General features: G+C 42.1%; 1 pseudogene; it reads left to right on the top strand.

Annotated features, from left to right (window-relative positions):
* The first annotated feature begins 41,251 nt into the window (after positions 1-41,251).
* On the top strand, positions 41,252-41,437 carry LOC125149770 (uncharacterized; annotated as a pseudogene).
* The last annotated feature ends 30,652 nt before the right edge of the window (positions 41,438-72,089 follow it).

The raw sequence follows: 72,089 nt of genomic DNA, 5'->3' as shown, positions 1-72,089 counted from the left end.
CTGTCCCCTCTACCCTACCTTACCCCTCCTCCTCCTAGAATTAACCATTTCAACTACCTTTGTTCTATTTGTATTTGTTTATTCTTTCATTGTTTTTTTATTTTATTTATTTTTTTCAATGTTTATTTATTTTTGGGACAGAGAGAGACAGAGCATGAACGGGGGAGGGGCAGAGAGAGAGGGAGACACAGAATCTGAAACAGGCTCCAGGCTCTGAGCCATCAGCCCAGAGCCCGACGCGGGGCTCGAACTCACGGACCCCGATATCGTGACCTGGCTGAAGTCGGAGGCTTAACCGACTGCGCCACCCAGGCGCCCCTCATTGTTTTTTTAAACACAAGCAAACATTATTTATATATTTAGATTTTCGTGTCAAATGTAAATTTATTTCCTTCATGTTTTATTCACTTTCTCTCTTTCATATATCTTTGGGTATTTAGAAAGGTGAGCTTTTAAAAAATAATGATCTCTTAATTTTAGTTATTATTTTTGCTATGGGTAAATTCTTATCAAAACAATTCCCCATGACTGTCATGACAGATATATTGCAGTTACTGATTATTGTGGGATTGGTATATGCTTTTTTGAAATCATGTATCCGTTCTGTTAAGACTGTCCCTTCAGCCACCTACAAGCAGTGTGCTTTTTCTTTCTGATGGGACAAGTGTTTGTTCACAGCAAAAATGAAACAAATAGAAATATCTAGTACCTGTATCTCCATGTTATCAAGGATTAAGTAAATTACTAGACTTACAGAGAGAGCTACTGGATTTAAAGAAAAGCCCCAATCATTTTCTGTATCATGCTAGTCACGGACATATTTTTGTAGTTGTTGCATTTGGAGTGATTTTACACACAGGTAAAATATCTATCCACTTTGCTACATCTTCTGGAGTAGCATATTGATTCTGTTTGACCTAGTGTGTGTAGGTTGGCTAGGTTAACTATAAATTTTACTTCAGTAACAAAGAATTTGTTACTAAAAGGAGCATTAGGTCTTAAAAGGTTGAGACTCAATGTTCTGAAGTACTTGTCTCCAAATGCTGCATTTTATCAAATCAAAGATGCTATCAATTGTAAGATGTGCCACTAAGAAAGATAAAAAATGAGGCCAATTAAACTATGAATTGTTTCCCATTGCAAAACTTCTGATTTTGGAGATGCTGAAACATGAAAAAATATATGGCTTCAAACTGATGAAATATTGGAATAATATCAATTATAATAAGAGCAGCTTCTCTTATGCATCAGCTAGATTCTGTGAGCATTACAGGTATTATCTCACTTAATCCTCACAACAAAAATGCTAAGTTAGCACCTAAAGAAACAGAAGGATACAATATTTTCCCAAGGTCATGAATTAAGTATGTGGGAGAACCAGGATTTGATAGATCTAACTTTATTCATTTCTCAAGGTCCAGTTGCTGTCTCTCCTTCCATGTTGCTCTCAGGGTAGAAGATGCCCATGATTCCTCTTAGTTCTTGGGAAAATGTGAGATAGATAGACTTTCCTGAAGTCCAGTCCCCCTTCCTTGAGCAGAAAGAAGCAGGGTAGGTGTGGAATCTGAAGAAGGAAGGTGCCTCCCTTCTCCCATGTGGGGTCACAACAGATGATGAGGCCATGATGCTGTGTCAGGGGACAGGCACACCAGAGTAAACATGACATTCCATTTCAGTGGCTTACACATTCTTTGACTAGGACACAAGTGTAGAAATATATTTTTTTTTTCATTAAAAAAATTGAGGCAAAATGTCAAGCCCCTGACAACCACTAATCTGCTTCTTTTCTCTGTGGATTTACGTACTCTGGGTAGTCCTTTGTAAGTGGAATCATATGATATGTGGGCTTTAATGTCTGGCTTCTTTCACTTTAGAACAATGTTTTAGAGGTTCATCCATGTTGTAGTATGTATCAATACATCGTTCTTTTTTTGGCTGAATAATAATTAATTGTACAGATATACCACATCTCGTTTATCCATTCATCCATTGACTTTTGATTTGTTTCTACCCCCTGGCTATTGTGAATAGTGATGCTGTGAACATTTGTGTACAAGTATTTGTTTCAATACCTAGTTTCAATTTTTGTGAGTATATGTCCGGGAGTGAAATTGCTGGGTCATATGGTAATTCTATGTTTAACTTTTTGAGGGAACTGCCAAACTGTTTTCCACAACAGCTGCACTGTTTTACATTACCACCAGCTATGTAAAAGGGTTCCAATTTCTTCCCATCCATGTCAATACTTGTAATTCTCCATTGTCTTTAAATATAACCATCCTAGTGGGTATAAAGAAATACATTTTAAAAATTATTTACCTTTTACATTATAACCTAGTATATACATACAAATAAAACGTAAGTGAAATAAGAGCTTTACAAAATAATAAATGTTGTACTCTGATATTTTCTATTCTGTCCTAGTATAGTCTATCCTTTTCCATTTTTCTTAAAAAAATGCTGGTGGAAACTCACTAAATTGTTTCATTATCTAAGGTTGTTGCCCACTGTTGGAAAATCACTGTTCTATTTGGGTACACAAGTTTTTCTAGGAGCTTTTTTGTATTTACATGAAAAATAAGAATGATTTCCTTTTGTGAATACTAAAAGACATTTTACCATACAGCCAAAAACAAACAAAAATAAATAAAAAACAAAAAACACCATAGTTATAATTTACATCATCAGCAAAATATGTTGAATAACTCCGTGTAATTGGAAGAGTGCTGGTCCCAAGGTTAGAAAGCTGGGGTTAGTTCTGACTCTGAAACTTTCTCTGTGTCCTTGAACAAATAATTTCTCTGGGATTCATTTTTGCAGCCGGCAAATGAAGGTAACAATGGACCACACACCCACGTGGAGGCTTGTTGATGAACAGTGGGTAATAGCATAGTGAATGTGGTTATGGTTTGAAAATAGTGAAATGCTGTAAACAATGAATTGTTACTGAAATGTTTCCACTGGAGCCTGCTCGTAGAGCACTAGTCGATCACAGTGAATACATGTGAATAAATAGCCACCGCCAGGACAACCGCCCTCATTGCCTACTTGCTGTATGCCAGGCAGGGTTCTAAGATCTCTGCCTGCATTAAATAATTTAGTTCCCAAAATAGCCCTATGAGGTAAGGACCATTAACATTAGCCTCTTTTGACAAATTAGAAAAACAAGGCACAAGGTAACTTGGTAACACGGAACTTTACCAAAATTCGATCTCTAGTCAGTGGCACAATTAGGTTTGAACCAGAAAGTCTAGTTCGTGTGCCTGAATGCTTAACCCTTATATTATACTCCCTATTTAAGTAAGACAGAAATCAGAATTTTATATTAGTATGTCTGAGCATTTATAAAGTTTCCTGTAGCAGTTTAAGTATCTCTGCAACTAAATGCTTGAGAATAATCAGTGAAGAAAACAATGTACATTTTTCTTGCTCAGTTTTGTGGAAACAAGAATATAATCAGCAAGTCCCTGCAAGGAAGGATTAAATATTAGCTTTAAAGCTTATGGACTAACAGTATTTTTTGAATGTGTATGTATAGGTGTATGGGAGCATGTGTGTGTGTGTGTGCATGCGTGTGTGTGTGTGCATGTGTGTATGCATTCTCCCATGCGAACTTCAAAGAGAGATGACCGGCTCCTAGCAGGGGTAAAGTTTGTTCGGGAACATAAAGGAAACCCAAGAAGAGACAAGACCAGTGGCTTGGCTCAGTCCTGCCCTCCTAACCACATGCTGACATTAAACATGCCCCATCCTGGGAATGACGCTTATGGCCTGGCATCATGAGAGCCTGTCCAGCCTGCGGGCCAGAGATAACTCTAAATCTAGCCTTTGATGCCGACACTAGCTAAGGCTTCCATCAGTTGAGGAGACTGGTAATTTTCAACTGGAGTGACCAGAGAACTGGGAGACTCTTGCTTTGATTTATTAGGCAGATCAGTTGGTCTAAGTGTCCTGGAAGTGAGCGTAAATGACTGAGGGACTTTCTGAGAGCTGAGCCACTAATCCTCAGCAGGAGGTGCTGTGTGTGTAGAAAGGGGTGCTTTCTCTCATCTGCCCTTCCTCTAGGAAGACTTCACTGTTGGACACCTTCCTCTTCAGCACCGCTCAGGGATGCTGTCCAAAATCTATGTTTCTAATGAATTGTGTTGCCAGACTGAGCAAGAGACAGGCTCCTTTTTGGACCTGGGTGAACTGGGCTAATCAGAAACAGGCCCATCTCATTCCCTAGCCAGCTCTGCTGAGGCCAGAAAGAGAGCCTTGACCTTGGGCTCCTGTACGGATCGTGCTCCGTTTGGCCATGGCTGGGAAAGGCCTCCCTCCATGTTTGCATAACTGAAAAAAGATTTTGTTGGCTTACCAACTGCTGTCTCTTTAATGTGTTTCTGAATTAAGAGGAATGGATGTTTTTTAAAGGTTCATCTCTTTCATTATTAATGCAGAATGACTTCCTGCTGACAAATTCAGATTTTTATGAGATTGCTCTGCCGATGCAGGCCTCTGCCATCAGTGCTCAAGTACAGCATGCATCCAGTTTAGTGCATGGCCCTTCTCACTCCTGCTGCTAGCAGTGGCTCAGCTCTGAGTGTGAAGAGAGAAGCCACTGAACTCATTTGCTTCTAGCCTGTGAACCTCTCTGTAGGTTTCAGAATACCTGGGTCTGAATAGAGAAGGCTCAGAATACCTTCTCCGGCTGGAAAACTCCTGCACGGTGGGGAGAGAGAAGTTCCCAGCCCCACTTCACAGACACCCGGGATTCCTGAAGTCTGAGGGTTTCTCTCATTCTTCTTTCAACTAAAAGCTCAAGCATGAAACAACAAAGGCTCACAGAGAGAGAGATCACGACCTGGCACTATGAGTAGGAATGTGTCCTGAATCCCTCATGAAACTCCATCATATTACACGTCGTTTATGGCACATTTGGTCTGTTTTTTCTGTGGTTAATACTCATAGACTATGGGGCATAAATTCTCAGATTGTTCAAAGATGAATTAAACGTTCAAATGGGCTGGTTTATGGCTTATGTGAGTAGTTCATTCTAGACTGCTTCCTTTTCTTTCTTTTTTTTTTTTTTTTTGGTATTTCTTCCTATTTTTTCCCCCCTCTCAAGTGTATCTACTTCAGGAAGTATGGAGAGAAAAAAGCCTGGTGGGAAAATTGTATCAAGTGATAATGACATTGTCTTTATGGAAAAAATTCTGGGGCAAACAGATTTTGGGTTTTACTGTTAAGCTAACATTAGATTACCTATCCTAACAAGATTTAAGCATCTTGTTTTTCTAAATGCTCTTTCATTTGTGTTAAAACAGGGGAAAATATGACATCTAACCCTTTTTTTCCTGAGAAAATAATCACCATCCTCGATGCTTTCCCAACAACAATCCTCCCCCCAACCCCCCCTCCCCCCCCTCCCCCCCTCAACCACCATTTATTATAGGAGCTACAGTATCTGCAATTTGGGAAAACCACGACCCTAGCCGGGGGTATTTGTTTGATCTTACCTTTGGCACGAGAGCTCTTTGAGCATGTGACATGCATGCCAGTGTGTGCACACGTATGTGTGTGTTCTGTGCATGTGTGTGTTAATTTAAAGCAAAGACACTATCAGAAATCATCCCAACTGTTTATGGAGAATGAGTTTTCCATTTTTATTTTCCAGACCTTCCGTAGTTTCGGGTTTCATTTTGCATTTAAGTATCAACCACCTACTATTGAAAAACAATTTCAGAGTCATTCATTAGAAAGATTAGACCTATTTAGTATTTGCCATTAAACAGTTTTTTCTTAGGTTAACCATTTGCTTATAACTTTTTGAAAAGTAGGTTTGCTTAGTTAAGTTGTGATTTTCCAAAGGCTTTTTTTTTTTTTTTTAGAAAGACAGTAGGGAGCAAAATTGACAGAGTGGCAAGCGTGGATAGGGAGAGATGACAGAGAAGCCCACCCTTTTAACATATAGAATTTTGATATAAAAGACCAAGACAGAAACCCACCAAAACCTTCCTTTGTTTTCCGTGTTTGCTGATCGCTCTGTGTGGAGCCATATGGAACGTTTTCGTGCTATCACAGGGAAACAGCACACTCCAGGGTGGATTCTGATTTCTGTGGCTAAAATCTCTATCTCTTCTTTCCAGAAACAGAAACACAAATGAGGTCTGATGTCCTTCTGGTTGAAAACATACTGGAAGAAAAAAGTTTGCTTGAAATAAACACATACGCGCAAACAAATAGATATAAATAAAACTGAGGACATGTGAATAAGATGTGGATTGTATCAATGTCAGTCTCCTAGTTGTGAAATTGTACTATGGTTTTACAAGATGTTACCATTGGGGAATCTGGGAAATAAATACAGAAGATCTTGCTGTATTGTTTCCCACAATGGCATGTGAATCTATAATTATCTCAAAGTAAAAAGCTTGTATTTTTTTAAGAGTAATAAGACAGAAAACTATATATTGCTTTAAAAATAAAAAGATGGTCCACATTTGTATTTTGAAAATAATTTACTTAAAAGCATTTGAAAGGCAACATGGCTTTTTTTTTTGCTAATTTTTTATAAAGTATTTATATGTTATCATAGCACCTAAAACATGAAAGAAAGCAGACAGAGTAAGATTTATTTGTAAATTCAGAGCTTAAAATAATTTCAGTGGATTAAACCCCAATAACCTTAATTATAGTGAGAAATACGAAAATAAGTTTTAACCTCTTTTTGTGTAATTTATGTTGAAATGCATTTTATCCCAATGAACAACATCTTAGATAGAAATGAAAATTTGGTAACTTTGGATGGGAAAAACAGTGCAATTACATAAATCCATTAGCCTTAATGGCTATAAAAAAGGTCTTTGCCAGTACAAGGAACAGAACATGTTTACTTTTCAGGGGTGTGAGAGAGTCTAAGAATAGCTGTTAATGCTTCAGAATGTAATGTGGGTTTGAGATGAAAAGACAATAGCAACACACTTAACTAACTATATTGTCTATTGCAGTGGGTAGACAGGTCGGAAAAAAGCAAAGCCAATCAATTTATTTTCCCTGTATTGCCTTATTCAGATGATACATTTTAAACTTATTTTGAGATAACAGAGAAAATATATGAATATGTGTGTGTGTATGCATACTTTTTGTGTATGTGTGTGTGTGTGCTTGTGTGTATACTTCTGTATGTGTCTATGTACATACACACACACACACACACACATATATATGTTTATATATAATTATTAAGATGCAGTTGAAAGAAATAACACAGAGCGATCCCACGTGCCCTTCCCCAATGGTAACATCTTGCATGACTATACTATAGTATCACAATCAAGAAATTGATATTGATACAAGCTACCCACCTTCCTGGCAAATGATAGGGGTTTGATTCACCATTAAGTGTAGTCACCATCTGTCACCATACAATGTTATTACAATAGTAGTGACTATATTCCCTTTTCATATATGTACTTTTCATCTCCATGACTTACATATTTTACAACTGAAAGTTTGTACCTCTTAATCCTCTGTATCTATCTCACCCATCCACCCCCACCTCCCCTCTGGCAACCACCAGTTGTTCCCTATATTTAAGAATATGTTTTGGGGCCCCTGGGTGGCTCAATCGGTTGAGCGTCCACCTTTGGCTCACTTCATGACCTCATGGTTCGTGGGTTCGAGCCCCGTGTCAGACTCTGTGCTGACAGCTCAGAGCCTGGAGCCAGCCTTGGATTCTGGGTCTCCCTCTCTCTCTGCCCTCCCCCCAAATAATAAATAAACATTAAAAAATTTTTTTAAAAAATCTGTTTCTTTGTTGTTTTTTTTTTGGTTTGTTCATTTGCTTTCTTTTTTACATTCCACTTATAAATGAAATCATTTGCTATTTGTTTTTCTGTCTGACTTATTTCACTTACCCTAATACCCTCTAGATCGATCCATGTTATCACAAATAACAAGACCTCATTTTCTTAATGGCTGGATAATATTCCATATATATATATATATATGGTATATATACATATATACCACATCTTTATCCATTCATCTACTGATGGACACTTAGGTTGCTTTCATATCTTGGCTATTGTAAATAATGCTGCAATAAACAGAGGCGTGCATATATCTTTTTGAATTAGTGTTTTCATTTTCTTTAGGTAACTACCCAATAGTAGAATTACTGGATCATATGGTATTTCTGTGTTTAATGTTTTGAGGGAACCTCATACTGTTTTCCACAGTGGCTGCCAGTTTGCATTCCTACCAACAGTGCATGAGGCTTCCTTTTTCTTCACATCCAACCAACACTTGTTATTTCTTCTTTTGATTTTAGCCGTTCTGACAGGCGTAAGGTGCTATCTTACTATGGTTTTGATTTGAATTTCCCTGATGACCAGTGAGGTGGAGCACCTTTTCATGTGTCTATTGGGTATCTGTATGTCTGTTTGGGAAAGTGTCTATTTAGTTCCTCTGCCTGTTTCAATCAGATTAGTTGAGTTTTGGCTATGGAGTTGTATAAATTCTTTATATTTGAGATATTAACCTTTATTGGATATATCATTTGCAAATATCTCCTCCGGTTCACAAGGTTGCCCTTTTGTTTTGTTACTGGTTTCCTTCACTATGCAAAAGCTTTTAATTTTGCTGTTGTCCCAATAGTTTAATTTTGCCTCAGGAGACATAGAAAAGTGTGGTTAAGGCCAATGTCAAAGAGATAACTGCCTATGTTTTCTTTTACTGTAGTTTTAATGTTGTTGAACCAACAGTTGATTAAAAGCTAGCATACTTTTCAAAAACCACACCCTATACCCTGTATTAACTATTTTTAAAGTTTGCTTTAATTATAGGTTCAGAGGATTTTTCTTCCCTTATTCTTTCCCTTCCTACCCTTTGCTTCTTCTCCTCTCCTTTTTTTTTTAAATGATTTTAAATAAGAAACAAATTGCTTTAGATATTTGCTGACATATATTGATGTCATTATAAAGCTGAGAGACAGATTATTTGTAGCAACGTTCTTACAGACTAGACTTCATAGTCCAGGGGAATAATTAAATCCCCAGTGAAAGATACTTTGCTACCTAAGAGCCTGTCAAAGACTTTGAGATGTATTAAATCCCTACTACAACACGACAAAGCTAAACAGACAACCTGAACTTGAGATTTAGTTTTGATGTGTTGTTTTATAAGGCTCAGCGAAAGCATTGATGTTGAAATAAAAGGGATTTCCCTTTAAAATATTTCCCTTGAGAAAATGACTTGGAGAAGGAGATTGGGTCTCATTTCTGTCCGATCCAGATGGGACTCAAAGGAGGAGTTCCAGGTCATGGTAGCTGTCCACACAATGGAATGTTTCTTCCATAAGAAAGAACCTGGCACTTGGCAGTGTTGAGTGGAAAGAACACTCTCAACAGAGTACATGACAGGATTGGAGGGGTAAGAAAGGGCTCATTTGATTGAAATTGAGTGAAAGGTAGACCTTTCACTCATTTGAGTAAAAAAGTAGACCTTGAGGGGTTTTAAGCAGCAGATGGTGAGATGATTTAGATGGTGGGTACAATGGATTGAAGGTGACAGGGGAATTGGCAGGGAGGTCATTTTGAAAACCATTGCTGAAGTTCAGGTTAGAGACAGTGGCTGGGTTGAACTGGCATCAGTGGAGATGAGGAGAAAAGATGGACAAATTTGGGATAAATTTTGATGGTCAAATCTACTAGATTTGGTGATAGATTGATAGAAGGTGAAGTTGAGAAGTGTGGATTTCTGGTGCGAATGACCAGTTGATTGAAATGCCATTTAATGAGTATGCCAGCTGACGCGATGGGGTACTACTGAGTGACAATATTTGGATTTCTAGTGTTTCTACAGAAAACACTAGTACCTTTCTAGCAGAGGTACTAACTGCCTTTGTCCCAGTCCTCGTTTTCAAGGATGTTTGTATAGCCAACAGTCATAAGATAGAGATCACCTCTCTCTCTGGAGGAGCAAAGGAGAGGCTCACTTCGTGCTTAGGATGAAAGATCTGTGTCCCCTGTGCTGCAGGGTCCATCTCTGTATCACAGCATGCCATGTCTGCACGTCCCCTGGCCTTCTGCACTGCCCTGGGGGAACTGAGGCTTGCAGCAGAAAAGCAAATGCTGATACTCCAGTAACCATATTGCTGTGAAAAATAAACTATCTTTTCCTTCAGATCCAGAAGGAGAGCCCTTGAAACTGTGTCTTCAACCGGAATCCATGAAACAGTGGCGCGTTAACTTAGCGGGGAAACAGGGCAAAATATAGGCCTCTTCACAGCCCTTGACAGGCACCATTCCCTCCATATATGGACAGGTGTCTGGTAAATGGCTGGTAAATGGCTCGGTAAACTCATGGTTGCCTCCACCCAAAGCATGAGCTCTCACCCACTGTCTCATGATTGTAGAAGGGGACCAGATTGGAAAAGAGGAAGGAATGTGGCTGATAGAAGATCTTACGCCTCCCAGGGGGAAGCAGAGAAAGGTTTAATGCAGATCATTGAAAGCTCTGGGCTTCTTGCCTAACCCACTCATCTCACTCGCTATTTTGGATTTTGTAGTGGATTCTGGGACGCTCCACCCAGATCTTACCTTCAGAAAGGAAATATCCATTTCCCTGCTGCTGGAAGTATTAGCAAGTACAGGCCCCCTACCGAGTCCTTCTCCATAAACTGTCAGGCTGAAGACTGCTGCCTTACTTCAACACTTGCCCAGTTCCAGGTCCATGGGGCGGGCTGCTTGGAGATGCGGGCCAACATGAGGCAGCAAGTGATGTTCTGGAGTTTCTGCTTCGAGGTCGAGCAGCTCTGATCTTAGCTCCAGAGCTTCCTGAAGGAGAGACTCAAATTTTCTGCCTTTTTTACACTAACATCACAGTTCAAGTCCTTCCTCCGATCAAACCTTCCTTCACTCCCCACAGTGCTGATCTTGAGAACGTCCTCACTAATTGCCAGTACACTTCTCAGCACATAAACTATGGTAAATACTTCCTGGGGAGCACACCTAAAGCAGATCTCCTATAAATCGTGATATGAAGCAAGTGGTCATATAGAAAATGTGCAAAATATTTTGCATGCTTTAAATTGCAATTTTTGTTATCTGTAGCTTTACCTAACTCATTTAAAATATCACTTATAAGCTCATCAAAATCCTATAGTTAATCCAAACTTTAATAATTACATTAAAGTGTAAAAAATTATATTTATTAAAGCATTCCAGTTGTGACAATTTTGTAGTATCTTCATTGAATTGCTTTTCCTGACACTTTATTCTACAAATAAGTAAAAAGCAATAGGAAAATCATTAGCTTATCACATAATGCCCTGATGGAAATTTTAGTATAATTGAATTTCTATTTTCCCTTGAGATACAAATACTGTGAATGTTTCACAGATTATGTAAATGGAACAGTGGGAACCATTTGCAAGTCATACAGTCTAAAGCATCTTAGAAAATTATATTAACCTCCTTTCCTATAGAGAGAGGCAAGAAGGTAATATGCTTGTCGGAATGGACAAGTTGGGATTTTGTGCAACCTCTCAAGAACAGATTTTTGAGGGGGACGGTGATAATGAATGCACGAAACACCCTCTTCCTGGCTTCTGACTTGAGAATAAACCCACGAGGGCAAGGCCGGTGAGAACCAAGACTGGGTAGGGCAGTACTGCGCCCATGTTATGTCATTAGTGTTATGGAGTCCAACCTTTTCTCAAAGGATGCCATCAGCCTTATTTCATCTACACAAAGTTGTACAAACACATCTACATGATGATTTTCCTGAGGATTAAAGGGCTGGCATGGCCGTGAGGAATGTTTCTGATTCCAAAATGAACTGATAAACTAACAACCATCTCTCCACGCCACCCACACCACCCATAAGTTTTGTCCTGTTTTAAAGTTTATTTATTTTTGAGAGAGAGAGAGAGAGTTGAAGAGGGGCAGAGAGACAGGGAGACACAGAATCTGAAACAGGCTCCAGGCTCTGAGCTGTCAGCACAGAACCTGACTGGGGACTCAAACCCACGGACCCTGAGATCATGACCTGAGCCAAAGTCGGAAGCTCAACTGACTGAGCCACCCAGGTACCCAAGTTTTGTCCTGTATAATAAGCCAACCAATCAGCTTCTTATCCTGTTGAGAGAGTTTTGACTTTCAAACTGTGCCAAAGGGCAGACTATTTCTTGATTGCATAAAAGGACAATCAACACTAAAATAAAATATTTTATTTTATTGTTTTTCAGTTTATTTATTTATTTTGAGAGAGAGAGAGAGCATGCTCTCACTCACATGAATGAATGGGGGAGAGGCAGAGAGAGAGAGAGAGAGAGAGAGAGAGAGAGAGAGAGAGAGAATCCCAGACAGGCTCCATGCTGTCAGTGCACACTCAAACTCATTACTCCTGAGATCATGACTCAAGAGTCAGTCGCTTAACCGACTGAGTCACCCAGGTGCCCCTAAAATAAATAATATTTTAAAGGTTCATTTTTTAGGGGCACCTGGATGGCTCAGTCAGTTAAGAGTCCGACTTCAGTTAAGGTCATGATCTTGCAGTTCATGAGTTGGAGCCCCGCATCGGGCTCTGTGCTGACAGCTCAGAGCCTGGAGCCTGCTTTGGATTCTGGGTCTCCCTCTGTCTCTGCCCCTCCCCATTTGTTTTCTGTCTGTCTGTCTGTCTCTCTCTCTTTCTCTCTCTGTCTCTCAAAAATAAACATTAAAATTTTTGATAAAATAAAGCTTCATTTTTAAAAGTTTTACATGAAAAATGCACATTTCTCCTGAATAAATGCATTGTGTTTCATCCTTGTAATGCAGCCAGTTGAACCAGTTATTTTTTAACCAAAAGAATGTTATGCAAAGCCCAATACTCAACTCAGTCATGTAAACAAACAAGGCAAGCAAAATGATTCAGAGTGTGCTGAAAATTTAGCTTAGTTAGAGCAAATCTCCTACGTAATGCAACAACCTTCAAATTGAGAAAGAAATCCCAGAGATAATAAATAGTGTTAATGCAAACATAAAGGATTGTTTGGTTTAAACCCTTGCATAACTTATGAAAAGTTACGTACAATCAACAGAGTTGCATTGTGCTCTAAACAACTAATATATTGCTTCATATTGCTAGTATCATAGCTTCCAGTCATTAGACCAAAAATAAGATAAGAGATTGAGCAAGTTTCTATGAAGGAGCCACAGAAATTCCATCCACAGAGATACTTAAGTTGACACTAAGCAGAAATTTTAGAAATGCATTATTAGGGGATCATTTTCCCTAATGGAATAAAAAGCTTCGATATTTAAGAAACTAGCAGCTTACGAGGTGCTTTATTGTTACCTAAACTCATCATTATTGTTCAGCATTTTCTAGCAGAGGGACAGAGGCAGATGTTTAGCCAATTGAAATTCAGGTGGTAAAAATGAAAGAGGAATTATCTTGAGGTCAGCATTCCAACTCAGAGATAGTGTAGTGTGTGTGTGTGTGTGTGTGTGTGTGTGTGTGTGTGTGTTAAGGATCAAGGACGCTTTTTGTTTTTGATTTTTTTTATGTTTGTTTATTTTGAGAGAGACAGAGTGCGAGCTGGGGGAGGGGCAGAGAGAGAGGGAGACAAAATCCAAAGCAGGCTCCAGGCTGTGAGCTGTCAGCACAGAGCCCCACATGGGGCTTGAACTCACAAACTGTGAGATCTTGAGCTGAGCTGAAGTCAGATGCTCAACCAACTGAGCCACCCAGGCACCACAAGGATCAATGACTCTTAATGAGACCTAAGATTCCAAAGTTTTCCTAAGGAAGGAAATGTACTTGAAATGCCTAATATAATGGCGAAAATGTGAAAAGGTCAATATATGTCAGTCTATGACTCTACATAAATGGAGTATTGCCCGTATATGTGTCCATCACCTAGGATGAAATGATTTCAGGCAGGCTGGGATTGCAGCTATAGAAAATTCCAAGAAGAGTTCCTTGAAATCTGACTGCTCTTGGAGTCAGTACCCCTTACAGATACTTCAGAAGTTTGCTGGAGAAATATTCTTTCTGGCTGTTCTGAGCTGTGCTCAGGGATCATTTGGGAATCTTGGAAGCTGGGCAGAATTTCCTGATAGCCAAAGATTAAAAACAATATAGGGCAACATGGAGAAGAAAAGGTGTGGGCTTCTTCTGTGTGGGTGAAAAAAGATAGCTATGACAGTCACGAATCAAATTTAAACACGTCTTCACGTCCACCAGATTTGGATGCTTTTATGATACATTTTAATACTGAACTTTGGAAATTAATATCCTGGATTACAGAAATGAATCTGGTTCTTCCACTTTGCATGGGCCTTTCTTTCAGTGTTTACCATTCAGAAGCAATGGAGATCCCAAATAGGATAAGATAAGACTAAATCACAGGAGCAGATCTGAAAAGATGCCTCTTTGTGAAGCAAGTTAGTGCAAGTTCCATTGTTCTAATTGTGTAGGTAGAAGAAACCATTGAAACAGAACCACATTGATATCCTACAATATCAAGACTGCACGTTTCTTGTGGATTAAGGGAAAGGTTGCTTTCATTTCCTTTTTCCTTGTATTGAGAAAGCTCAGTTGCTTTCTTTCTACTTGAGATACCAAGCATGAGTAAGCCATAGTCTCTAAAAACTGGCATTGCCTTCAGCAGCATCATGGGCACCTAGTGGATGGGGTTAATGGGAATGTTTACATTTAATTGATCAAATAAAAGTACTTTTACCTTTTGCTGGCTTTCCTGTGTCTAAAATACATCAACTGTTGGGGCACCTGGGTGGCTCAGTCGGTTGAGTGTCCGACTTTGGCTCAGGCCATGATCTCATATCTCGTGACTTCAAGCCCCATGTCGGGCTCTGTGCTGACAGCTCAGAGCCTGGATCCTGCTTCTGCTTCTGTGTCTCCCTCTCTTTCTGCCCCTGACCCACTTGTATTCTGTCTCTGTCTCTCTCAAAAATAAATAAACATTAAAAAAATAAATAAAATAAAATAAAATAAGATAAGATAAAATAAAATAAAATAAAATACATCAACTGTTGACACTCAAATTCAATGAACTGTCCTAGTCTAAATGACAGCCATTCATATAACATAACTGTCTTCACAAAATGAAGAAATGTAGAGAGGTTTTCTGAATGGTAGGGTGGTGATAAAGGAAAAGTACTGAATGGGGATCAGGTGAGCCAGGATTTAATTTCATCTGGGCCATCTAATAGTTTTAGATGCTTCTCCTACTCATATCAGCTTCATCTCTGTGGTTCACAGATTACTCATTTGCAAAATTAAGAGTAAAAACCTTGAGTTCTAGAATTGCATGAGTTTTGTGGACTCTAAACATCCTTTTTGATTGACTTCTAGACTGAAAATGCCATTTGCATTTATTGAAATTCATAGTCCAAGCAAGGGAAGTAATAAGGAAAAGGACTTTGCTAAGGTAGAAGTGATCTGTTGTCCTTTCCTTTTTTATATTTGCAAAGGGTTGGGGCAGAAAGTGCTGTGTGTTCATGTGTGGGCATATATCTAGTCATGAATTTGAGATGAAAAATCCATCTGGAGAAAACTCACCTTATAACATCTTGCATGCGTCTATACCCTATTTCACTCTATACTCAACTTGGAATAAACACTGTGTTCTCAGCCAAGGATGAGTATATCCAGCGTTAGTCATAACTATCCTGTTTCACCCACTCAGAAGCCCACGCCCTTTCTGCTCTGTGTTGCCCTATATTGTTTTCAATCTTTTGCTGTAGGGAAATTCTGCCCAGCTTCCAAGATTCCCGAATGATCCCTGAGCACAGAACAGCCAGAAAAAATATCTCTCCAGGAGGTTTCTTAAGTATCTGTCTGTAAGGACAATTGACTCCAAGAGCAATCGGGCTTCAAAGAACCCTGCTTGGAATTTTCTATAGCTGCAATTCCAGCCTGACAGTAATAAATCCATACTAGGCACCTTTACAGGCAGGCAGTACCTCCATCTACACATAGTCACAAACTGATATTGTACTGAGGCTTCCTCCTAGTCTGGCCATTAAACAAGGCATTTCATGTATGTTTCCTTGTTTAGTCCCATGACAACATGGTGAATGAGACAATTATCTACATTTTCTATGGCGGGAGTATGGCCCAAACAAACCCATTAGGTTACTCCTGTAGCGTGCCCTTTTAGCTTCCCTCTTGACTGTGGATCAATTATGCCTTTGAGAGCTGACCTTCATTCCCTTGGTTTATGTGTATAAACCTCAGATGTTACTGCATTTTATATTGTTAAAAAACAAAATTCAACCAAGTAAATTTGAAGATCTAATTGACTCTACTAAGCAATTCATGAATTGGATAGCAGTCTATCTAACAAGTAGAAGAAAGCTCTGAGGAGTTGTACAAAATGGAAGTTTTTATAGGAAGGAGGGTGGGGCAAAGGTCATTAGCAAATGAAGAGAAATGATTGTTCCAGGCAAGGTCACTATTCCTTTAGGGGAAGGGCCAGCGGTCTTATTCCAGGTGAATTACCTCATCTTCTTTTGCAGAGATGGAGAGGGCCCATGTGACAGATTACCTCTTGATGCTGATCAGAAAATTCCTGACTGGTCCACTAAGACTACATTTCTTTCTTTCTTTCTTCTTTTAATGTTTAGTTATTTATTTCTGAGAGAGAGAGAGAGAGCACACACGTGAGCTGGGGAGGGCCGGAGAGAGAGTGAGAGAGAATCCCAAGCAGGCTCCACGCTCAGCATGAAGCCCCACTTGGGGCTGGATCTAATGAGATCATGACCTGAGCAGACATCAAAAGTCAGATGCTTAATGGACTGAGCCGCCCAAGTGTCCCAAGACTACATTTCTAGGGGAGGTTGAAACTGCAGTTAGGTTAGGTATTAGCCTTGGTTTGGTGACTTGGCCTAAATGATACCATTTTGGGCCTGTGTTCGCTTTTTCATAATATCTACCAGAACTATTTGCACAATGGTATGTAAACCACTAGCCTTTTGAATAAAAGTCTGCCCTGTTGCTAATGTGCAATCAATCAATCAATCAATTAATGTTTGGGGAGCATTGACCACTGGAGCCTTTCCATCTGATTGAAGATGTTGCAGTCTTAACTACTTGGCACGCTGTCATTTGTACTGAGGGTCACAATATCTGACAGATGACTGGTTAAGAGTGTTTTAACTCTTTTACCTTAGAAGAAGGCTTTGAATCCTCTGCTGACTTGCTTGTTTCATGCAGTTTCCTGACAAGTCACAAAAACACCCAAGGTGAAACTCAAGCTGAGCAAAAGCAAGAGCATGAGCCAGTGCCTGAACAGAGGAGAGGGAGTAGAAGTAATTCCAGTAAGAGATCTGATCATCATTTCAGGTAACACTTTTATATTAACAAGATATGCAGTTGGGCTGTGACAAAATTGTTTTTGAAACTTTGTAATGGTAAAGCTTTATTTTATCTTTTAAAAATTTTTTTTAGTGTTTATTATTTTTAAGAGAGAGACAGAGAGCAAACAGGGAAGGGGCAGGGAGAGAGGGAGACACAGAACCAGAAGCAGGCTCTAGGTTCTGAGCTGTCAGCAAAGAGCCAAATGAGGGACTCAAACTCACAGACCAGGAGATCATGACCTGAGCTGTAGTTGGCTGCCTAACCGACTGAGCCACCCAGGTCCCCCTGTAATGGTAAAGCTTTTAAAGAAATGTAGTCAAGACTAAAAAAGACAAGCCTCCCATATCCTGTTTAGTCTCCAGCAGGCTAGTTTGCAAAACACAAGGCTTAGTTTGTGCATACCTAATTTGGGCAGCCAGTTGATTGTCTTAGAAAACAGCTCAAAATTGAGCTATCCCAGCTGCTTATTTATAATTCTGCAATAATCCTCTGTTTGTGGGTCTCAACCTGCCAGGAGAACACGAGGTAAGGCATAGTACAAAGAGCAATTTTCTTGAAAATCAAGAAACCTCAATTTCCTTTCTCGTGGAGTGTTTCTAAGGGATGAAAAGTGGGAAAGGAAACTAACGTTTACTATTGTTTCATTTAATTCCTTCAACACGTTGAACGGTATTATTACCTCTGTTCCCTAAACAAAGAAGGCTCAGAGAAGATGATTCACTTGCCCTCCTCACCCACGATTTGGGGGCACAGGCTGGTACTTGGTGCTGACTCATATCCAGTGCCAACTCTCCTACACCCCAGAGATGCAGGAGAAGAAAATGTTCCTTAAAACTCAAGTCTGTTGGACACCTTAAAATATCTTTATGAATTATTACTTAAATTACTTTGGCATAATAATTCCACTGAAAACAAAAACCTTAAAGTCTCTACTATACATATGGATCACTAGCAATCTGCCCTTTTTCTTTTTTTCATTTTTTCCCTGAAAAATTGTAAAATGGTAAGTCTTGGCTATGTGGGAGAGGGTTGGTACTTTATACACTTGCTTTAAACTTAAGATCTTCTTTTTCCTTCTAAATAGACTTCAGTTTTTAGAAGAGTTTTAGATTCACAGCAAACTTGCACAGAAGGTATGGAGATTTCCCATCTACTCCCTCCCTCCACATGTATACAGCCTCCCTCAGTATCAGTATCCTGCACCAGGGCGGTACATTTGTTACAGTCAATGAACCTACATAGACATGTCATTAACAACGAAAGTCGATAGTTTACAGTAGGGTTCACATTGGTGGTATTCATTCTCTGGGCCTGGACAAATGTATAATGGATGACATATATCAACTATTACAGTATCACACAGAGTATTTTCACTAAGAATCACTAAGTATTTTCCTAAGAATCCTCTGTGCTCTGCCTGTTCATCCCTATCCACCCTTACCCCTCAACCACCGATCTTTTTATTGTCTCCATGGTTTTGCCTTTTCCAGAATGTCATATAGTTGGGATCATCACTACATAGCTTTGTTGGATTGACCTCTTTCACTAATGATATGCATTGAAAGTTTCTCCATAGCTTGTCATGGCTTGATAGTTCATTTCTTTTTAGTGCTGAATAATATTCCATTGACTGGATGTACCATGGGTTACTCATCCATTCACCTACTGAGGGACATCTCGGTTGCTTCTTGGTTTCGGCAATTATGAATTGCTGTAAATACCTATCTGCAGGCCTTTGTGTAGACATAATTTTCACATCAAGGAAACAGATACCAAGAAGCAAGACTGTTGGATGATAGGGTAACAGTTTGCTTAATTGTGTAAGAAACCACTAAGTTGTCTTCCAAAGTGGCTGTATGGCTTTAGAATGATAGCATTCCCACCAGCAGTGAATGAGAGTTCCTGTTGCTCCCCATCCTCACCAGCATTTGTATTGTCAGTGTTCCAGATTTTGGCCATTCCGATAGGCATAGGGTGGTCTCTCACTGTTGTTTTCATTTGCATTTCCCTGATGGCATATGATGGGGAGCTTCCTTGTCTATCCTTATTTAGTATATCTTTGGTGAGGTGTGTGTTTAGGTCTCTTGCTCATTTTCTGATTGGATTGCTCATTGTCTTGCTGCTGAGTTTTTATGAGTTCTTTTATGAGTTTTTATTGCTGAGTTTATAGTTTGGATAACAACACTTACCAGATATGTCTTTTGCAAGTATTTTCTCCCAGTTTGTGGCTTGCCTTCTCATTCTTCTGATAGTGTCTTTCTCAGAGCAGAAGTTTTAAATTTGAATGAAATTTGGCTTCTCAATTCTTTCTTTCTTTCTTACAGTTTTTATTTTATTTTTAATGTTTATTTATTTATTGAGAGAGAGAGAGAGAGAGAATGAGTGGGGGAGGTGCAGAGAGAGAGGGAGAGAGAATCCCAAGCAGGCTCTGTGCTATCAGTGCAGAGTCTGAAGCAGGGCTCAGTCTCACAAATCATGAGATCATGCCTTTGGCGGTATATCTAAAGAGTTTAGAATATTTTTTAAATAACAGAATATGTGTTTGTGATTCAAAATGTATTCATGCATCAGACCATAAGAGGATTAGATAATTTGAAAGCATAATTTGAAAGAATTTTCAGGGCCTTCTAATAAATAGGCTTTAATTTGGATAAGACATTAAATATGAAAAGTGAATATTCATAACTTTTCTTTTGTGAGATTCAGAAAGTTGGCAGCAATGTCTCCTATTTCATTAACTTTTCTGAGTCAGAAGGCAAAGGTGCCTTGAATCACCTAGCAAATCATCATACAAAGATGTGAAGTCAAACGTCATTATTTCGCTGAGCCCGATGGGCCGCAGCAGGCAGGCCAGACAACAACCTTGTCTAAACGTTTGACAGATTTGGAATTTTTCTTGCCATGGTCATTTAAACATGTAGTAGGTTTGTCCTAGTATCTGTCACACAGAAAGTTCCTTCTATCTACTTCTAACAGACACACAGCAAAGGCTGCAAGAATGAGTCATGCTCACGGACAGGATGCCATAGAAAAGGTTTTGGCATCACAGTCCTCTGAAGCAGAGAAAACTGTGCCCGTCCCCAGGGACCTGCCTATAAAGTTTTACTTCTTCTTCCTCCCACTAACTGCTGCTACCATTCTACAGAATATCTTGTACGCTAAGGACAGAGTCTTTTGGAAACTAACAAAATAAGGCCAAGAAACTGAATCCTTAGGGGTATGAAATGTTAATGTGCTAGGAATTTCTTTAATAAGAAACAATTTGAATTCCTTGTATTACATAAGCTAGGCCTAAAAACAACAACTCAGTTCTAGGCTTTCCCCTGTCCCCTTGGAAAATGCCCTGAATTTTTTCCTATCAATGCAATAGGACTAGCTCCCTAGTCCTTTATATTATACAGGTCATGGGTTAAATATATATATATTAATTTTATATGTTTATTTATTTTTAAGAGAGAGTGAGTGCACACAAGCGCAAGGGGAGGGGCAGAGAGAGAAGGAGACACAGAATCTGTCAGCACAGATCCCGATGCAGGGCTCGAACTCACGAACCGTGAGATCATGACCTGAGCTGAAGTCGGACACTTCAGCTGAGCCACCCAGGTGCCCCAGGTGAAATATATTTTTAAGGCACATTGCAGCTTAGTTGGTCACAGTGCGTCAGAAGAAAAAAAAATGGTGATTTTGAAAGAATTCTCAGTGGGATAACACTAAGCAGTTATTTCTTGCTCATCAAACCAGTGTAACTGCAAACAAGTCAATACATGTACTCAGAGGAAGACATCTACCCTCTTTCTAAGAGAGGGGTAAGTTTTCCTCCTCTGGAATTAAAATATTCCTATGAGATTAAATTATTGATTGAAATATGGGGAGACTCAGACTGCCTGAGTGTCAGCTAAGATGCTTTTGACTGCAAATCTAATTTAAAATGGCTTCAGTGATAAGGGAAGGTATTACTCAACTGGCAGTCCAAAATGGGATGGTTCCAAAGTTGGCTTCATCTAGCGGCTGTGTGTTTTTAGCTACTCCCTCCTTCCGGTCTTACCCTAGGCTGGCTTCACTCAGGGGCAGAAATGAACGTACCAGCCCCAGCCTCATATCCATGGACACCACTATATCCTGGGGAAGAGGCCGCTGGAGCCTCTAGCACAAATTGTATCACACACAAGTGAGAGTATTGTGTTCTGACTGACCTCAGCCTGAAGTCCTTGAACCAGTCTTTGAAAAACAGCCTGAGATGAGCTTGATTGAGCTAAAGTAAACAGCGTCCACTCCTCAACCCATTTCCCACACAATGGCGAGGGGTGGAAGTGACACTGAACATGCCCTTGCAATGGTCACATATATTCATGAAATCCTAGCCAATGTTTCATGTATCACAGCAAATACCTAAGAGCATTATATATATATATATATGTTTTGGATGAGAGGGGTTTTTCAGAGAAACTCACTGTAAGAAAAGGAAAGGCAACATTATTCGTAATTGTAGGGTTTAAGCTTAACTAAGAAGTGTGCACCCTGCCTCTCTTGTGCTACATTTTTCTTCTCATGCTGTGACCGCTGACTTTTCTGCCCTATAGGCCACTCCTTGAGTGCCCTGTGCATCCTCTGGGCCTCCCACCCTTTCTCTCACTGCAGCCACTGCTGAAGTGAAAGAGGCACTGAGCAGCTTGGAGCTTGCTTCCTGCTTGGGGTTTCTCTACAGATACCTACAGGAGCCTGCTGGGCAGTGTAGGGGAGTTAATGCCCACAGGCCCACTTTTGACTAATATGGGATGGGAACTGAGGGTCATTAGTTTCTTATTATGTCCTCTGGGCAGACAGCTCCATGAGCACATCCTCAGAAAGTTGATGGGTTAAGCCCTCTAAGCATCTTGTATTGGCTTTCCATCTCCCCCCCTCTTTCATTCCCCTGTGCCTCACTTCTGCTCCCTGGGATCACTTCCCAAATAAATGCCTGCCTCAAGGCTTGGAGTCAGGCTGTGCTTTCAGGGATGCCACGGGAAAATGGCAGTAGGTCATAGGTGACACTTACGTAGACTATGTATATGGCAAACATAAATGTTACATTGCAAATACACACAGGAGCCCCCAAACTTCTGCAGACTAGAGCAAACTCAAGTCTTGGCTTCTGTGCAAAAACTAGATTCCCCATTCTTTAAGGCAACCTATATAATGCCCCTCTCTCTCCACACACCCCACCCCCGTCTTTCTCCCCACATCCCACCATCTCATCATTTTTGCCATTTCCTGCCCATGTGTTGCCCTGTTTATGTGCATTCAGAGAGAGTTAAAGTAGCTCACGAGAAGCCTGAAGTGGGGGTAGAGATGGGGAAACAAAAGTGGAGGTACCAGAGGTGCCTGGGTGGCTCAGTCGGTTGAGCAGCCAACTTTGGCTCAGGTCATGATCTCACAGCTTGAAGGCTCATGAGTTCGAGCCCTGCGTCAGGCTCTGTGCTGACAGTTCAGAGCCTGGAGCCTGCTTCTGATTCTGTGTCTCCCTGTCTCTCTGCTCCTCCCCTGTTTGCTGTCTCTCTCTCTCTCTCTGTTTCTCTCTCAAAAATAAATAAACATTAAAAAAAATTTTTTTTAAGTGGAGGAACCAGACAGACAAGCTCATGGGCGGGGGGGGGGGGGGGGGGGCGTTGGTGGGGGATGAGCCATGTGAGAAAAGACACCAGCTGGAAGGTTTGCAACAATTCCACATTCCAGACTCACTCCTGGTAAAAACCTATCTTTGTTTCCTGCCCTGTTCTCCCAAGAAAGGTGGTAATTCCAGATGAAGGGAGGTCATAAGGACTTGATAAAAAAAAAAAAAAAAAAAAAGCAGCATCTAAAGTGTTTCTAGCCTAGGCATTCTATAAATACCTCCTGTAGTTATTGGGCTAATTTTTTCCTTAGGCCCTTCTTGTTCCCCGAAGAGTTTAAAACAGCATCTTCTCCTTTATAATCTCCCGACAACCTTTGCTACAAGTTGATGTTATTTCATGTGAAGCTGGGCAAATGTTTACCATGACGAGACCATTAGTTGGAGTTGTAGGGGCAGCAAACTAATTTTTCTCACTTCCTTCATCCAAGAAAGGTTGATGGAAGTACAAAGCACTGAGGAAATGCTTAGTTGTTCTGAGCACACAGCACTGCCTCGATGGCAGAAGGGAAAGAGAGAAAAGCAGAACAGAGCAGAAACAACACTACCTGCACCCGGGAGACATTCAATGTCATTGTCAGTCTCTCTAAACTCTTCCTGGGATTTTCCCAAAGGTTTCAATTCCTGCCTTAAGGGGTACCCTACACACAGTGGAGTGTAAGAACACCACATGTTAACCAAGATTTTCTCCCCAAGAGGTCAGGATGGAAAAAAAGACTCACGTGAGCACAACAGGCATGTTGTTTTCAGCAAACATCTTTATTTCTATTCAGGGTAATTTGAGCTGGAGGCAGGCCAAAAGAACTTCAGAGAAACTTATTTGTATTTTTCATATCTTAAGACCATATATATGTATTCTCTGCCCCCCCCCAACTTGATTGAGGTACAACTGACAAAATAAAAATTGTGTATATTTAAGGTGTACAACGTGATTTGATACAAGTATGCAGGTGAAATGGGTACCACAAGCAAGTTGATCAGTATACCCATCACCTCACATAGTTTCCATTTTCCATGTGTGTGGTGAAAATGCTTAGGATCTGGGGCGCCTGGGTGGCGCAGTCGGTTAAGCGTCTGACTTCAGCCAGGTCACGATCTCACAGTCCAGGAGTTCGAGCCCCGTGTCAGGCTCTGGGCTGATGGCTCGGAGCCTGGAGCCTGTTTCTGATTCTGTGTCTCCCTCTCTCTCTGCCCCTCCCCTGTTCATGCTCTGTCTCTCTCTGTCCCAAAAATAAATAAACGTTGAAAAAAAAAAATTTTTTTTAATAAAAAAAAAAAAAAGAAAATGCTTAGGATCTACTCTCTTAGCAAATTTCGAGTGTATAACACAGTATTATTAACTGTGCTCACTGAGCTGTGCATTAAATCCTCAGAACTTATTCATCCTATAATTGGAAGTTTGAACCCTTTGACTAACATTTCCCATTTTCCTCCATGCTCCACTCTGGGAAACCACCATTCTACTCTGTATTTCTATCAGGTTGACTTTTTTTTTTTTTTAAGATTCTACATGTAAGTGATATAACATTCGTCTTTCTCTGTCTGGTTTATTTCACTTGGTAGTGTTCTCCAGGTTTACCCTAATGTTGCTGCAAATGGCAGGACTTTCTTCTTTCTTATGGCTGAACACTCTTCCATGCACATCCGTCTTCTTCATCCATTCATCTGTTGACGGGCACTTCAGTTGTTTCCACGTCTTCACTATTATGAATAATGCTGCAGTGGACATGGAAGGGCAGATATCTCTTTGAGACATTGATTTCATTTCCTGTTGTTATATCCCCAGCAGTAGGATTGCTGGAACATACGGTAATGCTACTTTTCATTTTTTGAGGAACCTCCACACTGTTTTCCATAGTGGCTGCACCAGTTTACATTTCCACCAACAGTGCACAAGTGTCCCCTTTTCTCCAAATTCTTGCCAACACTTGTTATTTCCCCCCATCCCCGGCCCACCCCACTCTCCCTCTCTCTTTGCCAATAATAGCCACTCTGAAGAGTGAGGTGGTATTTCAGTGTGGTTATGATCTGCATTTCTTTGAGGATCAGTAATGTTATCTTTTCATGTACCTGCTGGCCATTTGTATATTTCCTTTGGAAAACTGTCTATTCAGTTTTCTTTGCCCTTTTAAAAAAAAAATTTAATGTTTATTTATTTTTGACAGAGACAGAGACAGAATGTGAGTGGGTTAGGGGCAGAGAGAGATGGAGACACAGAATCCAAAGCAGGCTCCAGGCTCTGAGCTATCAGCACAGAGCCCAACGCGGAGCTCGAACTCACGAGATGTGAGATCATGACCCGAGCTGAAGTTGGACGCTCAACCAACTGAGCCACCCAGGCGCCCCTCTTTGCCCTTTTTTAAAATTTAAACACATTTTTAATTTAAAATTGTTTCAATAATGGTGTTGGGGAAAATGGATATCCATAGGCAAAAGAATGAAATTGGACCCTTATCTTACACCATTCACAAAAATTAATTGAAGTGGATTAAAAACTTAAATGTGAGATGTGAAACTATAAAACTCTTAGAAGAAAACATAGAGAAAAAACTCCCTGACAATGGTCTTAGAAATGACTTTTCCTTCCTCTTTCTTTCTTTTCTTTCTTTCTTTCTTTCTTTCTTTCTTTCTTTCTTTCTTTCTTTCGGGGTGGATATGATGCCCAAAGCACAGGCAATAAAATAAAAAATAAACAAATGGGACCACATCAAACTAAAAGCTTCTGCACAGCAAAGATAATAGTTAAGAAAATGAAAAGACAACCTGTGGAATGGGAGAAGATATTTACAAACCATGTATCTGATACGGGATTACTATCTGAAATACATAAGGACCTTGTAAAACTCAATGGAAAAAAAAAGAAAAAACAAAAAAAAAAACCCAAAATCCATATAAACAAATTCTTAATAAAAACAAAAAAGTTATTCCCTAGTTTATCTCATAGTTAGGTTGCATGTAGTTTATGTTCAACGAATTGTTATGGTTAGTGATTTTATTTACAATATTCATAGAAATAAATTGTACATGTTCTTATGATGTAGTAAACTTTTTCCTGAATGACTTTGAAATCTGAAAGAAAGTATTAGCAAAATTTGAGCTGTTGCAATTATAGGTCTAAGAAAGACCCATTCTATATTATCTGTATGGCAAAACTTGTGAGCAGAATTTCCTTTATTTGTAATTCATTTGTGGTTATACCTTGGGGGTCTTAGAAGCTACTCATTTGTTTTCAAAACCTCTCTCGGGTTTAAAATTCTTCTGAGTAAGGAAAGAAAGCAGCCTAAGCATATGGAAAAGTTCCTTATCTTGAGTGGCCATTAATGGAATCAAAACAGAGCCTAAAGTCAGCTTTACTAGACAAAAACAGTCAGGAGCCACACAATAACATCAAACTTCAACATTGTTAGTCAAACCTCCTGTTTCTCAACCCTGAGTCTTAGTAGGACATGTGAGTTAGTAAATACATGAAGGGAAGTAATGATTCATGGTTGCTATTTCTATCATTCAAAACAGAAAATTACTAAGAGTGTTTCGGTAGATCCTTTTTTCCCCTTTTTGATATATTAACTATTAGGAATGAAATAGTAAGCAGGAGATCTTCTAGTAGTGACGGGGAGGGGATTTTAACAGAGAAGATGGTACTCCTTTTGGAAACAACCTTAAAGACACGGTTGGGGTAGTTTTGTTCCTGATAGTGGCCTCTTGTAAAAGGGTTACCAGTTGCTTGGTCCCCTTGGATTATGTCCTTTTCTTGGTCACCATTATCAGTATCGGAGTTGGAACTCTAACTTAAGACATAGCATATGAGCATAGAACATTGAGAATTAAGACTGGAAGGGAAGAAATTCAGTGTTTTATCAATTGAAAAGAAAAATGTTTTGATATGACAAAGCAAAGTAGTATGTAATATACTCTTTATAATTAAATGTCAAACCTCAACAAAATGTGAAACCAATGGGAAAAATAAAACAAAATGTCAGTCTGTGTTGTGTATTAACTTTTTAATCCTGGCATCTTACAACTTTACTTTGGCCTCTCTCAGTTGCACAGCTGATCTATTATATGTATACACCTCTTCAGTCTCTTCCTCTCTAGTTGGTTTTTTTCTATTAATATCCACATAATGGAAAAATATCTCTGATCTACTTCTTTTTGACACTCTATGATGTTAATATGTCCTTTTTATGAAATAATTTTTCTAAAATAATAGTGGACTTCTCTTTCTGAGATTATCATGATAGTCATTCCTTTGGAAGCATCCTCTCCTCCCTTCTTCCCTGAATCATTATGTTTTTATATTTTTGCTCCCTTTCCTGGGTCAGCACCTCTGTGGGCCGGTCCCGAGGCAGCCTGGGCCCCACACCATGGAGGTGACATTGCCAGTGACTGGAGCTCTCAAGGCCTTACTTCCCTGATCTGTACAATGGAGAAAACAACAGCAATAACAATAATAGTCCATGCATGGGCTTTTAGGATTCACATAATAGCCAATATTTACTGGACATCTACTGTGTCTGGCATAGTGCTGCATGCTTATCTAGGTTACCTAGTTCATTCCTTGCAACTATTTGGGGCACCTGGGTGGCTCTGTCAGTTGAGCATTCTATGCTTGATTTGGCTCAGGTTATGATCTTGTGGTTGTGGGATTGAGTCCCAAGTCGGGCTCTGAGCTGACAGTACAGAGCCTGCTCAGGATTCTCTCTCTCCCTCTCTCTCTGCCCCTCCCCTGCTTGTGCTGCCTCTCTCTCTCTCTCTCTCTCTCTCTCTCAAAAATAAATTAGAAAACTTAAAAAAAATGACTATAGAGCTGACCTCCAAGATAAAAGCTATTATTATCCCATGCAACACATAGGAAAATTGATGTTCAGAGAAGTGAACTCACTTACCCCATTACTGCCAGCCAGTCAGTGTGGCAGCTGGGATAGGAGTTCAAGAAGTGTGAGTTGCAGGCCTTCCCTCATACTTCCCTTACCATATTCCTGTCATGAAACATGTAGCAGAATATGTGACACAACAGCACTTGCTCAGTAAATGTTTATTATTTATTCTTTTTTTTTCATAACTTTATTGCATTATTTAGAATTCAATCCAGGCAGTGAGAGTGGAGGACCACCCAAACTGCCGGCTGTTCCAGACCACTCTGTGGGCCATCATGGCACCCGGGGCATCTCCAAGGGTAGTCTTCCCACAGGGAACTGCCTGCTAGTTTACCTGCCTCTGGAATAATGGGACACCTCTCTGCTCTGCACCCTGACTGCCTAACACAGTTTAGGAATTCAGTAGGAAGCTGATGCATGAGGGAACATATGAATGTCTCAGTAAATGAAACAGCTATCTCCCTTTGATCTTTCTGGAAAGCAGCAAGTGGTTTCCTCTACATTTCTTTTTGAAGTAAGCCACTGCCTGAGCACCTCTCCACCATCGTCTCAGAGAGATCAGTGGTGATATCACAGTCAGTAAAGACAATCGAGATCTGAGATAATATTTATTTTCTAACCAATAACAAACTCAACATTTAATTAGTAAAGCTCTGTATGTTTTTTGTTTATTAAAAAAATCAAATTGATGTTTTAATGAGTTTTTTCATAATGTTGAGGAAACAAAACAGACCTCTTCAAATGTTTTATCTAAAATACAAATGAACAAATTCCTACAAGTTCACAACCTTTGTCTGTGCAGAATCAGGACACCTCTTCGATGAGATCAGGATAATTTGTTTTATGTGATTTGCAGTTTCTGGTAATGACTCTCCCATGTTCAAATGGTCTAATTTTACTCATATCTTTGAAAGAGCTGGGGGAAGTGTGTATTTCTAGCAGACAGAGCTGACTACTGTCAAATTCTCCCAACTTCTTTCAGTTTTCTGGAAACAATTCTGAGGTATGCATAACTTGATGGATTTATTATTAGCCTAGCCGTGAGTCATTCTGATGCCTGACACTGCAGAGTTTGGTGGGAGTTGGGATTATCAAAAATGACTCAGAATGGATCTGGACACAGTCAAGTCACAAAACCCGGTCTCAATTAGAGTACTTTTGCTTCCTTTCAGTCTGCAGGCACACACCAGATCCCCTCCTCCACCTCCACCAGCCCCATTACCTCGGGGCTCCGGAATCACCTTCCACCATCTACCAGCCAGTGTTCTGCAAATTCAGCTGCCCTGATCCCAGTGGGAGTGCAAGAAAGAAAATCTTAGAACTTCTATTTATGGTTATTTTAATACATTTTATTATAAAAAAATTTTTTTAATGTTTATTTATTGGGGGTGGGGAAGGGGCAGAGAGAGGGAGACAACTGAATCCAAAGGAGGCTCCAGGCTCTGAGCTGTCAGCCCAGAGCCTGATGTAGGGCTCTGACTCACGAACCCATGAGATCATGACCTGAGCTGAAGTCGGATGCTTAACCGACTGAGCCACCCAGTCACCCCTTAATACCTTTTAAGTTCAATTTTCATCTATTCTTTAAAAATATACATAATATATTTACAGTTTATAAATAAATATACATGTATTGAAGATGCTCAAAACATCCTTACCAGTGGGGTATATCCCAATAATAATAACAAAAGAATAGGTTTTAACCGATAAGGATGTATGAGAAGACAGTAATCAGCCAGGGAAAGCCGGATGTTTTTGATTGGCTATATGTGATGCATATGCTTTGTTCCCCACTGACTTGGGTAGAGCGCAGACTGATAGCACTGTCAGGTACCATGAGAAGGTCACATGACTGGAAGAAGCAGGGTCCTGGGGACTTTGAGAAGTGAGGACATTGTGTAGGAAAGACAAATGACAGCGCACCCAGTCGACGTCCTTCCGAAAGGTAGTTCTGGAGGCAATTTGATTTCCTTGAAAAGGAGAAGGAAGGTCGCCTTAAAAAATTTCAGCAGGTTATTTACGGAAGGAGCAAATCTCTAATTTGAGTACTGCTCTCTTTATGAAAATTTTGAAGCAGTACAAATTCCCAAGCTTAATATTTCCGGAAAAGCTCCTATATCGTCATTATACTGCAGAACATGCCTGCGCTGGGGAATCAATGAACTTGAAAAACCAAATCCTTTCGTAATAATAATTCTGAAGCTTTTTATCTCTATATGATATGAGGAGAGCGGTGATGATCCCTTCGGAGAAAGCCCGAGGGATATGAAAACTTGGGTTTTTTCAGGTTCACTTCTGTGGAGGACATATTGAGGACTTCTTTCTCTCATGCCACCTTGCATGTGGGCAGGAGAGGTTGGGACCACTTCCTGGGTGATGCAGAATAGGATGAAGCCAGCTAGAATAGCTTGTGGTTGAGTGTGTTGCTTTCACACCATCTTTAGAAAGGGTTGGTTGGAAAGCTGCTGGATTGGCATGTCAGTTATTTTCCCCCAAGACACAGACTTTTAGTAACTTATGCATTCTCCTTCTGCAGTCTGTTAATTTGCCTGAAATTTTATTACCAAAGGCAAAAATTATTGACTAAAAATCCTTACTTGATCTTTATTTTTCAGTTTAAGAAAACCTGAGGCCATTTTTTTTTAAGTAAGAGATTTCAGTCCAAAGTGGAGGTATCCAAGGTATACGAAACTGGCTTTTTATTTTAGAACAGTTTTATTTTGTAAAGGATGGTCCAGTGTCCCAAGGCCAGATTATTTTGAACCTTGTTTCCTATATCAGGGAGGAAGGAAATCTGCAGGTTAACCCTGAATGAGAACGAGGTTATTCTGGCTCAGAGTTTTTGAATTGGGATCAGGGCTTAAATAAGACAAATTATAAGCCATAGAAACACTTACCTCAATGGCCAGGGAAAATTCCCAAGGAAAGAAGAGAGAGACGGGATAGAATACACTGAAGAGCAATTTCCTTCTAATCTGTTGTGCGATTGATGCTATTTAACATGAAATGTGTAGGCACCTGACCACAATTAGGGTGATTCACTGCTAGGAAGCTTGCATTATAGTTTAGGACACGAATAAATGAGCCTTGGTATAATACCATGCAAAGAAAAATTTAGAAAGCCTGTCAGCATTTCCATTCCATTAAATTTACATTTTATGAATGGATGAAGAGGAAAATATTAATACAGAAAGTATAGGGCTAAACATTTACCATATAGGTTCACTTAGCTTTCTGCCCATCAAGACACTTTTTGTTTTAGAAGGATGTTGGTCAGTTGATCTCACTTCAAATAAAATAAGATTTACTGCTGAGGTTCTGATAAATGTCTGAAATGCACTAGGAAAAACTGCTCTTTTATTTCTTTATTTTCTTATACTTAAGAAACAGTATAATTCAAAAGCAAAAACTCAATGCATGTGGGTTGGTACGCAGGATGCGAAAGAGACACAGTCTGTTTAAACTTTCAGGCTAGTCTGCCTTTAAGAGTGTAAGGAGTGTTTTATGGTGTTGCAATGTGGAGGCTATGGTTAGAAATATCAGGAGTCAGCCCACACACCCTTTGCCTGTATTATAGATTTTATTTCATGTTCCTCCCTTTCCTAAAGCTTTGATCTGTCCTCTACACTGCCTGAAAGTCATTTAGTATGTTTTGGGGAACCAGCCATCTCCTTTGGATGTGCAACTTCAAAAAGACTGGCTGACGGCATACGGAGGATAGCGGCTTCTAGCAGAAATGGCTCTATGCTTTCTCAGCTTCACATGTAACACTTGAACAAGAAGAGGACTGTCCATCAAAGGATGATTCTAGAGGCACTAGATGTTTTTACTCACACTGGTCCATAATGGATGGCAATTTTATAGCCACAGACTATGTTTAAAGCCTCCACACTCCTTTCCACATTGATGGTTTGACACCCCAATATTCAGCCACTTCTAGAAATAGGTGTTTTGTTGTCCCCTCACAACTATAAACAGCCAGCCTTTACTGACACTAACACTGTGATAGGATGGCCACCTGTGAATTACTACAGTGTAGAATTATAGCATCTGAAACAGGAGAAGGCCCCAGTCAGACCCACATCCCAGGACCCATGTCAATATTCCTTCAACATCCAACCTTTCCAGGAACACAGCTTGCCTGCTGACAAGCTAAGGAACTTAGCTGTGTGTTTTTACTTAACCTTTCTGTTCAAAACCTCTGAGCCATCCTTGACAACTCTTTCTTCCTAGCTGAACAAAGACTCACCGAGGGTACATTATACAACAAGCAATGTGCCAGCTACAGAATCACATGCACTAACGCCGGGTGAATGGAGGCATGTTACAGCTCACCTGTATTGCCCTCTGAGGTTTCAGAGCACCAGGTGAGGTAGGTGTGTCCTTCCTCCATAAGGCACAGTCATGGCTATGACTAATGTCACTTGACTCTTTCTATCTGTAGTTCTATAGTTGTCCCCACCTCCTATCAGGTCAACCATCAAAGTGTTAGGTAGAAGCTAGACACAAGCAGTGGAAGGAATGTCCTAAGGCAGAGACCCTCATGGTGGAGACATGAGCCGGAGACGGAGTCCCTCAGGATGGAGACATGAGCTGGAGGCAAGGACAGTGATAAACAAGCTGCACATTAAAAGCCTGGGAGCTCAACAACCTGAACTTGTGGCTTCCGGAGACCTTGGGGCTGACAGATGAAGAGCCACAGGTGCAGAACATGTGCTCTCCCCTTTCACTTCTACCCCAGGGTAACCCTAAGACTCGTTATAATGCATTTGCATTACAGGGACAGCACTCCCCCCATGGAGGAAGGCTGCCATGACAGTTCTGGTACAAACCTTGTGGAAAGAGTCCCCCAAATGATTGGAAGCAGCTTCCATTAGAGACCTTCCATTAGAGATCTGTACCTCACAGATCCTCCCAGCCCAGAGACCCAAGAATATCCAATCCCAAAACAACTTAATGCCTGGTTCTCCGGGAACATGCCTGCTCTCCCACCTTGAGAATGTACTTTCATTTTTATTTTATTTAAAAAAAAAATTAAGTTCATTTAAGTAATCTCCACACCTGACATGGGTCCTGAACTCACGACCCTGAGATCGAGAGTCACATACACTTAGTCTACTGACTAAGCCAGCCAGGTGCCCCTGTATTTTCACTTTAATAAACTGCTTTATGCTTGCTACTTTCCTTCTGGCTGGCTTTATTCTGAATGCGGATCCCCATGTGAATCTTCTGCAGGGGAATCCAAGGACCTGGAGCTCTATTCACATAATTCAGACTCCCCTGACCCTAACAAAAGGGTGTCTGTTCACACTGTATAAGGACCTGTTCTCTACCCCCTGCCACGCTCTGGTCTAGTCTCTTGGTACTGGTTCTGTGGCTATTTCAGTATTTGCAATATAGTCTCCTCTCCCTCCTTCCATCTGCCCTGCACACAATACAAGTAGAGCAATCTCCCATCACACAGATTGAGAAGGCATTCTTTTTCTCGTTCCCCGGGAGCTTCTTACTATGGCCCAACATATCATTCTGGCAGTAGCTACAACTATCCTCTAGGGCTCACTGCGCTGCCTCATCAACCTTGAATATATTTTCCTTCTTCCCCTTCTGCCTTTCTTCATTCTGTTCTCTAGTCTGGAAATTCCAACCTCAACTCCTGTGAAAAGCTGGCTTCCAGTGACTTGCCCATGCTGAGTTAGTGTGTGGCCTCTGGTGTCCTAGAGTCCTCTGGACAGACCTCTTTTGCCACACTTGACACATTGAATTCTAAATGTTGCTCACGTTTCTGTCTCCTTGCTACGACACTGAGGTCATTAAGGTGAAGAACTTTCTATTACCAGCCCATGACAAAGTCCCTGGTATAGAGTGGTATTCAGCACATATATGAAATCACCCAACATGCTAACTGCACAGTCAAAAGAGTTGGCTGTTTTTGTAACAATGAATGTTTTAGAAGAGACTATTTCTTTTAATAGGCTTACCCTCTTGCAAATAACTGATCAGTAGCGTGGTGTATAGCATAGCAAATCAATGGCATATTTCCTGAAACGGTAGTTATTTATCTTAAGACCCAGGCTATAAATATCACTTGGATTTTGGTTCAAATAGTAAGTTTATTTTTAATTCATAAAAATCCATTTCAAAAAAAGATAAATGACATTGTGGGAATTTAATTGCTTGAGATGTTCACTTTCACCAGAGTAGAAGTGAAACAATGAACTGAAGTGAATTCACTGGCCAGACGTTCAATCTGTTGTGGATATTTAGAAAAAGTGGGAGGGCACCTGAGTGGTTCAGTCAGTTGAGCGTCTGACTCTTGCTTTCTGCTCACCCTCACCATCTCACAGTTTTTGGGTTTGAACCCAGCATCGGGCTCAGTGCTGACAGTGTGGAGGCTACTTGGGTTTCTCTCTCCTTCTCTCCCCCACCCATGCTCACTCTATCTCCCAAAATAGATAAATAAACACTTTTTTAAAAGCCTCAATTTGCAGTGCAGTAAAACCCTGGACTGCAAGTAACTTGTTCTGTGAGTGTTCCACAAGATGAGCAGACATTTCTAATAAATTCTAATTTGATAAACAAGCAACGTCTTGCAATATGAGTAGTACGTGATGCAGAACATCCCATGGTCACAACTGAGTCAATGGTTCTTCACTCTCTCCCTGTGGGATTATGTGTGATCGCCAACACAAGATCCTCTAAATCCTCAAAAAGAGGCAAAAGCAAATGTCATTTGATAGGTTTCTTGTTAAGGTTGCATGAAAAGAAAAAAGACCAATGTTATTGAGCCAATAGATAGCAGCGATTCCATTAGTGATAGTGAAAATCGTCCCACGAAATAACCCTCCTCTCTTTCGTCTGCCTCACACCAGCCATGAAGGTTTTCAAAGGTAAGTGTGGGTTAATTTGTTTATTTTTCTTTACATTTTGTATTTTCTTTATTATTTTGTATTATATTACAGTATTGTGATCATTTTTATATGAATATTTTTGGGTCGTGGAATGAATCATCTGAGTTTCCATTATTTCTTATGGGCAAATTAGCTTTGAAATACAAGTGCTTTGGATTGCAAACATGTTTCCAGAACAAATTATGCTCATGAACTAAGGTTTTACTGTATTTGCTAATTTCCACAGTGTAAACACTCCCACCTTGGTCAGTTTCGAGCCACCAACGTAAGGTGTCTGAACACATTTGGGAACTGGTGCGAGCTGACTCCAGCACCAGCTCATGACTGTGTGGAGAGAAGGCACTCAGAGGAGGCAAATAAAAATGCTCCAGAATCCTGCTTCTCTGGGGGTTGTGTCCTTGTTATTTCTTTGTTTTGATTAAGAAGATGGAGTTTAAGACCAACCTGGCAAGAGTACTGGCTCTGCCCTAGAGGTTTGGTGCTGGCCAAGTTGCTCAGACTCACTAGACCTCTGTTTTCTCACCAGCAAATGGGGCTGGTGATACCAGTAACAACCTTTCAGGGTTGTTAGAGAAATCACACTGCATGCCAAGGGCTTTATGTAGCACCTGGCACTTTTGAGCACCTAGCAGATGTTATCAGTTGATGTTGGTGACAAGGTAGTAACAATAAGCCTTTTCTCTCGGTATAGTCTCCTGGGGATGCAAGTGCTAGGTTTTGGTGTTAGCTCCCTGGCTTGTGCCTTCTGGCTTCTACAGACCCCAGTTTCCGTGTCTGGGATCACAGTCAGTTTCTTTGATTTCTTTGCCTCATGCTTTATTTTGCTTTTGTGTGGGTCTCTGGGTGCTGGTCAGTTCCATTGACTTTGTCTACCTTAACCTTTTATGGTTTTCTGAGTTTTCATTTCCACTTGGTCTGCCTCATCACTGCCCAGCTCCCTTGCACTTCATCAAAAATATGTGGATGATTCTTTTTTTAAAAAAAACAGTTCTTGGTGGTGATTATCATTTCTCATTTTTAACAACTTCTAACCTGTGGCATAATAAAGAAAGTGCCAGATTGTCCCCACTGCTGAATTTGAGACCAAGTGCCTCAAATGTAATAAAGCGTGGATCCCAATTAAGAATTTTTTTGAACTTAAAATAATAATGTTAAGAATAAACCCCTATTTTCTTAGTGAACAGCAGTTTATATATGTTAGCTCATTTAATTTTTAAAACAACTCTTTGGGGTAGGTATAATTATTCCCAATTTACAGGTGAAGACACTGAGGCACAAAGAGGTTAAGTAATTTGTTATATAGGCCACGTAGCTTATGGAACATTTAAAGTTTAAAATGAGATCAGAACCCAGAAGAAGCTGCCTCCATAGACTGAGTTCACTTCTTTTCTCTACTCAACTTGTGTAACTTTTTGGATATTTTTTTTCTGAAATATGCTTACCATTATGTTAATTCCATTAACCACAATTTGAGGTAACACTAAAATCTTCTATTGTGATATTTTCCACTTACTTTCAGTTCGTTTTCCAGCATTTTATTACATTCTTATTAATGATAGGAGTACCTAAGTGGCAAATGAACAGTGAGTGGAAACTATGAAGGTATTTAGACCATGCTCTTACCAGTAGACACCCAAGGTCTACATCTTATCCATGTCTGGGGTTGAAGATACAGTACGAGTGTCAGGTGCAGCAGAAATGTATGTGGACACAACTTGAGATGTTCCTGCGATACATAAAATATACTTAATTAATCTGGGTGTGAAAGAGACAATCAACACTCAGAAATCGCCTATTGAAAACATAACAAATAAGGCGTGAAAAAGCCATTCGTATTACTGGAGAGGAACAAAGCACAGCGGATTGCAATATTCTCCCGCCGTGGTAGCAGATGCAGGGAAAAGTTAAGGCAGCAGGCCATTGATTGGAGGTCCACCCGATTCTCCAAAAGGGCAGAAGCTCTGGCTTCTTATGGAAACAGACCGAGAATAACCTTGACTAAAGATCATTGGAAAGCAGAGTGATTTTCTAAATAATCAGGTTTTTACTTTTATGCAGATTAAGCCAGAGTCAGCCAGAGGTGCTGGCATTTTCATCTGTCTGATGACTGGGGGACCTGTGTCTGTCCCAGGACTCTGCTTGTACTCAGAGTACAAGTACTCTACTTGTACCCCAACTGCCCCATCTTCCTTTTGCCTCTGCAGGCAAGTGCCATGTGCAAATTCCTTTCCTTCCCCCTGCCTTGTTCCAGAAGGCTCTGAGCCCAGCATGGACCAGGCACTGCACTCTGCATTTTGCTGTGTTTTCTCATCTAATCCTCTCAATGAGTCTCCGAGATAGGCGTCAGGCTCCCCTTTTACAATGGAGAGAGCTGAGATGTCAAGAGATTAATTAAGGAGCCTGCTTAAGGCCAGAGACCAAGTACCTGGTAGAGCCCACACTTAGATCTCTGGAACTGGGTACCCATGGACTTCCATTTACAGAGATGCTTACTGCCAGCCACCTGTCATCTTGCCCAGCTATAGGCCAAAGGATGCATTTCTCTTCTTTTATACCCTGCATGGAGTCCACATTCAATTTTTTAATTAAAAAAATATACACACACACACAACAATTTAGGGTGACATCGCAAGTTTGATTTCCTTTTATTACCCTTTCCTATTATTTAATCTTTTCCCTTCCTTCCTCCTTTCTTTCTTTCCTTTCTCTCTTCCTTCCTCTCTTTTTCTTCTTTCCTTCCCTTTCCTTCCTTCCTTCTACCTTCTCTCCCTACCTCCCTCCTTCTTTCTTTCTTTCTTTCTTTCTTTCTTTCTTTCTTTCTTTCTTTCTTTCCTTCTTTCCTTTCAAACACCCTCAATGCATAGGATTGACAGATTAATCAGTCCTTGATGATTGAAGGGTTTGTGTCTGTCTAAGGCTCTGCAGTGACTCAGCCCCAACTGCTCACTACCTAGGAGCATTTGGTAAGAAATCAGAGAGAATAAATCTCAATCTGAGAAATCATTAATGGTCCATTAGTCACTTTCTGAGTAAATAGTTACTCCTGCAAATGCCGTCATTCCAGAATCTACTTCTCCATGGATGTGAAGTGTGTAAGTGAATCCATGAAAGTGGTTTTGGCCCTGAACACACAGAGGAGAGGTAATGGTGCGGTAAGGCAGAAATGTTCTTGGAACTATCAAAATTCCCTACCATCAAGTAGATATTGTTTCATACAAAGGAATACTCATGAGCCAGAAGAAAAAGAAAAATGGTTATTATTGTACAACATGAAAGAGATTCAAAATAGGAAGAGATTCTGCTGTAGTTTCTACATGTTATCTTGGCCATTAATGTAACTTCATGGTTGGGTTGTGAGAAGCTATATTCGGTCTCATTCTTTAATATTTAATAGAACTCTGATTTTTAAAGCTGAGCAGTTCACATGGATCCAGTTAACAAGGCTCATGCCTTTGCTGCAAAGGATCATTTGTACCGTAGATACACAGCTTTATAAATGAGCAGTGTTACCAAAGCATAACCGATGCTTACTGCACTGCTGTTTTATTTAATCTTACACTGTTATACTGCCAAGGATCTCTCTCTCTGCCCCCATGTTAAAGGAGATTCTGTGAGAAGGATTGAGGCCCACAGGTGAGTTACTGGGGAAGTTCTCCAATTCTCTATGTTCACATTTCGTCAGTGCTAGCAGTGTGCCCAACTCCTGCTGCTGAGTACTGCTCAGAGCTGGGTGCTTTATAAGCACACAGTGTATGTGAATAACAAGACAGCCTCTGAAATCCTCCAGGACATCCAGGCACTCATGGCCAGTGAGAACAGAGGCCATGGGAGCCAAGGATGGAGGCAAGCAATGGAGGATGTGTCACCTCATGGGGGAAATATACATGGGTGACCTACTGTGCTCCTCTGTCTGGTAGGTGTCCTGCAACAGAAATTAAGTCAATCCAGTCCCTGCCACCCTGCAATTACACCTTCTTGTAATTACAGTTGCCTATGCCTGTGTTTTGCTTGCTTCCTTTCTCATGTTCCCATGGTGAACGGTTTACAGAATGGGACCATGCATTCGTTCATTCATTTAACAAACAGGAGATGGGACCCCAGTATTGTGCGTCTTTTACAATCTCCCACTGTGAGTCCAAGCTAGTCCGTGTTTCTCCAGGCATCTGTGCGCATGTGTGAGTGTGTGCAGAGGTGTGTGTGTGTGTGTGTGTGTGTGTGTGTGTGTGGTGTACATACAAAATAGGGGTGTGCTAATGCAGCTTTAGAGGAACCAAAGAGAATTCTCAAGGCCATTTAAACTCCTATCTTCAGGAAGGTCAATTTCCTCTACGAATAGGTAACCAAAACAAATCTGGACTTCCAGAGCTCCATATGTTTAGGGTGGAAGGCAGCAACTTAGTTAAAAATTCAACCAATTACCATGCGCTTCTGTTTCCTAAGGGATGTGTGTTCCGGAAGAGAAAACATTAGCATCCTATCCATCAAAGTAGAGAACACATTGTTTTATCTCTTTCCCTAGGAGTTTCAGGAATTTCCATTATATCCTGTGGGAATTGAAACATCCTTCAAAGGTAATCTGCTTCATGTTTCACCCTCTATCTTATCTACCATGCATTCTTTATGCATATGCTGATATCAAGGAAGGGATCTTTATTTAGAATGATATTGTTTGGAAATCAACAGTTTGGCATCAGTTGACATACTCTCTCACTTAAAATATTTATAGCCAGAAAAACTTCAACGTTTCATAACATCTACTTGGACTTCTGATAAAGTTTTAAGGACGTGATTACTACATATCTGGTTGCAGAACCTAACGGGCAGTGTGTCTGATCTGATCAATTTCAGGGCAATGATTGGAACTCCTTCAATCATGTGTCCATCTGAGTTATGTTCGTTTGCATTGACAAGACAGAACTTTGATATGTGTTAAAAGTGTGGGTTTGGGGAATGCTGCTATGGTGGTTGCAAATGTTGGAGAGCCAAGAGTTGGTTAACAATTAACAGAAAAGTGATGGAACACACAGACTGTGGCCATAATAGCTGGGGAGTCACTGTAAGAAGAAACTGGGGGAGGTGTAAGTAAGGAGCAGAGAGAATCTGGAGTTAATCAGAGCAGAAACTGTGTAGTTTGTGGATAGGCACCCGAGTTGGGGTGGGGGGCTGGTATGGTACTCAGAGAGACAGACAGTCCAAAGAGTCTGGGTGGGGGGGATTATTTTTCTGTCTTGTGTTGCTACTATCACCCTTAGCTAAATAATATCATTCACTAGAGGCAACTCATTTCCAAATAAGAAACTCCATTGGAAAAAAAAAAGAATCGATGTTCAAAATTCAAAAATATGCATTATGTGTTATGAATATTTTATATATTGTAGACTCATCTTTCTCTCAAACCCTGAAAAATTTCTCGGCATGCTGTGCAATGTATTGCCTATTCTTTTGTACAGAATGATAAATTCAGGAGCTATACCTTAGTGCATTATTATTTTGCTTACTGGCAAACAAAGAAGCAGTAACGGGAAACTAATCTTTCTAAAAAATAATCATGTTCACTAATATGGTTGCCTGTGGGTAAAATATGGCCCACAACATTCTGTAGATTTTGGGTTTTGTCCCCTCAGTGTTTTATTTTAATTTTTTAAATGTTTATTTATTTTTGAGAAAGAGAGAGGGAGAGAGAGACAGAGAACACAAGCGGGGGAAGGGCAGAGAGAGAGAGGGAGGCATAGAATCTGAAGCAGACTCCAGGCTCTGAGCCGTCACCACAGAGCCCAACGTGGTGCCCAAACTCATCAGCCTTGAGATCATGACCTGAGCCAAAGATGGATGCTCAACTGACTGAGCAACCCAGGTGCCCCTTAAAATACTGAATACAAATGTCTTTAGGCTGATCAAGTTTTCTCCATTCCTACAGGGTTCTTCCACTCCTGGTTTAATCTTTGCAGATTCATATACATATCTGAATTCTGTGGCCCCAACACTTACAAGTGCTCAATAAATGCATAAAACAAGCTAACATTCATTGAAGGCTCACTATTTTGCAGGCATAGCCCTTTGAGCTAAGTACTATTTTACCTTCCATTCTAATGTACAGACAGACCCTACGAAAGTTGCCCCAGGCCACCCAGCTGGTAAAGGGCAGAGTCTGGGTTACAAACCCCATGAGCTGCCTCCATGTCCACAATGTAGTGAACCCTCTTTCACTTTATGGAGGATTCGTATTCAAACTGGGTTCCTAGTACAGCCCAAGTTTTACCTCCTTTGTAGATCAGATTTGGAAATGCCTGAAACCCTCATGTGTGCTTGCAGGGGCACAGGAGGTGAATTGTCTGAGACCTGAGGGGCTGACCAGAAAAGACCCTCCTCTGGTCATAAGCTCAGCCTTGCAGCCAAGTGCTAGCTGTGCGATTTGTGGGGCCCAATGCAAAATGAAAGCATGGGGCGCATGTTGAAAACACAGGAGCAGCTTTGCGCAGTGGCAGTATCGTAGCCAATGAGGTTTATCCGAGGCGCGATTATTGCTAATTGAAAACACAGGAGCAGGTGCAGTTAAAATATAAGACATGAAATGTGTTCTGTCCCTCTCCAGCCTCTTCTAACCTGTAATGGTGGTTTTTGTTTGCTTTTAATGTGCTCTCTCATGGAGAGAGGGACATTCCCAGGGGGAGTGCAGGCTCCCAAGTGCCTGGTGGTTCTGCCCGTGAGGCTCCTGTGGCCACGGGTGACTGGATTCCCTCCCCCTGCCCCAGCCCCGCCAACAGCTGCTGCCACCACAGCCAGCTGTGGCCCCCCAGGGTGGGGAAGTCCAAGTGCCATGGGCCCATCACACAGTGCACAGCGAGTGGATGATTCAGTGAGTGAATGCATGGATGAAGCATTTCGTGAATCACTTTCCAAGCACCAAGAGCAATAAGAGCACCAAGAACCCTCTGTGGGACACACTAACCCAAACTGTGACTCAGACACTCCTTCAGTCTAGGCTTCTCTGCATCCATAAGGTCTCCAAAGACCACAGGGCACCTGGGCATCTTGATGGGTCTAGTGGCAGGCGGGAAGGCATCCAGAATCTGGAAGCACTGGGAGCAGTCCCACGGTGTAGAGGCATAATAGAGAGACTGAGCCAAAAGGTAGGCAGGTGAAGTGTGTTCACCTGAGCTGCAGGTGTAAATGGAAGAGGGAGAGGAGAGATCCCAGACAGTTCATAGGTGTATTTATCCACAGCTGTGCTACTTCACTTCTCTCAGCCTCGCTTCATCATTTGAAACATTGCATATTGGAACATGACAACCTTGAGCAGTTATTGTAAGGATTAAATATTTAGACGTTATGTAAGAATGCTTACAACATTTCTGCAACACAGAAAACAATATGCAAGCCTTAGGCATTTCAAAAAATTTTTTTAATGTTTATTTATTTTTGAGAGAGAGAGAGAAAGACAGAGCATGAGCAGGGAAGAGAGAGAGAGAGAGAGGGAGACAGAATCCAAAGTAGGTTTCAGGCTCTGAACTGTCAGTGCAAAGCCCGACGCGGGGCTCGAACCCACGGTCCATGAGACCATGACCTGAGCCAAAATCCGACGCTTAACTGACTAAGCCACCCAAACACCCCTTAGGCACTTTTTTAAAGTTTATTTATTTATTTATTTATTTATTTTGAGAGAGAAAGAGAATCCCAAGCAGGCTCCATGCTGTCAGTGCAGAGCCCGATGTGGGGCTTGATCCCACAAACTGTGAAGTCATGACCTGAACCGAAATCAAGAGTCAGATGCTTAACCTACTGAGGCACCCAGGTGCCTCAAGCCTTAGGCATTTTTTTCACTTATTATTTATTATTATTTTCAACCAAAACTAACACTTGGATGCCCAGTCAATATTTAGTAATCAGGAGGCAATTGAAGTATTCCAAGATGTTCGAGACTTTGTAAGGCAAAAAATGTTGACAAAATAATCTGTCCTGTGAAAGGCAGGGTGACAGGTGCTGTGGGACATCCAAAATGACATGACATAGTCCTTACTCTCAAGGATGTCTAGAGTGCTTGGAGAGGTCACATGGAAGTAAAGAACACTAGAAAGAAGACAGGGTTATTGAATTGTATGGACAATGAGTGCTACAGGAGCTCAGATGGCAGAAGCCAAGGAAGGTCTCATCAGCAGGTCCATGGGAGTCATACCCTGTAGGATGGGAGGTCCCCAATATCAAAGGATAATTTTTAGGTAGGTAAAATCATGACTCTCTTAAAAATGTCTTATGAACACATGTCAAGATTTTATTTCACTTATGAATTAGTGAGGGAATCATTCAAATTTAAAAAAAAAAGTTCAAGAGAGGATCCAAAGAACATATATATGCACTTAGGAATACTGAAATAAATAAATAGATGCAAACTGGCCTCTTCCCCAGGTGGGAAATCAATTATATCTCCACCAGAAAAAAATTCATTTGCATCTTCTCTGTGGACAAAAATCACTGGAAATTACTATCAGTTTTCTATGACTTACAGAGTTATAAATTAACTCAAGGACAAGCAAAGCGTAGGCCCCAAAGAAGCAGATAATCCCGAGGGGTGTGCCCATCATCCCACTGAAAGGTTACTCAGCGTGATGGTTAATTTAATGTGTCACCTGGACTGGCCACCAGTGCCTGGGCGTTTGGTCAAACACTGTAGTCCATGTGTCTATGAGATGTTTCTGGATGAGATTAGCATCCAAATCAGTAGACTGAGTAAAGTAGACTGCCCTCTGTGATGTGGTGGGCCTCATTCAACCTGCTGAAGACCCGAAAGGAACAAAAAGGCAGAGAGAGGGGAGGTACTCCTCCTGACTCTTCCTGCCTTTAGACTTCAACCGTAATATGAGCTCTTCCCTGGTGCCCATCTTGCTGGCCTTTGAACCAGAACTGCACCATCAGCCCTCCTGGGTCTCCAGCTTGCAGTCCAACTGCAGATCCTGGGACTTGTCAGCATTCATAATCGCATGAGCCAATTCCTTATTATATTTGTATAATTTATGTGTAATTTGTGTAATTATACACAACATATATATAGCACTACTGTTAGTTCTGTTTCTCTCTAGAACCATGACTACACCCAGTAATCTTCTCTACTGTACCCATTTCAAAGTGTGGTCATTTTTCCTGACTCCTGTGCAGTCAGGAATGTGCAAGGAGTTGTGGAAGAGACGCACCTGTTTGTCACCATGGACACAGAGAAGAGAGGAAGGTTCACAGATGGCATTGGCTGGCATTGCCTGGACTTCTCTTATCAGACAGTGGGTAGTTACTACCAGGCTAGAGGCAGCTCAGGACCTCTCAGGCTTTAGGAGCCTTCTAGGCTCCTAGGCTTTAAAGACCTCCTAGGGCTTTAGGAGACAGCCAGCTCTTTCTGCTAAAGGGTCCAAACAGCCTCTGGCCATTTGAACACCTTAAGGTGTATCACTTATTTGCACCTTGCTCAAGGTCAAACAGGGGCTGCCTTCGCCAGAGTCATTTCCTACTTCATAAAAGTTGAAGGCAAGACAATAAAGAAGTGGGTCTCCATGGAGGAGGGGAGTAGCTACGTAGTATTTACAAGGTTATAGGAAATTCATTCCATTTCTTGTGGATGTCACAGCAATCCTACAAGGTTAGTAGCATTGGCCCCCATTTTCCACAGGAGGAACTGAGATAGGAAGTTGTTTTCCCAGAGTGAGACTTACAGGGGTAGAGACTTACTCCAGGCTTTATACCTGGACCAGGAGTCAGGAAAGGAGGGCTGTGTTTTGTCCGGGGACAAGGTGGTGGTCAGAGTGTTGAGGCCTGAAAGTGGCAGGTGCTAAAGATTTTACTCTGGCCGTGACTTTGATGCAAGGTCACTGCATCGATTGTCTAAGTGTGGCTTCACCACTGGGCGCGGCAGATGGGCCAGTGAATCCCTGGGAAGGCCCGAGAGCGTTCCCAACATTGCTGCTTATAGCTGCAGGCAAGTTGCTTCATCCCACCGAACTTCTGTTACCTTATCTATGAAACAGACGGGTTTGGGCAAGAACACTTCTCAGGCCTTTTCCAGCAATAGTGCCGTGTGACTCTCAGAATCTCAGAAGGTAACTGAAAACAGTAACGTGCAGTTGAAACCAGCTTGTCACAAGCACTAGGGAAAATATGTTTTAAAACAGTGAGTTCTATCCAAAGAGGAACTCAGCTCCTCTGTAAGTTAAGCCTGCCAATTCTCTCTGCCCGGTTAAATACAATCCTTCTCAGCATTTACTTCCCTCCAGGTTAATAAACATCATGGAGTAGGATACTTTCAGGATACAGTTCCTTGTTAAGCTTTTTAAAGGCATCTTTGGTATTGGTCCATTGGTATTCGTGTGACCGAGAGGCAAAGAGGTCCGTGCCCGGCACTCTGGACACCACAAACCTGGGGGTTATTGACTGTCCAGCTGTCTCCTCTGGTTACCGCCGACCTTCCAGCAGCCCCGGTGCCATTAGCCTACACCGCCATGACAGGTCTGCTCAGACTTTTCACCTTCACTGTTGATTATAAAAACCCAGCTGGAGGCTGCTCTATGCAAACCCACAAGCTTAGCATCAAGTGAAGGGCAAGTCAGCCAGCAGATGAGGTAAGCGCTTGAGAAAACTGACTCTGGGTCTGGGCCCGGTTTTTACCACATTTCCAGGAGTCAATCCTCCAGCCGGGCCAGGCCGAGATCACACAGACAGCATGTATGTTCTAGCCCTCCCACCTCCTGACTGGGGAGGCTGGGTCTCCCTTCCCTGACTCCAGTGCTCAGGCCTTGAGGGAGGACATGCAGGAAGTGTATCAGCTGATGAAGCTCCAAAGAAATCCCTACTTTCTAAAGCCTTCTCCTAAACCGTGGCATTTTTCCTAAAAGCCCCCAGGCATTTGCCAAATGTTATCGGTCATATGTGGTGAACACAATATCCAAAAAACAAAAACACCTGGATACTTATCTGTTCATTCAGTCACTATTCAAGGAACAGATACCATGCACTATTCTGTGCCATGCACCCTTCCAACAACAGGTGATATAATAGCGACAGTCCCTGACCTCCTGGAACTTGCATTCTACTGGGGAGAGTCAGACAATGAGCAAATGAATGTTTGATATGAAGAAATATGCAGAAAAATAAGGCAGAGAAAAGGGTTTAAAGGGTGATGGAAGGATGTTATTTTATTCATGACGTCCAATAAGGTGACATTTAAACAGAGATCTGATTGAAGGAAAAAGTTGCCCATGAAGTGACATTCCAGGCAGCAAGTACAAAGGTCCTGTGGCTCATATGTGCTTGCAAGTGGGTGGAACAGCACGGAGGCCCTTGTAGCTGGACTGAGTGGTCAAAGGGAGAGTAGGAGATGAGCCACAAAAGAGGGTAGGGGGATGGAAGCACAGATCAGAATGAAGCTTCTGACCCGTAGTGAGGACATTAGCTATAGGAAAGCCATCACTGGGTTTGGGACAAATGAGTGACATCCTCTGACTTATATATTTAAAAGATCATTCTGACTGCTGTGTGAAAAATAGAATTAAGAGGCTCCGGGATAGAAGAGAGACAATTAGCAGGCTGCTGCACTCATCTAAATCAGAACATCTCTAAATTTAACATACAAACGGACAACCTGGGGACCAGATAAGATGCAGTTCTGACTCGTCTTGTCTAAAGTGAGACTGAAATCCTGCATGTCTAACAAGCACCCGGGCAAGGCTGGTTCCACTGCTCCACACACCACACCCTGAGTAGCAAGGGTCTACGTGATACAGAAGAGTGCCCCATGATAGGTAGCGGTGAAATTGATGAGCAAACTTCAGATTCCGGATGCACTTTGAAGGAAGAGCCAACAGGGTTGTTGGTGGACCAGAGGTGAGGTGAGAGAAGAGTTAATGGTGTTTTGGACCCCACACTGGAAACACAGAGCTACCGGGTATGGAGCAGGGAGAATACAGGAAGAATTGGGTTGGGGTAAAAAAAAAAAATCAAGAGTTTCATTTTCGTTATGTTAAGTTAGAGATGCCTGTTAGAAATCCCAGTGAAGGTACTGAGTAAGCATTTGGGAATATAACCCCAGAATTCAGAGACAAAGTGTGGGCTTGAGATAAAACTCTGAGAATCATCAGCTTGTACAGTTGACCCTTGAACAACTCGGGGGTTCTGGGAATGACCGCACAGTTGAAACTTTGTGTGTAACTTTTGACTTTACAACTTAACTACTCAGTATAGGCTTAACTGCCAATAGCCTACTGTTCTTGTTGACTGGAAGCCTTACCAATGACATAAGTAGTCAATTAACCCATATTTTGCATGTTGTATATATTACATACTGTATTCTTACAATAAAGCAGGCTAGAGAAAAGAAAATGTTATTGAGAAAATTGTAAGGAAGAGGAAATACAGTTAAACAGTACTATACTTGGGGCGCCTGCGTGGCTCAGTCGGTTAAGCGGCCAACTTCGGCTCAGGTCATGATCTCGTGGTCCGTGAGTTCGAGCCCCACGTCGGGCTCTGTGCTGACAGCTCAGAGCCTGGAGCCTGTTTCGGATTCTGTGTCTCCCTCTCTCTCTCATCCTCCCCCATTCATGCTCTGTCTCTCTCTGTCTCAAAAATAAATAAACATTAAAAAAATTTTTTTTTAAACAGTACTATACTGTATTTATTGAAAAAAAAAATCTGTGTATAAATGGACCTGAGTGGTTCAAACCCAAGTTGTTCAAGGTCGGCAGTAGTCTATATTTAAAGCCCTGTTGCTGGACAAGATCACAGAAGGTATGAATCTGGATAGAGAAAAATACTGAGGGCTCAGCCTTGGGGTGCTGCAGTATTTGGAAGCTGGGAAGATAGAGAGGCTCCAGTAGGTGTGTGAAAAGCTTCCAGTGAGGGAGGACAAGAGATAAGGATCTGGAAATCAAATGAACAAAGAATTTCCAGAAGGAGGGTCATCACCTCCAACCAATGGTGCTATAGATCAGTATATGAGGACAGAGAATGAACTGTTGGATTTGGTGACTTGGAGGCCGCCAGTGGCCTTGATGACAGCAGGGTCAGTGGAGTGGCAGGGAGTGTTTTGGGTGGGGTGGGGGGGAAGCCTGGTTAGAGGTGGCTCAAGAGAGAATGGAAAGGGTAGAGGTACAGGCAGAATCTGGACAATTCTTTAAAGCAATTTTGCTGTAAAGTGGAACTGAGAAATCAGGCAGTAGTTGGAGAGAAATTTTTTTAGGAAGATGTAATGTTACAGCATACCATCGTTCTGAGGGGAATAATGCAGGTTAGAGAGAAAAACCAGTGATTCAGAAGGCAGAGGCGATTTGAAAATGATTGTCCTGGAGTGGATGACAGGGCTTGGCCACAGATAAGCACATGGGCCATTGTGTCATGTACCAGGAGAGAAGGCAGAGTGTGCACAGATGCAGGTGGGTGGTAGATTTGGTCATCAAGGCATGTAGAAGTTCTGTTCTAATTCTGTTTTTTCAAATAAGATGCAAGTTCATCAGCTAAGAGTGACGCCCAACTGGGAAGTCAGACCAAAGTTGAGTAAAAAGGTCCCTGTTTTCACAGGATCACGTTCCAAGCATGAGGCCAACAGACTAACCATTGTGCTAGAATGTTCTGGGGGCTGTGGCAGAGGTAAGCACCGGATGCCATGGGATCACGTGGAAGACCGCTAAAACCAGCACGGGTACATCAGACAAACCTCCCACCCACGCGCCCCATATCAAGGTGACATGACCCAATGGGAGTTGGCCATGCAGGGGTTGAGTGTGGAAATAACATTCCTGGAAGAGTGCCCTGCTGAGGCTGAGATTGCCTGGCACTTCCAGACCCCAGTCTGCCCACCAAAGCCCTATTCCTGCTAAACTGAGAGAAACCAGGACTGCCACCATGGAGGTGTGGTTCCTGTGAGGCTAAAAGCAGCAGCACAAGGGAAGAGTGGGGGCTGAAGCCCAGCACATGGGAGGCCAGCCTGACTCTGTGTCTGTGAGGTTGCATTTGCCCCAAGCGGGGTTCCGTGCTTCTAATCTGTCCACGCCAAGAAGAGCCGTTTGCATTTTCTAACTGGTATAATGTTGTCCTACAGGCTGGGGAACCCAGCTAACCTCTCTAGCTTTTCAGTATACTTCAGAGTTGCAAGCAATTTTACTGGGTACTGAGTAAAAGAAACAACTCACTGAACTACTTTAGCTATGGTAGCAAAAGTCTTAGGTGAGCCTCCCTACACTTGGGTTGGTGTTCTACCTCTTTGGAAGCTCGGAGTTTTGAAGATGGGAGGGCAGCCCCGCTCCCTTGGCATTGGAGGCCACACCAGCCTCTCTGGATTTCTACAGACTGGGAGGCTGGGAGCAGGGAGGGGACACAAGCATGTGGCATGAGGTACTTCAGGCTCAAGGAAACAGAGTAAGACCATCTGTTCCCCACATGACCGCTGAAGGCTACACGCCATCCTTCAGACCCGGCTGTGGATGCAGAAAGGAGAAGTCAAGAGACAACCAGGCAGGTGACTCGAGGGTGCCAGCACTGCATGGTACGCTCCATCGAGTCAGGAACCAGGAAGTAGGCATACAGTAGGTGCTCAGTGAATGTCTGGTGAGTGAATGGCAGCCGGAGTGGACAACAAACAGTTCCTAAAGAGTAAGCTCGAACCTCCACAGGACACAGGGGAGGTAAAGGAGTGTGAGAGGTGGGGGCAAAGAGACAGGAAATTTGTGCTCAGGGTGGGAAGTTTAAGACTCCAGAAATTCTGACGGGCTGTGTTCATCATCATCATCATTACTGGCACGTACTCCCTCAGGGTGGTACGGCTTGGAAAGCAGTTATTATACTGATAGGCAGCAAATAGTTACGCTGTTGGAGCTTGGAAAATTTGTTCTCCGACTAATTAAACTTTATGTATCTAGCTGTTCCCTAAACATTATTCTAATATTGCGCTAGGAACATGACCACCTTATGCACCATGGGCACCATTAGATTGCCATTAACGCCCACCAGGGAATATTTTCTGATGTGTGCTGATAAACTCCCAAGACAGATGAAGCCGAGACAGAAGGGAGCACCCCATAAAACAAATCTTATTGGACTTTCATTTTGAGCGTTTGGCATTCATAGTTAAAATGATAACGTAGAGCCCTTTTGCTCAACACATAAAACTCAGGGAGCACTATGAGAGCTCTGTCTTTTTATCAGCATCTCATATGCTAGAAAAATGCAACTCTACTGGAGACTGTGTGGCAGTGGAAAGTAAATAGGTATTACAACTCCAGCTGTGAAATACCCTTAAGCTAAAATCCTGGAGCAGTCGTGAAAACTCCAGTTGTCAGTTTGCCGATGTCATTTCAGAAAGAGTTTTTGAGGATTTACATTGATGTAGAGACCTGATAGTCACCTGTGAAGAATAATGATAGTCCTTTAAAGCAAAGGAACTCAAACAAACTGCACTGTATACTTTGCAATGTCGAGCATTTTGTTTTATTTATTTATTTGTTTAATAGTGTTAATTTAATTTAATTTTATTTGAGAGAGAGAGAGTGCACATGAGTGGGGGAGGGGGCAGAGGGAGTGAGAGAGAAAGAGAGAGAGAGAATCTTTAGCAGGCTCCACACTCAGCATAGAGCCCGACACGTGGCTCCATCCTACGACCCTGGGATCATGACCTGATCCGAAATCAAGACTCGGATGCTCGACCGACTGAGCCATGCAGGCACCCCTCCAGCCTATAATTTAAAACAATCTAATACCTATGTGAAGATATAAACAACGCCATGTACCTTCAGAACACATTGAGAAGACAAGCTGTCACCCTTAGAGGTGACTGCCATGCACGACATTTCCTAGGAGAAGACCCTTAGAAAGTAAGACTGGAAGGCTGTACAAATATTCTCGCCCAGCTGCAGCCTCAGCCTAGCACTCACTTAAGGCAACAACAACAACAACAACAACAACAACAACAGCATTCATTGTTGTCAACTCATCCCATTTTCTGTTCTAGCACGTTAAAAAATACTTAGATATTTGCTGAAGTTTCTAAGGAATTTTGAATAACTGAACAATAGCATAACTTATAAAATGTAATGAGAAGTCATTAGAAGCTGCTTGTAATATTTCCTGGCTGAAGGTTAGAAATTAAAGAAACTTCCTTGGCTGGGGCTAACACCCTTGAGAAGGGCGGCGTGACCATCACCTGGTTGTCACAGCACAGGACTTGGCTCCAGTGTCACAGAGAGGCCGGGTGAGCAGCTGGGTTTGCAATTCTTGCCCGCACTTCATCTGCATGACCCTGTTCTCTGACATCTCCAAAGTGGCTCTAAATTTCCTGAGAGCAAGATTTATTTTTAAAATATCAGAACTGTAGTTGGAAAATAGATTTTGGATGTATAAATCATAACATGGTAGTTTGGTTTGGCCAGGATCTTGTCTCCCTCTTAACAAATCATTTCTGAAATACAAGCTAACATGAAAACGTGCAATGCTTTGTAAACATGGTGTACTGAATCTGGGTAACTGGATCTCTTGGCTGCCTGCAAAGCCCAGAAACTTCCCTCTGAGCCATCCTGTGCCTCATCGATCCATGTGCTTCAGAGAAGCCAACGTCCTTAGGGATAGCTGGCATTTTAAAGCTCTAACAGGAACAGTGATAGTCACCAAAACCCAGTCTCCCATGAGGAGGCAAGTGAAACTGAGGATGGAAAGGAATCAACAGATGGAACAAAAAGGAGGAGAACAAACAGTTGTTGAGCACTTCCCGTGTGCCAGAGGCTTTATATACCTTGTCTCATGTATCTCTCATCAGAACCCTACCTGCTGGATTTCGTTATTCTCAATTTATAGACTGGAATGCTTCAAGTAGAAAAAGCTGAATGAGATGCCCTGAATTACTCATAAAGCTAGATGAGCACCTAAGGGAGGATTTATCTCTTATTCATTACTCACGAGAGAAATCTCTGCATACTTGGGGTTAGTGAGGACTTCCTCAGTACCAAGTCATCCAAATGGAAACAATAGATAAGGCTCAGGCTCTGGAGAGACCGTGAGCTTCAACAATCCTTCCCCACAGCTAGAAACCTCTGCATATGCCTCAGCCTTCTTCCTAGAACTTTAACCATGTCCAAAGGCATCCAAAATCATAGAAAGACAGCTGCGGTGTAACGCGTACTTAATTTGTGCCGATTGTTAGTTCTTCAGAGAATCCAAAAGAAACAAGAATTTGAAAGAACAAATATATCCAAAGATTGAACCCAGGGCCATTTGGAATTTGCTACAGTATGGCAAAAATAGTTTGGTAACTTGCCCCAAGCCTGAATATTCAGCATATGAACATTCTCAAATTGATCTCCACCACCAGGACCTAACTTCCTGCCCAGGGTGGGAGCTTGGGAAAGTCAGAGCCCCAAAAGTGGGCCCATAGACAGCTTTTTGTGTACATTCTACAGAGAAAAGTAAACAGCTTCTGAAGTTCCTGTAGTATGGTCCGATCTCTGTTTTGGACAGCAGATTTGGTTGATAAGCCAAATACACAGCACATTTCTCTATGATTTCCAGAGTTTACTACTGGCTAACGTTTAAGCTCAAATTTCAAAAGGAAAAATAATTTTACCTTTTCAGTTTTATTTATTCAACCGGGCTAGGCAACAGGATAAGTAGGCAACTTGACATTTACATTTTAACTGCTCATTATGCTGACAATTCCCCCATTGTTTTTCAGAATTACTGTAACTGCTTAGTCTCTAATCAATGTTTTTCCTCTAGGACTTTCTATCTGCTGAGAAGGGATATTTGTTGCTCTCGAGAAGATTCTGTTACCTCAAAGTCACCACAGGTGAACTAAATTATTCTTTTATGAGGCCTTCAAAAATATTTCGATGATATTGCAATGGCCTCCTCTGATCGAAAGACTGGAGAGAGGAAGTTGGGAGACTGAAGTGAAGGAGGGATTGAAGCACAAAGCAGAAGCGTTGTGCCTGTGGAAAGGAGCAGCCTTGCGGACGCAGGGCCGCTGCGTGGGTGCCGATTCCCTTCATCCGCTGGGGAATGTTGTTACCAGACGACCTCACTCCCTAGCCTGGTTGGTTAACTGAGATGTCACTAACCCCCCAAAAATGATCACCGAGAGAATTAGCAACAAGCAGTGTCATATTTTTCTGTAGACAAGGAGAAGTCTCCCTAAACACACAGCATTCCTGTGGGGCCCGCGCCCTCTCTTCCCCGCCGGGTGCAGGCGCTTCCTGGCAGGCCTCCCTGGCGGCAGCTGCTTGGCCACCTGACAGCTGAGGACTTAGCCAGCTGCCACTTGTTTCCGCTACATCCAGAGGTGACAAGGACAGCAGTTCCCCAGGGCTGAGCGCCAGTGCAGAAACACCAAAGAGAGAATGAGAGCCACGATTTGTAGGACAGCTAAGGCATCCCGGGAACTCTGTCGACACCTCCTGAACAGCACCGGGTTATTGGTCGTTTGGATCACTTATTGAATTAATGGATTCTTGCCTTACCTCACCCAACCCAACAGATTTCAAGCACCTTGTGCCATTCATTTAACACTTTTCTTTATGCCTGTATGAAGCCAGTGACACAGAGGAAGAGAAATAGTTCTTGTCCCAAAGAATATTCTAGGGGTGAAATCAACACCATAAGTGAGTAAACAATACAATTTGATGGCAATTGGAGCATGAAATGGTTAGAATCAGAGGGGAGAATGGTAATAATTGTGTGTTGGACTTCATACGGCTTTGAACAGTGATGGGTATGGAACCCCGGATGTCCTAGGGTGGGTGGTGGGCCAGCCAAGCCTTAACATGAATGCTGGGAGAGCCCGAGTTTGCACCCTAGCCACTGTGTGAGTTTGCATGGCCCCAACCTCTTGTCTGTGCTCTCTGACAAAATGGAGGCATTGGGCACCCTAATCTTCTAATCTCTTCCATCTAAAAATGTTGTTTGGGGGAACCTGGGTGGCTCAGTTGGTTAAGCTTCTGCTTCTTTTTGTTATTTTTAATGTTTATTTAACTTTGAGAGAGAGACAGAGAGAAACAGTGTGAGTGGGGGAGGGGCAGAGAAACAGAATCCAAAGCAGGTTCCAGGTTCTGAGCTGTCAGCACAGAGCCTGACTCAGGGCTCGAACTCACCAGCAGTGAGATCATGACCTGAGCTAAAGTCAGAAGCTTAACCAACTAAGCCACCCAGACACTCCTAAGCTTCTGACTCTTGATTTCAGCTCAGGTCATGATCTCATGGTCATGAGACTGAGCCCTGCCTCCAGCTCTGAGCCGACAGCATGGAGCCTACTTGGGATTCTCTCTCTTCCTCTCCCTCTGCCCCTCCCCTGCTCGCTCAACCTCCCCCCCCCCTCAAAAAATAAAACAACATAAAATAAAATAAATAAATAAATAAATAAATAAATAAATAAATAAGTAAGTTATGTTTTTGTAAAACACTTTGGTATGTATGAATAATGCTGGCTTTTGTGTGGGTGTAGTCTAAAAGTATCACAACGTCACACAGAGGCCCTTTCTATATGTTTTGCTTAATGACAGTAATGGTTGCTGAGATCTTGATGTGAAATACACCAAGCACTTCACTCACATAAAACACCTTCAGTGTGCCCATGATCCTATAGAAGAGGCACTATAATTATAATCTTCGATTTGCACGTGAAGATGTGGAGACCCAGAGAGGTCAGCTCACTTACCCAAGGTCACACAGCCAGTACACGGCAGAGCTGGGACAGAGATGGAGACAGCCCCCAGAGCCTCTGTTCTCAACCATCACTTCCTATGACTTTCTGGAGTTGCCTGTAAGCAGCCATGGAGGGATGCTAGCTCCCTGCACCATAAGAAGCTTCACTCTGAAGCAGCAATAAGGAGAAAGAAGGAAAGACTTAGAGACTAGGGTGACTAAAAACACTTGATAGGAGCTGAAGTAAAAGAAGGGGCACCTGGGTGGCTCAGTTGGTTGAGCATCTGACTTTGGCTCATGTCATGAGCTTGTGGTTCGTGAGTTTGAGCCCCACATCAGGCTCTGTGCTGACAGCTCAGAGCCTGGAGCCTGCTTCAGATTCTGTGTCTCCCACTCTCTCTACCCCTCCCCCACTCTCACTGTGTGTGTGTGTGTCTCTCAAAAATAAATAAAAAATTTTTTTAAATAAACAAAAGAAAAGGTAGAATCAGAGAAGAGTGTCAAAGGGTATGGTGTCTGGTTCCTGGGAGTGTGAATCAGAGGAGTAGCCCTGGAACCGGAATGTGGCTTTGGACCTCAGTTTGGAACAGCCGACTTGGTGGCGAGGGGACCTGAGATTCAGGAATAGTATAAAAATCTGCACCCAGCTCTCATTAATATTATTTATTAGCCAAAGCATTCCTTGTCACTGACAGCGCAAACCACGTTTGATGACTGCAAGGCGTCACTGGGCATTCTGAAGGGGCATGAGCTACCTGAATAAAATGTCTTCCACAATTCGATTTAAATTAAAAAAAAATTTTTTTATATTTATATATTTTTGAGAGGCAGAGAGAGACAGAGCACAAGTGGGGAAGGGGCAGAGAGAGAGGGAGACACAGAATCCGAAGCAGGCTCCAGGCTCTGAGCTGTCAGCACAGAGCCCGACACAGGGCTCAAACCCACAAACCATGAGATCATGACCTTAGCTAAGTCGGAAGCTCAACTGACTGAGCCACCCAGGTGCCCCTCGATTTAAATTTAGTAAACATCTGTTGAGAATCTAATACATGTTGGGTACTGTGAAGTGATTCTGTACTTGCCATTTTATCCCCAAGTTCAATGTGAAATGAGGCATCACTATGACTAGAGTGTAGCCTGATTCATTGTTTATCATAATGTGAATTAGAATCACTACTGTTTATCCAACATCTCTTTTGCAGGAACTTTAAATAAAGAATGTCATTTATCCCCCCAAGATAACCCTATGAGGCCTGAATAATCATTCTTATTCTGTAGATGAGGAAACAAATATCAAATAAACTCAGCTCTCCCCCAAGGCCTTAAACCCAGTGAGGTGGAACAGAGAGGGACTTGAAAACAGACAACCAAACAAGAGCAGAATTAAATATCTACTGAGATGAGACTATTTTATAAAACAAAAATTAGTGAAAAGATAAGGAATCTTGCCAAATTGTCTTTTCCCTACACAGCAGGGAAAGGGGGTTCAACACAGAAATAGACTCACGCAATGGTAGTCAACTGACCTTTGATAAAAAGCAAAGCGATTCAATGGAGAAAAAAATACTTTTCAACAAATGGGGTGGAACAATTGGACATCGACATGAGAGAAAATGAACTTTGGACACAGAGCTTATATCTTTGACAAAAATTAATTCATACTGGATCATGGGCTTAACATAAAACAGAAAAGTATAACGTCATAGAATAATGTAGGAGAAAATTTAGGTGATCTGGGGCTGGTGATAACTTTTTAAGACATGACACTAGAGGGGACCTGGGTGGCTCGGTTAAGTATCCGACTTCCACTCAGGTCCTGATCTCCTGTCTTGTGAGTTCAAGCCCTGTGTCGGGCTCTGTGCTGACAGCTCAGAGGGGGACAGTCTATCCCCACAAGTGGCAGAAGAATGGGACCCCTCACGGTAAGATGCTTTCCAGAAACGGCAAACCCAAGGGAACTAGTAAGACCATATTTCTACAGGCTTTTTTTTTTTAATTTTTTTTTTCAACGTTTATTTATTTTTGGGACAGAGAGAGACAGAGCATGAACGGGGGAGGGGCAGAGAGAGAGGGAGACACAGAATCTGAAACAGGCTCCAGGCTCTGAGCCATCAGCCCAGAGCCTGATGCGGGGCTCGAACTCCCGGACCGCGAGATCGTGACCTGGCTGAAGTAGGATGCTTAACCGACTGCGCCACCCAGGCGCCCCTCTACAGGCTTTTTAAAAGGGCTAAGGTAAGCTTTCCTTTTGCTTGTATAAATGGCAAAACCCAGCCTGACCCCAGGTCTGTGTGATTTGAAAAGCCTGCTTCAGATTCTGTGTCTCCCTTTCTCTCTGCTCCTTCCTTGCTCGTGCTCTCCCTCAAAATTAAATGAACATTTAAAAAAAAATGTTTTTTAAAAACATGACACTAGAAGAACAATTTGTGAAAAAACAAACTGTTACGCTGGACTTCATTAAAATTAAAAACTGCTCTGTTGTAAACACTATTAAGAGAATGAGAAGGCAAACTGTAAACTGTATGTATCCAAAATATACAAAGAACGCTTAAAACATAACAAAAGAAGGCAAATAACTACATTGAAAAATGGGCAAAGACCTGAACAAGCCACCTCACCTAAGAGGATTCACAGATGGAGAGTAAGCATATAAAAAGATGCTGCAGGGGCACCTAGGTGGCTCAGATCAGTTGAGCATGCAACTCTTGATTTTGGCTCAGGGCATGATCCCAGGGTTGTGAGATCAAACCCCACATTGCGCTCCATGCTGAGCATGGACGCTGCTTAAGATTTTCTCTCTCTCTGCCCATTCTGCCCATCTCCCCTGCTCATGCTCAATCTCTCTTAAAAAAAAAAAAGGAAGAAAGAAAAGATGCTGCACATCATAAGTCAATGCAAATTAAAACAACGAGATACCATTAGACACCAGTTACAAGGGTGAATCTCTAGAACACTGACCATACCAAATGCTAGTGAGGATGGAGACCCACAGGGACTTCCATTCATGGCTGGCAAGAATGAAAAATGGCATGGCCACTTCAGAAGACAGTTTGGCAGTTTCTTACAAGCTGAACATGGTCTTAGCATATGATCCAGCAGCTGTGCTCACAGGTATCCATCCCATTGAATTGAAAGCGATGTCACACAAAAACCTGCACACAAATGTTTACAGCAGCTTTATTCATAATTACCCCAAATGGAGAGAAACCACGATGTCCTTCCACAGGTGAATGGATACACAAACTGTGGGAACAATGAAATATTGCTCAGTGATAAAAAGAAATGAGACATCAGGCTATGAATAGGCACAGAAAGCTTAAATGTGTATTGCTAGGTGAAACCAGTAGGAAAAGGCTACCTACAGTATGATTCCAACTATATGACACTCTGGAAACACCAAAACTATAGAGATAGTAGAAAAGATCCGTGGTGGCCAGAGGTATAAAGGGAGGGAGGAATAGATGGAACATGTGGCATTTTTAGGGCAGTACAACTCTTCTAGATGACACTGTCATGGTGGATATGTGTCATTATACATTTGCCAAAACACATAAGATGTACAACACAAAGAGTGATCCCTCATTCAAACTATGGACTTCAGTTAGTAACAGCATATCAACATTGGTTCATCAGTTGTAATGTGTACCATGCAAATGACAGATGTTAATAATAGGGGAAAACTGCAAGAAGAAAGGGGGTATGTGAAAATATATTTTCCATGAGATTTTTCTGTAAACCTAAAAATGCTCTAAAAAATAAATTCTGTTAAAAAAAATTTTTTTTAAAAACATCTGGTGATGTGAGAAGAACTACCCATGCTCACCCTAGGGAAATGCATGCATTCAACCAAGTTCTGGTAGGCATTCCCAGGTAGAACACAAAAGACACGTCCCAACATTTGTGATTGCTATCTTACTATTAGATTAGACTATACCTCCTCCAAATACTATGTCTCCTATTTGGATCCTTTGTAATGGATCCTTTTGGTCACAGGAACCAGCACACCCACACAGTTCACAGAAGTGAAAAGATAATGAGACCTGGATCCTCTCTCTTGCTGTAAGATGTGTACCCCACGGACACATCACTGTCCCCTGATGGAGCACCAGGGAAGCTAGAAGAACCAGCAGAGGGAGGAGTATGGAGGCTATCAGGATGGGTCCAGGGCACAGGGACCACCCTGTGAACGGCAGTGAATTTTCTCCTGGGGGCAGCACATACAGTTTTGGATGGGGAGCTCTAGAAAGGATGTCCCTTTGACCGTGACTGTTAGAGTGGTAAGGTCAGGAGTTGGAGACCTCTTCCTGGTGACGGGTCTTCAAGTACCTTCCAAGAAACTCAGGCAAAGTACAAAGTGGCAAGAAGTTTAATCTTTCTTTGATCATATTGCAATTCTCTACTGAAATGGCCTCAATGCTTCAGTAAAGAAGAAGTCTTACCTGCACAACCTAATCTACAATTTTGAGCAAAGCAAAGAAACTAGATCTAAATAGAGGCGCTTAAACTCTGGAGCCCATCGGAATGACCTGAGCAGCTTACAAAAGGTACTGATGCCTGAGGTTCACCCCCAGAATTTCATTGATCTGGGAAGAGATCAGGGATTAGGATTTTTTGAAATTTCCCAGGTGGTTTCAATGCACAGCCAAGTTTGAGAACCATGAGGCAGGAAGCACAGGAAGCTTGTTGTACTTCACCTCTTTTCAGGCCCCCCAGGGGGAGGGGCATCTGTCCATTCCATGGGCTATGACTCAGCAGAGTCCAGCACATGGCCAGTGACTAGGGGAAAATAGTCTACCCCCACAAGTGGCAGAAGAATGAGAACCCTCACGGTAAGACACTTTCCAGAAAAGACAAACCCAAGAGAACTAGTAAGACCACATTTCTACAGGCTTTTTAAAAGGGCTAAAGTAAGCTTTCCTTTTGCTTGTGTAAATGGCAAAACCCAGCCTGACCCCCAGGTCTGTGTGATTTGAAATCTCATGCTCCTTTTCAAAGCCCCAGGGAAGCAGAGATTAGTCAGTTTTGGTTTTCTCTGGCCATTTTGCTGTAGCCACACGAAAGAATATGACAAGGAACCCAGAAGCTTACAGAATTTATTTTCAGATATCTGACAGGACTTCCATTCTGTAGACTGTACTCATTTTAGAAGTCACAGGGATGATCACGCAGTTATTGGCTATGTACGTGCAATAAGACTTCTAATCAGGAATGCTTAGGAGAGGACAGTGCTATAAGCTGACAGTGAGCCCCAAGGAGTCTAAAAATTCACACTTGCTTAAGATTTTTTTAAATCAGAGATAGAGAACTAAATTTAGCAATTTTAAGGCACTCGGTGCAGGAATGCTCACCAAAAAGCAGAGAATAAAAGCGAACAAGAAAATCGGTAACTCGGTGCTTCATTTTGTCAAAATTAAACCATAGTACAAAGTGTCTGCATGGAGCTCGGCGACACTATGGTGTCCTCGACGTCCTATATGGCAGGGGAACAGACATATACCCTGCACCATCCTTCTTGATAAAGACCTGGGGCTATCTGTCCACCAGCATTGGATTAGGTCTCATCACCCCTGACACACTAGGTGAAAGCAGATATCATACCTGATGGGAACTGAGGCAGGCATGTGGCATATTAAGGACATTGGAGTGCCCTTCTAAAATGGTCTCAGTCCTTCGGTAAGGAGAAACAATCTCGCTTTACCATCTGACAGACAATACTGGGCAGACCAACAGGACTAGATTGAGGTTGAGGCACCTAGCCTTTGCTCCCCATCATAATGATCTGATAAGACTTTAGAGACGTGGATGCCTGAGTGTCACCACCAGAGCCTCAGTTACCTGCCTTCTGTAACTGTGAAGTGCCAGACCAAGGTCAATACAACCGAGCAGTCGGGAAGTTGCAGTGGCTATCAAACTTTTCCAAGCAAAATTTCATGGCAATTCGCTAGGCTGAGGGACAGGTGAAAGAAGCAGTCTCTGAGTGAAGAGTTCTGCTCAGATCCTTCTATTAATGCCTATCGATATCATGATCATTGTTAACTGGGTTATTTAGGAAAATGAACAAGAGCAGCATTTGGAAGAACAATTTCTTAATTTTTTTTGAAGTCTATTAATTTATTTTGAGAGTGGGGGAGGGGCAGAGAGAGAGAGAGAGGAATAGTGGGAGACAGAGAATCCCAAGCAGGCTCCATACTGTCTGTGCGGAGCCTGACGCGGGGGCTCAAACCCATGAAACTATGAGATCATGACCTGAGCTGAAACCAAGAGTCAGACGCTTAACCTACTGAGTCACCCAGGCACCCCTGGAAGAACAATTTCCTCTACTGAGCAAAGAATATATGGAAACTGCATAAAGGGAGACATGATGCAGATAGATGTAGTTCTAAGAAGCAAACATTTGTTGAGTACTTGCTATACACTAAAATGCTGAGGAAGAAACACTCAGAGGACACACTGGCTCTGTCTAAAGGGGCTCACAACTTACAATAGGTGACAGACATGGAAAGACACAATGCCCACTTAATGCTTATTGCTACTCCAGGCTGATATGGAAGACGTGGGAGTGCAGAGCCCATGCTGGGGTTTGTGGAGGCTTCCAGAAGAAGGAAATGCCTGAGCTAAGTCATGGAGGACAAGTCAGCTAGGTGGAGATCATGGAAAGGATGCTCCAGGCAGTGGGCCAGAGTGAACAAAGAAAGATGCAAAGTCAAACAAGAGCTGGTGGATGAATGCAGGAGTCCTGAGGGGTTTTCCAGATCTGTTGTGCACGTGTTACTGCTGGATCATCACTTGTGTGGAAAATAATGTCCAGAGAGCATTAGAACCAAGGCTGGTAGCCAAGCACTCCTTCTCACATCCCCCCACTGTCTCCCTGTATCCTCCATAGACTGCCCTCTTGGGATGTGCCCTCCCCTTTCCATCTTCTCCATATTGTCTCCGTGCTGGGATTGCTGCCCAATCCATGGCCAGCTCTGGGGACATGAAGCACACACTTATCAGTGCTTTGAGGTTAAACACATCGTCACCAAGTTTATCTTGAGTGGGATTGTTACAACATTCTCTCTATCTTTTCTACTGTGGAGTAGAAAGGCCAAAATTTGGTCCAGATAACTCTGGGTATGAGTTTCTCCCGTACCACATGTTAGCTGGACCACATTCTCACGGACTATTCCCAGATCGTGTGAGTGTGATCCTGGGCAGAGGGCTTGCTCAGGAGGGCACTCAGTAACTCTGAGAATCCTGTGTTGGCCTTTCATTGCCTCCTCTTTGCTCCTGTTTAAGCCAGAGCCCATTCTAAGATGTCCCAGTCATTGTACAACTAAGGTCTTTGGGGTGTGCTCCTCTCCCCAGCAGAAAAGACAGGAAAATCAAGCTAGATAAACTAAACCTCACAGCAATTGATTTTTGTTGAACTTACTCTACCCTTGGTCATGCTATGTCACCTATTTTTAAAAGATTTTTATGTCAAAAGATCTAGTGACTATTGGGTAATTATTAGCATCCAGGTAATTTCTTTTACAGGAAAGATGATAGCACATTCAATATAGTGAATGAAAATAACCTTAATGCCACTCCACTTGGCAAGTCATAGGGCCATCATCATGATATATGTGTTTTTCCATGTAGGTAAATAATTACAAGAAAACAGGAGCATAGCTGGAAGCAATGTATTTTAAGTGCTTATCCTCAAACCATTTTTCATAAGGAATATTCAATTACATTTCCAAAGGAAATGAGAAAATAGGGTTCTGACTATTCAAAACTAAAGGCTTTGTACAATGGCTTACTTCTTAATATTTTTCAAGGCATTTTATATCTATCTTTTTAATCAAGGAATATGCAAATTCCTCCAGAGAAGACAGCATAGCACAATCAGAGCTGTACGGATGTCTGTTTCAGTCAGATTTCATGATTTCCCAGGAGGCAGTGATTTAGTGGCAGGCTTTGTATCCCTCCCCACATTTCTTCTCTGCTCAGCTGACACTGCCGATCCCTGCTCCGGAGCCTGCGGCAGAACTAACTTCTCAAAGAAACCCCTTCTTCTTACCTTGTTCCATTCTTTAGCCCCACACCCTTCTCACCTTCTCATGCCCTTAGCCCTACTCTTGAGTTCCCATCAGAAGCAATTAATCTCTCAGTAAACACTGAACACAGCTCAGGCTACAACAGTGATTTCTTTCCTCAGTCTTTTTAATACAACCGTTGTCTTAGTTTGGGTCCCCCCAAGATCTGATCCTAAGACCTCCCTGAGAGTGCAAGCCGCTGATCTGGGAGGTGATTCCAGGGAACACCAACAGAAGAATGGAAAAGTTAGGAAAGGAAAAGAAGTGAATCAAGCTTCATTATCAAGCATAAGCCCACAGTCACAGACATGACAGCTGTTTAACAAGGCTACCAGAGTTTCTTAAAAGAAGGAATTACATCTGAGGGGTGAGGAAGCTGGGGTATTTGTACACGAACTTCCACCAGCCATGTGGCCCTTTACTGTTAATCCCCAACGTTTCTAGCCTTTTGTGTGGAGGTGACAAAGTGGGTTCCTTTAGCAGGTGCATGCAGCTGGAAGTCTGGCAAGTGCACACTGAGATTGTAATGACAGGGACACATGGGCAGGGCATGGCAGGGTCTGCTACAGCCACTGCCGTGTTGACTTGTGTGGATGGATTCCTCTAAATGCTTTGCTTACCCACAGCTTGTAACGGTGAGTATGTTTCACATACAAAATGTGTTTCGCATATGTGTCAACACCAATCGATCATTAGTGGCTTTGTTGAGAAAGATTCTGGGGTTATGTTAAAGGACAGTGGGAGAGAGAACCGGTGGTTGTCCAGAGATCTCTGTCAGGAAAAGTTGGAGAAAGACTGGTTATATCTTGCCTATTGTTTGTTGTCTTGACTCCTGGAACTATTTCTGAAAGTGATAGGCAGACCCGAGTCCCCTGAACGTCCAGAGGAAAGTGAATATGCCACCGGGTATGTGGATGGGTGATCAGGACTCTGTTGAAAGAACCCCCTCAAACCAAAGACCCTGTTGAGCTTCATGGGGGCCAGGGACAACCACACCCCATAGCTTCGTCTCCGGGCCATTATTACTTTTATTGAGCTTCCCGACATCATCTGAGCGTTAGACAGCTCGTCTGGTCAGAAGTGCAAAAATGCGCTCAGCGGGGAAGAAAGCAAGTGAATTAGCCTGAGTAATGGCAAATTTTAGATGAAGATTGAATATTTTGTGTGGCTTTTTTTAAAGTTCAACACAGGTTTTTTCTAGGTTGAATATTAATTAATGCATTAATTGAAAAGGCACTTTGTGACCATCTGTTATAGGCCAGCTATAATTATTTGCTCTTGGAAAATAAAAAGATTAATAAGGCATAGTGCAGGCCCTCAGAAAATCCCACAACCTAGTGGGAAAAGGCAACATACACCTGATCAAGACATCCTAAGAGAGAGAGTGGTAGGAGCACAGACTCTGGATTTTAATCCCGAGCCTGACGCTTACTAGCGGGGTGACTTCGAGACATGTATTTAACCTCTTTGTGCCTCAGCTTCCTCACTGCTACCTACTTCATGGGGTTGTTCTGGAAATTCTATCTGACAATACCCGTAAGATTGAAATAATGGCTGATGCATAATCAACGTTCAATACATGTCTGCTCTTCGCTTTTCCTACAAGAGCACAGATTAGGAGCATTTCATTTCCTGTCTGGAGAATCCAAAAGACTCCAGGGAGGAGCTGATACTTGAACTGTGCACTGGAGGAGGAGGAGGACTTGACCAGTGGAATTAGAGGAGAGCTCCTCCAGGCAAGAAGAAAGCCACATGCAAAGGGACAGAGACAGAAAAGGGAGGCGGGACATCCTAGAGGGAGCCAGCAGCACGGAGGAGGAGTGAATGTCACACTTCCTTTTCCTGCCAGGCAACGAACATAGTCAAAACTACATTTTAGAAACATGGCTCTGGCAAAGAATCTATGAATATATATGAATTGCTATAAAGTTCCCTCACCCTTTTCCTTCTAGGTTTACCAAATAGGCACTGAATCTAAAATAAAAACTTACCAACTTGAATTTCCTGAGCAATTGGGATCCATGCAGCAGCAATGCTGGCATCAATTCTGTAACATATCAGGTCCGGGAGCGCTGCTCTGGACCCAGCTCTTACGCGTCTCGTGGAGCTCCCGCAGAGCCAGATAGGGCAAGGTGCCACGTTCAAGGACCTCAGGCGCCTTCGTCTGCGAACATATGCAGAAAAATCAGCAGCTTCCACTAAGACAGCTCTGGAAATCCAGCTAAACCAACCTCCTTGAGTCTGATTAACAAATTACTATTTGCACCAACTGTGGTTACACTGAGTCCATGAAAACAGAGGTTTTGTTAAAATTTATCTTTGACTCTGTTTACATGACATAGCTTGCAGAATGCATCTGAAAAGCAAGGAGAGGAAAAGGGAACAGGGGGTTATCAAATATATCAATCCCACACGAATATTTCTCTGCTTGTCCCAAAAATGGGCAATTAATAGCAGAATTATACACTGTTCTGTTCAAGCTGAGGACCCTTTGAGACTGTCTAGTTCAGCTCTTGCCTCGTCACATGAGGGAACTGGGGCCTCTGCAGAAAGGAGTCTCAGCCCCAATCTCTCAGCAAGTTATTGGCAGATCCAGGACTAGAGTCCAGGTTGGTAAACATGGGGAAGAAGTTACTCTTTTAATTGGCTAAACAACATTTAGAGGTAACATACTGACTTCATGATTATTCTCGTGAAGGTATAGACCAGCACTGGCCAATAAAAATATAACAGAAAAGCTTATGATTTTATGTTTTCTAGTAGTCACACTGAATGAAGAAAAAGAACAGGTGAAATTAATTTTAACATTATATTTTACATTTTATTTAACTCAATATATCTAAGGTGTGATTTAAATATGTAATAAAACTGAAAATTGTTAATCAGATGTTTTACACACTTTTTTGCTACTAAGTCTTTGAAGTCTAGGGGACATTGTACACTTACAGTACATTTCTTTTCTTTTTTTTAATTTCTTTTTTTAATGTTTATTTATTTTTGAGAGACAGAGACAGCATGTGAGCAGGGGAAGGGCAGAAAGAGAGGAAGGCACAGAATCTGAAGCAGGTTCCAGGCTCTGAGCTGTCAGCACAGAGCCCAGTGTGGGGCTCAAACTCACAAACTATGAGATCATGACCTGAGATGAAGTCAGACACTTAACCAACTGAGCCACCCAGGCACCCTCACTTAACAGCACATTTCAATTTGGATGAGCCACATCTCAAGTGCAGCCCCATTGGAGAGCACAGGTATAGACAACAGAGCTTTAGCCATTCTCCTGTGAAGGTTTTATAGATATTCATTCATTCATTCATTCGTTCATCCATCCAGTGAATATACATACAGATGGCTCCTATTTTGTGTTTATCTCTGGTTATGAAACAGACACACATAGTTCTTGCTTTTAGAGTCCTGAGAGTCTAGTGCAGGTGACCAGCAATAAGTTGGAAAATATACACACCAAGATATGTACAAATGTATGTATATGTGTGTCTACATATACAATGTTAGTTCATCAGTTTTTAATTGAGGGCGCTCCCAGGAAGGAAAGCAGTAGGGTGCTGTTAGACATCATGGTGCTCCTTTAGGTCATGAAATCAGGGATGTCTTCTCTGAGGCTATAACAACTAAACTCAAACGTGAAAGAGAGGAAACCAGTGATTGGAAAAATCAGCCAGAGGAAAGCATTCCAGCCTGAGCAATGGACTTAGGGGAAGAACCAGAAAAAGGCCAATGTGGCAGGCATGAAGTGAGGGGGAAGCCCTGATGTTTTTTCCTAGGCTTGTTTACATGTTAGAGAGAATGATCATATTTCATGCATTGTTCATTTCTCTGAAAATAGAAAATAGTCACGACTTGATGGAAGCATATGGCCTGATTAGGAGGAGCAGAACAATGGCACAAGGCCATGGGAAATTCCAAAGGGCAGTGGAGAGCCTGGCCCATCCCAAGGCCAAAGCTATCCCTAAAAGCATGAAGGGTCTGAACATAAACAAGATGGGTGTCAATCATGTGTGCTATGTTGGGGCGTGGCTCTGGCTCCCTATGAGAACCCCCCACCATTCAGCACTGGATTAAAGCACCAGGGGTAGTGCCTTAGGGTTGCTTGGGAAAGCGTTCCCCCAGATTTTTGCTCTGCCAATCTGGAATCATCTGATCTCAGAACCAGAAAAGACTGCAGGCAAACTTTTAGGGTAGTCATTTACCATGGGGAATGACCACAATGAAATCATTTCAGAAATGAGTTGTCTTAACCTCTAGAGAAAAGGATCTCACATTTTCCTTGATTAATGGCTTCTTGTGGTTTAAGCCTTTTCTAGGAACCTCCCTTAATGTCCGATCACACCCTCCCATCTGAGTTTAGCAGCACTACTGAGTGCTCTGGGGGCAGAGTAGGTACTTTAAAGGGATTCAGAAGTGGCTGATCAGACAAGGCTGCAGCATAACCCCCCTGCTGGCTCTCAAGGGAGCACCGTGCAAATGTGTGTTAAAGCAACTCGCACTTTATATAATTGTTCATGTTTTCTCTCTCTCTGTCTGTCTGTCTGTCTGTCTCTCTCTCTCTCTCTCTCTCTCTCCGTCTTATGACTCTCTTTGGAACTAATTGTCTTTATGTTCTCCATAACTTCTTCAGCTGTGGAGAGCAGAATCAATTGCTGGAAATTTCCATCAACAGAGATGAGTCATTGGAAGATGAACTGATCTTCCCATTAAATGGCACAAAAGAGTCATGCCTTTAAAATACTGCTGCCTGTAACCCCCAGGCACTGCAATGCCACTTAGGAGAAAAGGTAAATTAAGCCATTATCAGCCACAGGACTTAAGTTGGATGCAGGCTATCAGATTCCCCAGCAGGACCCTAGAAGGTGGGGCTAGTGAGCTAAAGGAAGAGGGGTTAAGAAAGAAAGGGCAATGCAAAGATTCAAGGTCTCCAGCAGAGCAGGGGACAGGCCTGTGAAGACATATGAGTGGGGCATTTGAGAACCATGACGGCTGTGAAAACCCAAGGCAAGTTGCCAAAAAGGGAGACAGAATTCGGAAGCTTTCAGAGTTAAAACAAACTTGTCTATTTCACAGTTTTTCCTAAGGCCAGCCTGCAAGAAGCACTAACCTTGTATGATATATGAGATGCAGCTTTTTTTGCATCAATGCATTGCTCACCCACCACTCAACATGTATTTATGAGGTGCTCACTGTGTGTGAGACACAGCCAAGTGCTGGGGATATCACCATGTCCTGAGGATCTACACTCTGGATGGAATATACATAGTTAATTTAGACCATTTTTCAGCATGTCTTATGCTTTATCATTTTGATTTCCCATTTGCTCAATATAATCCTATCCTGATATGTCACTTTTTTTTCTTTTTTTTTGAGGATTGAAGTGAAAAACCAACATGATATTAAAAGCTGGGCTGGGGCGCCTGGGTGGCTCAGTCGGTTGAACGTCCAGCTTAGGCCCAGGTCATGTTCTCACAGTTCGTGGGTTCGAGCCCCGCGTCGGACTCTGTGCTGACAGCTCAGAGCCTGGAACCTACTTCTGCTTCTGTGTCTCCCTCTCTCTCTGCCCCTAACCCACTCGCATTCTGTCTCTGTCTCTGTCTCTGTCAAAAATAAATAAACATTAAGAAAAAATTTAAAAAAAAAAAGCTTGGGCTTATTCATCACCTATTATCAACTTCTTCTTCCAGTGTAAATGAAGGAGAGGTGACCCCTTATTCCTTCTCTTGTGCTTATCAGACTGGTGATCAGAGAAGAAGGAACTCACGTTATTTGAGCATCTATTACTTTGTTAAGCACTTTACTTACATGATTTCATTTGTACCTTCTAATAACTCTATTTTTTAATGATTTTTTTCTAATTTTAGAGAGAGAGTGAGTTGAGGAGAAGGGCAGAGAGAGAGAGAGAGAGAGAGAGAGAGAATCTCAAGCAGCCTCCATGCTTAGTGCAGAGCTCAAATAGGGCTTGATCCTGCAACTCGGGGATCATGACCTGAGCCAAAACCAAGAGTCAGATGCTCAACTGACTGAGCCACCCAGGAGCCCCTAACAACTCTATTAATTTTATTTGATAGGTAAAGAAACTCAAGCTTCAGAGGGCTGAAGTAACTTGCCTAAGCATGCATAGCTGATAAGGGACAGGGTCAAAATTGGACCCAGATCTTTCTAACCCATCAAGTCAAACTCTTTCCAATGTGCAAGAGTTTTCTGCTAATTTTAAATCATGGTGGCTAAGCACACAAATCTGTGGGTCTGGGCAGGATGGGTCTGAGTCCCCACCTTGCCATTTTCTAGCTGTATGAACATGTGCAAACCACTTCATCCTTCTGTGTCTCAGTGGCATTATTTATAAAATAGGGCTCCAAATAATACTTGCCTCATGTCAGATGGGGACGGAATGAATGAACTAATATTATAAAACACTTAGACTACTGCCTACCATATAGGAGGTAACCAATGAACATTAGCTGCTATAATTTCTAGTAGCACATTAATGAAAAACAGTGATTACTATAGAAATATTCCATGGTTTTATTTTCAAAAGCATTTCTAAGCAGCTAACTACTAGAGCTAATAGATTTTTTTTGCCTTGTGCCTTAAAGTCATCGTCTTTTTCTATGCCAAAATTCATATTAATCAAAATTTGCTTCACCACTTAATATCCAATAGAATAGCTAAGAAAAATATGCTGTAGCTACTTAATGGCATATTAAACAATTTTAAATGATGACAAAGAGCTAGTGCCCAAATGGAAACATGCCTTCAAAATGATAAGTGAAAAAAGAGGGGTGTAAAATTATGCAAATGCTATGAATGCATGCAAATGAAAAAATAGACTGGAACAAAAAGACCAAAGTTATAACTGTTTTTATGTGAGTAATCTGAAATTATGGGTGAGTTTTCTTTTACTACATTTTTGTTATATGATTTGATTATTTTTATACATTATAATAAAATAACGCACCATCATAATGCTCTCCATAATACATATAGAAACAACTATATCTCCTGCGATAATAATTTTAATTTCACATGTATGTGAGAAGGTGACTTTTGCATAAAAGACCAGGAGTGTTCAGAAATAGCATATAAAATGAGTTAAAAACTTTTAAAAAGAGTAAGAACCAAAGTCCTTTTATAAAAAAGTAACTTTTCCTTAATAGCTGAAATTGGCTGTCCATGCTAAGAAAATGCTAGAGGGGCCAATCTGAGGCTGCTTACATTTCCGCTGTGAAGTATTTCTGATGGATGGAGACTTCCTCTCCTCTTTCAAGCCTGCAGGAACTCTGTCCAAATCAGCAGCCAATGTGCTGCCGATGTGACCCCTTACCCTACCCCCTTTCCCCACAGCGCTGTCTTGGCATGACTTGCCACCTGTGCTCCAGGAGGGCCCCAGCTCGCCCCAGGATCTCTGCAGGCTCTGGCTTCCACAATTCTTGCCTTATCCTTCTCCCCTCCTTGCTCCTTCCCTCTCCTCTCCTTTCTTCCCCGCCCCCTTTCCTGACAGCACTAGGGCAGTTCATGGACATCACTGGAAATTTGCAAAAATGCCTGCCTACCATTGTCGGGCCCACCTGTCACAGAGGGAAATAAGGCATCCGTGGCGGCCAGTCGTTGCCCAACATGGCGGTTATGCAGGAGCTCTGGCATCTGACTGTCTGACTCAAATTCACTGCTTGCCTGGCCACTTAGCTGGCTGATTTGAGGCATGTCAATTTAACGCGTTAAACCTCAGTTTCCCCATCTGTAGAGCTGGGGTGATATTGACAATATCTACTATATAAAGTGTTGGCGTGGTCGGTGCTCAGTGCACATCAGTTAATATCATCGCCTGTTTATGGATACTGCAGTGCCACATTTGCCCTGGAGATTCTGCCTCCTCAACTCTTTTCAGAAGCCCCTTTCAGCACTTGAGCCAGTCGCAGCTCCTCCTTGCCTTCCACCCACGTCTTTCTCTCCGCTCCCACTACACATTATGTTACTCTACAAAGTGAGCCTGATATATACTGTACTTTCATCACTAGAGAAGGGCTGGCTGAGCCACTTACCCAGAGCCTAGCAAGAGCCACCACTGGCCCCCATCTAAACCCTACTCTTTATTTTCCTCCTGTTGCAGCCCACAGAGACCAGGAAACCTGCCCAAAGTGCCTGCCACAAAGTAGTGGATCTAAAACACTCACCATGCTTGTCTGGTAACACCAAAGTTCCGCATATACCCCAAAGACACGCATTTAACTATTTTCTCCTGTCCTTTTTCAAGAGGATTGACTGAAGTGCCAAAGAATGAATCAGGAGTCAGTAGGGGAGGAAAGCCACACACCAGTTGCTGGTGAATCCCAGGGTCTCTCTAGTCACACCTCTTAACAGAGCTCTCAGGCTGCCTGGGGGCAGAGCCGCCTTATTCTCAGGTTCTCAGCAGAGCCCAGCTCCTAGGTGGACGTGGGAGGGGCGAAGAGAGGAAATCCCAGTCATCTCTTGCTTCATACAATAGAAATTTCTTAAGAAATTGAGTATACATCTTTGTAAATTGGGTCATATTTTCAATTGACATTTAATTTCACCAACATGTTCCACAAAGAGAAAAGAAACTGGTCCCGAGACCACAAAAGAATTCAGTAAACCATTTCCAATCATGCATTTAGACAGCAAGTATTATGAAATGTTTTACACATCCAATTAAGTAAAATAATGTGATAAAAATAGAGCAGAGACCACCAGAAACTACAAAGAGGAAACAGATTCCTTTCTTTGGAGCCCCTCCTGGGATTCGTGGGGGTACATATTTTCTTTTACACAAAAATTACTCTCGAGGGCCTATTCTTCCAACGGCTCTTCTACCCATGCACAAGGTGCAAGTTCTCAGTGGCTCCCTCTCACTTACTGGCCTCTTTGGACACAGTAACGCTTCTAGCTGGAACTCCTATCCCAGCCTCCTGGGCTGTCTGTGTGACTCAATCCTGGCCTACATGAGCACATGGAAAAAGTGTTGGCATGGTCAGTGCACAATGAAAATCAGCTGCTGTTACTACCTCGTTATGGACGTTCTGGCTCAAGTTTTGCCTCTTGGAAGTTCGTTATTTTACTAAAATGGGTGGATGGGAAGGAACTTATTGGCCCACTATGGACTCTAAGAGGTACCAGACATGGTGACGTCAACTGGAGGCCAGCCGGAAGTGAGCTTGCTGCCTTCTGTTCCCTGGCAACCTGCCCTCTCACCTGGAACGTTACCTCACATTATAGCCTGCGTGCGCCAACGTCAGATTGGTTGTTCTGGGAAGGGCATTGCTTTCTGAGAAATGGGGAGAGAGTTAAGGAAACCAGAAAGAGGCACAGAATGTAGAGATTGCATTCCAAACATCACATGATTTCCATGCACTGTGCTATAAATGGTAGTTAGGGCCTGGCTAAACTACTTAACCCTGATTTTCTAGGAACTAGGCCTTGTCTCTCAGGTTTGGGGGCCTGACAATAAAGGATAGAAGAGAGGGAATTCAGCATGTGGCATATCACAGACTATCTGAACCCTTCTACTCATGTGCAGTATCCTGAATCAGGGCTGACTCTGCTCAAAATGTGAGATCTGTTTGCCTCCCTT

Source organism: Prionailurus viverrinus, chromosome D3 (genome assembly GCF_022837055.1).
Source record: "Prionailurus viverrinus isolate Anna chromosome D3, UM_Priviv_1.0, whole genome shotgun sequence".
Lineage (NCBI taxonomy): Eukaryota > Metazoa > Chordata > Mammalia > Carnivora > Felidae > Prionailurus > Prionailurus viverrinus.
The sequence above is the reverse complement of the archived record's forward strand: the minus strand, read 5'-3'. Positions and strand labels throughout refer to the sequence as shown.